A 72,089-nucleotide genomic window follows, 5' to 3' on the forward strand; every position below is an offset into this window, starting at 1 on the left:
CTGGGTGTTTTTACCTAATCTGCATGTGTTTGAACTGTGAAGGAAACCAGAGCACCCAGAGGAAACCCACACAAGCTCCACACAGAAAGACCCCCATGAGCTGTGAGGTTTGAATGTGGAACCTTCTTGCTGCGAGGTGACCGTGCTAACCATTGCACCACCATGTCTGGTTTGCCATTAGCTATGCCCCTAGCTGTAAAGGAGTGTGGGAATGTACGTGTGTGTACACATGGTGCCTTGTAAAGAACATGCCCACCTCACATTCAGGAGCTCAGGAGCCTATCCTGGGAAAAAAAAGAAAGCAGAAAAAAGCACAACTTTATTCATCACACGCTTGTGAAATTTCCTCTCTGCATTTAACCCATCTGAAGCAGGGAACACACACATGCATACACACATGAGTAATGAGCACACACACATACCCAGAGCAGTGGGCAGCCATGCTAACAGCACCCGGGGAGCAGTTGGGAGTTAGGTGCCTCGCTCAAGGGCACCTCAGCCCAAGGCCGTCCCATATTAACCTAACCTGCATGTCTTTGGATTGTGGGGGAAACTGGAGTACCCAGAGGAAACCCATGCAGATACGGGGAGAACACGCAAACTCCACACAGAAAAGCCCTCGCCAGCTGCTGGGTTCGAACCCAGAACCTTCTTGCCGTGAGGCAACCATGCTAACCACTACACCACCGCACTGCCCATTAAACACTGAGCCATCACAACTCACACCCAGGGAACCCTGGGTGTGAGTTGTGATGGCTCAGTGTTTAATGCTTTGGGTTACTGATTGATGGGATGGGGTTCAACTCTCAGTATGACCAAGCTGCACCAAGAGTTTCCATGATGTCTCTAGAATAAACCAGAACGTCTTGTGTAACAGGGTTGGACCCCCCGCCGCCATTTAGCCAGTAATTTACTGTGGTTAGTTACACTAATCAATAGAAAAAGCTCCATCCCTCTGTTGTGTAGCTCAAAGGAAATGTCTCTGCATGGATGACTTCAGAAAGAGGACTGAAAATACGACTGTGAGGTTCTTATTCCCTTATCAATGTCAAGAGGGATGCAGCCATTTCCTTTCCCATCAAGATGACTGCCATCAAGTGCTGTAACATGTCAATAAAGTCATTTTATTCAAAGGCATGCTGATTAACATATCTCTGGTCCCAAAAGGTATAGGGTCTAACACACAAAACACCTTACAGTTTGGCTAGCAAATAGCAAATACAAATCATTTTACTATTTCTTTGCAACTGTTTTAAGAGTGAGCGGCTTATTTTGGAGCCAGTACAGATTTGATTGCTTACCTCTTTAGGAAGTATTAAACCACAAATTTTGGAATGGTAGGAGTTTATTAGGTGCTAAGCTAGCAACACTTATTACCATCTGATTAACGATGGTCTGCTGGCACTGTCATCTTGATGAAAAGAAAATAATCTGATCTCTCCAGTGTTATTGCTAGGTCTGCTGTTTTGCTCTGTCTTGTTATCTCCAGCATGTGCACTGTTCTAATTTCTTATCAACAGACCTGTTCATTTCCTCCCCGTCATGTTTTTCAATATCTGCATGCTGATTTTCTTCAAATGTACTATTTCTCATTTTGATTAAAGTTCAGAGTTAGAAGAGATCGGAGCAGCCGAATTAAAAAAAAAAAAAACACATGACAATGAATGCATACCACATGTTCTCATCTGAGCATCTGAGACTCTGGCACTCAAGGAAAAAGTGCTGTATGGACATCCGGCCTTCTACATTTTGTAGTGTGAGCTGGAGATGAGCTTGTGCAAGCTAGTGCTACAAGCTCATGTTGTTGTGTACACAAGTGGAGTGGAGAGTGAATCCTATGATCAGTAGACATGCAGTTATTTGTAGACATTCTCCGATCTTCTACTGTCTTGGAGATGCGATGCTAAATGTGACACTTCCTGGTCAGCTGGCTCTCTGCTCAGTTTCATCGTTGTTGCTTTCACACTATGCAATTTTTAGTCGTAAATATCAAACGTTTGATATTTACGATTCTAAATAGGGGAGGCTCTGATCCAGTTGGTGAACCCCTGTAAACCATTCACATTACAGAATTATAATTCCCTCCTAATATCAAAGAGGTCATTTTTAAAATATAAAATAATTATTATCCAACAAATGAGTTTTTAAGATTAAAATTTAATGTTGAAGCAAACAATTGTGTATTTTGTGAAAATGACATAGAAAACTTGGAACATTTGTTTTTCTGTTGTAAACCATGGCAGTCCTTTTGGAATGAGTTGTGGAGCTGGCTCCAATCCAAGAGGATTGACACACTCCCTTTAACTTGGAAAGCAATTACATTTGGCTTCTGTGATGGAGGTTTTGACTTTTATTTTAAATATTTTAATTTTATTTGGGAAATTTTTCATTCACAAATGTACATACTTTAAAACTGCTCCGTGTATGGTTCACTGGCTGAAGGAATTTAAGATATTGTACAAAATTGACAATATGTAGAAGATAAGAGAGCCCTTCATTTTTCTTTCTACTGTCTGTTTTTAATTTAATTTGAGCCAAGTCCCTGTCCTGTTTACCCCTTCTTTTTTTCCTTGCTCAACTTTTGTATTTGTGCTTTCTGTGTGAAATAAGTGCCTTGTTTGTTTGCATGTTCTTGGTTTTCAATTTAAAATTATTATTATTATTATTATTATTATTATCACTTATTAAAACAATAGTGTTTTAATAAATATATTTATGAAGTAAATAAATTACTTATATATAAAGTGGTTAACACTGTCGCCTCACAGCAAGAAGGTTCTGGGTTCAAGCCCAGTGGCTGACAAGGGCCTTTCTGTGGCTCTAAATTGACCGTAGGTGTGAATAGTTGTTTGTCTCCATGTGTCAGCCCTGTGATGATTTGGCGACTTGTCCAGGGTGTGCCCCACCTCTTGTCCATAGTCAGCTGGGATAGGCTCCAGCCTGCCCGCGACCCTGCACAGGATAAGTGGCTATGGATGGGGATACATGTGTGAATGTTAATAGAATTAATAGCTCCTTCAGCTACAGGCTCAAAGCTTTAGGGATGAGTGATTGCTGATGTCTCTTAGTTCTGGAAAGTGGTGTTTGGTTACTTTTCCTGTTCCTTAGGCTATGTTTACATTAGACCGTATCTGTCTCGTTTTCTTCGCGGATGCACTGTCCGTTTACATTAAACCGCCTGGAAACGCCGGGAAACGGGAATCCGCCAGGGTCCACGTATTCAATCCAGATCGTGGCTGGTCCGGTGCTGTGTAAACATTCAGAATACGCGGATATGCTCTGCTGAGCTCTAGCTGGCATCTCATTGGACAACGTCACTGTGACATCCACCTTCCTGATTCGCTGGCGTTGGTCATGTGACTCGACTGCTGAAAAACGGCGCGGACTTCCGCCTTGTATCACCTTTCATTAAAGAGTATAAAAGTATGAAAATACTGCAAATACTGATGCAAATACTGCCCATTGTGTAGTTATGATTGTCTTTAGGCTTGCCATCCTTCCACTTGCAAGTAGTAAGTGATATGCGCTGGGATCACACACACACAGCGGCTCAGTCTCGAATCATGGCTTGTGCACTTCACTCGCGCGCTGTGTGAGCTGCGCAGGGCCGGAGTGCGCACCCTCCAGAGGGCACTCGCTGTTCAGGGCGGAGTGATTTGGAGCGCAGGATGCCTGCAGAGCCGAGCGTATCCGTGTATTGGCGTTGCTATGTGCACGCAAATCGTGTATTGGTGTTGCTGTGTGCACACTAATCGTTTTAAAAACGTTAATCTGATGATCTGCTGATACGGTCTAATGTAAACATGGGCTTAGGCTATAGTTGTGTATGGATTCAGATTGTTGAAATAAGTAGTTAAAGTTGTTACTCTCCATCATATGCTTTAGTTTGTTCTTAGTCATAGTGTCTCTTTTTTGGGCCAGTGGTTCCAGGGTGTCCTTTGGAAGTCCAAGGATCCTCAAAGGGTTCCTTGTAACTCCAAAGAGAGATACTCAGGTGAACAATCCCAAATGGGACCTGAATTATTGTTGTTGCAGCAGGTTTGATTTGTAAAGGTTAGTGCTGGTGTCGTCCTTCAGTGTTCAATCTTAATTTGATCTCAAAACAAGAACATATAATGGATTATTTTGTCATTCATTCCCTTTTACTGTTTATTGACATCCACCAGAATTCTCTTAAGATTGTTAATGTCCTTATTGTTATTCATTTGTTGTTTATTGTATATTCTGAAAGGCAAAACCTGCCATTACAATAGAACAAATTTCAATGATCTCAAACACAAGTAATAGCAATGAGGTTTCAGAGTGCACTTTAAAAATGCTTGTTAATTTGTTACTTGGGTGGCACGGTGGTGTAGTGGTTAGCACTGTTGCCTCACAGCAAGAAGGTCCTGGGTCCGAGCCCAGTGGCCAACTGAGGCCTTTCTGTGTGGAGTTTGCATGTTCTCTCTGTGTCTGTGTGGGTTCCCTCCGGGTGCTTTGGTTTCTCCCACAGTCCAAAGACATGCAGGTTAGGCTAATTGGTGGCTCTAAATTGACCGTAGGTGTGAATGTTTGTTTGTCTCTATATGTCAGGCCTGTGATGACTGGTCCATGGTGTACCCTGCCTCTTGCCCATAGTTAGCTGGGATAGGCTCCAGCTTGCTTGCGACCCTGCACAGGATAAGCAGCTACAGATAATGGATGGATGGACTTGTTACTTGTTGTGAAGCTGACTGTAATCACATGGTTCAGGCCCGAGTTTCCGAAAAGCATCAGAGCACAAAGTTAAATGGTAGATCAAGAAGCACAATGAACTCTCTCTCTCCTAGTTAAGACACTCTTAGCTTTGTTCACATTTTTACAGATATTTTTATTGAGTGCAACTTTTTCCTAATTTTTCAGCTCACTATTGCAAACCAGTATGAGCTCTTTTGTTTGTTTTCCCCCTGTGGAATATAGCATCTTTGTCCTTATAAATGATTTCTGTGAGGGGCCTACAAAGACACTTTTATCCAGAGCCCTCACCATAATCATGGTTTCCCAGCATGTCTGTAGGGATTCTGAGATAAAATATGGCTTATTCATTGTTTTCTCAAGAATATAACTTAAATGCAAATCACTTTTTTATAGAAACATTCATTTCAACCATGAAAAATGGAAGTGGAGCGATTATACATAAATGCTGAGAGGTCTATTTCCCCAAAGGTTTCTGATATTAAAAATGCACCAGACAATCAGGGAGAAATATATTCTGTAGATTCCAATTGATTTATAATTTCATTTTGAGCTGTGAAATCAATAATAAAATTTAAAGACAAGCTGAAAGTAAAAATGCTTGGTTGTTTAGAATTAAGGGTGGCACGGTGGTGTAGTGGTTAGCACTGTTGCCTCACAGCAAGAAGGTTCTGGGTTCAAGACAGACAGAAGAGGGGTTAGGCGAATTGGTGGCTCTGAATTGACTATAGGTGTGAATGGTTGTTTGTCTCTATGTGGCAGGCCTGTAATGATTTGGTGACTTGTCCAGGGTGTACCCCGCCTCTCACCCATAGTCCGCTGGGATAGGCTCCAGCTTGTCCTGCACAGGATAAGCAGTTATGGATATTTAGAATTGATCAGTTATGGGCACTGGTCAAAACAATGTTCCTCTGTAAATCTTCCATTAGAATGCAATCGCTTCCATGTGCCTCTAACCCCTTTCTCATGTTTTATGTTCCCATGGGAACATGGGTAGACAATAAAATATAAATAAAATTCAAACCCTAGGCAGATTTCTATGTGTATACAAAACTGTCTGACTATGCACTGCAGGCGACCTCTTCTACTGCATACAGCTTTAACTTTAAGACATGCTAATCGGGGTTAAGCAGTAGGTCAAGACTATAACTCAAAAGATACAATTCCCAGAATTTTGTGTTTCTTGTGTGATTTATTTAGTGACAGTAATATTTCTCTTATACGTCAGTCTTGTCGTAAAGTATATGGGTGAACATTTTGAGCATTCCAGTCTTCCCATAGGTTAATCTTAGGGTCTCTCTCTCTCTCTCTCTCTTATCCCAAATGTAAACACACTGAGCATGAATTATGCAAAGCCTCGTGCAAAAAAAAAATTGTCTGTGTTCAGCTCATCTAGTCCAATTGTAGACACACAGGTCACTAATATGCAGATAAGCATTTAATACACACTGTATGTACGGTAGTTAGGGGTGTCATGATGGTGCAGTGGATTGCACTATAGATGACTTGCAACCACGTGATCAAAATGTGCTATGTCATGAGAGTCCGCCATGATGGTGGATATGCAAAGCAACTAGGATGGCAGCCGCTGAAAGTGTGTCTGTAAACAATGCTGAATTTTCTCAGTATTACAATGATTTGAATGATCGAGCGAAGATTCGATGCAAAGTAAAGATAGATATGTGTGGTTTTGACCCAGATTATGTTAAAAAGTCAGATTTTCTGAGGATAAGACGCTTCTACTCACCACTGAGTACCCAGATATCACATTCTGTCTGGTTTGGCAGACTTCATGGGTCGACAAATCTCAAATGAAGGCTTATAAGTCCATGGAAGCCTATAACTTGTTTGTCTCTGGATGGGTAAATACCTTATTAATTAAACCAGTCAATGATGACAAAGCAGTTGTACTTGCAAGGGTAAGTTAGGGCTTCTTTTGTATTTAGTTTACTTCTATGTGTAAACAACAGACGAAGTGTGAAATTTTGACAAGTCTCTAGCTTTATGGCTCACAAATCACATTTCAATTTATTTCAGTTCAACCACTCTAAAATTATAACAATTTTATAATTATAAAATTATAACAGGCGGCACGGTGGTGTAGTGGTTAGCGCTGTTGCCTCACAGCAAGAAGGTCCGGGTTCGAGCCCCGTGGCCGGCGAGGGCCTTTCTGTGTGGAGTTTGCATGTTCTCCCCGTGTCCGTGTGGGTTTCCTCCGGGTGCTCCGGTTTCCCCCACAGTCCAAAGACATGCAGGTTAGGTTAACTGGTGACTCTAAATTGACCATAGGTGTGAATGGTTGTCTGTGTCTATGTGTCAGCCCTGTGATGACCTGGCGACTTGTCCAGGGTGTACCCCGCCTTTCGCCTGTAGTCAGCTGGGATAGGCTTCAGCTTGCCTGCGACCCTGTAGAACAGGATAAAGTGGCTAGAGATAATGAGATGAATGAGATGAAATTATAACAACAACCAAGTGAACCACGACAAGAGAATGCTCATTTATAGCAAGATTCTAGCAACATGAAATAAAATTCTTCCATGATATTATTGAGAAAGCTTTTGAATCTCAGCTGAGATAAAATGATTACTGCAAACACAAGCTGTTTTGGCTTTAGCCTCGGTTAATCTGCCTTGCCGATTTTGTTCATCCATGCTTGTCTCCTCTCCATACTAAGCATCAGAGTCTTCTCGCCCTCTTTCCAAATCACGGATGGAATTCTAAAAAATTGGAATGTGCCACAGTCACAAGTACTGTTGTGACCTAAGCCATGCACAGCACAAAGATATGGCATAGCTAAAAGAACGCTTCAAGCAGTGGGAAAACAAAGACAGTTGTGCACCCGTGACTATGTTTTGTATGGAATGTTGCTTGACCCCACATTTGTATAACCACCAACATGGCCGACATCTGCGTTTCTGTTTTGCTTTGACGTCACTTGCAAGTCAAGGATTGCTTCACAGCAAGAAGGTTCTATGGTCTAACCTCACGCCTGACTGGGGCCTTTCTGTGTGGAGTTCACGTTTTCCTCGTGTCTGTGTGGGGGTGCTCCGGTTTCCTCCGACAGTCCAAAGACATGCAGTTTAGGTCAACTAGCTCTTCTAAATGGCCCATAGTGTGAATGTGAGTGTGAATAGTTCATCTCTATGTTAGCCCTGAATAGGCTGGCGACCTGTCCAGGGTGTACCCCACCTTTTTCCTGAAAGTCAGCTGGGATTGATTCCAGCTTCCCCTGTGACCTGTGATGATGGATGAGGCTAGTTTTGCAGATAAGTGTGAGCCAAATCATAAAAAGTAAAATTATACATTCTCCATTTTGTGCTTCAGCTACATCAGCTTCATCTTTAACCACAGTCATTGTGCATTTGGCCTGAATACTTGAATCTACACCGAGGACTGATTCTGTACTCCTGCTTTCATAATTATTGTATTATCCCTTTAATCATAGTTAGTTTACTTTTGGTCAACATATGTACAATTCAGTTGAAGCCTTATATAATAACACAGTACTGTGCAAAAGTCTTAGGCACCCTGTTTTTATCATACAAACTTTGTTATAGATTTCTATTTTATGACCTTCTACATTTTCAAGTCAGTACAAAAACATTTTAGAGTGCCAAACATTCATTTCCCAGCACAAAATTAAATGTTACAGAAAAAAAAGTTTGTATCTGAGTAGCATGTTGCATAAGAGAGCACTTTTCAGATTAAAAAAGAAAACATTGAAAGCTACTGGGTTTTGGTGTAAAATTAAGAAGCAAGTGTGACAGTCAAAGTGCCCAGAAGAACTGTGGCTGGTTCTGCAAGATACTCAGTAAAACCTAAAGCTCACTTCCTTATACGGTGTCTTGCAAAAGTATTCATCCCCCTTGGTGTTTATCCTGTTTTGTTTCATTACAAGCTGGAATTAAAATGGATTTTTCAGGGGCTAGTACCATTTGATTTACACAACATGCCTACCACTTTAAAGGTGAAAATTGTTTTTCGTGACAAACAATAATTAAGATGAAAAAACAGAAATCTGGAGTGTGCATAGGCATTCACCCCCCTCCCCCCCAAAAAAAAGTGTCAATACTTTGTAGAACCACCTTTTGCTGCAATTACAGCTGCAAGTATCTTAGGGTATGTCTCATAGCTTAGCACATCTAGCCACTGGGATTTTTGCCCATTCCTCAAGGCAAAACTGCACCAACTCCTTCAAGTTAGATGGATTGTGTTGGTGTACAGCAATATTCAAGTTATGCCACAGATTGGATTGAGGTCTGGGCTTTGATTAGGCCATTCCAAGACATTTAAATGTTTCCCTTTAAACCACTCCAGTGTAGCTTTAGCAGTACGTTTAAGGTCATTGTCCTGCTGGAACATGAACCTTCATCCCAGTCTCAAACTTCTGGCCAACTCAAACAGGTTTTCCTCCAGAATTGTCCTATATTTAGTGCCATCCATCTTTCCTTCCATCCTGACCAGTTTTCCTGTCCCTACAGATGAAAAATATCTCAACAGCATGATGCTGCCACAGCATGAGCTTTTTGATTTAGCTGAACAGCAGCCAACCCATAGTCTGATAATGACATCGACTTGCCTCTTTTTAAAATTTTACTGAACACTGTTGTACATAAAATATCATTGTGGCAGCAGGTGCATGGCCAAGCAGCAGTTTGTTAATGGAGGGCGGGGTCGGGGAAGGTAAGTGGCTAAGTCATTCTACCTGCTGTCAATTAATGTGTGTGTGTGTATACGTGTATTTGTTACAGGGATGGAGCATAAAAGGAGAGAGAGAGAGCAGAGAAAAGGAGCTCTCTGCCCGACCACAATGCATGAGTGAGTGAAAGCAGGAAAGCTGAAAAGCTGAATAAAGTGCTTGGCTTTAAACTTCAACTCTCGCCTGCCGTACTTCTGTGCTCCACCCACATCAGGAAGTGCTACAGTGGTGCCGAAACCCAGGACTCCTGAAGGGAACCACCCCATGGAGTTCCCGCCATTCGAAGAGCTTATCCTTGCCCTCATTACCGCCCAGCAGAACCAGCATCAAGTGCTGATCACCCTCCGAAAGGAACAAGAGCAATGATTCGAAGCCTTGATGCTGGCCCAGCAGGAAGATCGCCAGGCGTTCCGGCACCTGCTTGAGTCAACAGGGGCGTCGACCACTGCTGCCGCCACCCTCACGAAGATGGGACTGCAGGACGATCCAGAAGTGTTCCTCGCTCTCTTTGAGCAAGCAGCCGAGGCATGGGGGTGGCCACTGGAGCAGTGTGTAGTGCGCCTCCTCCCACTCCTGACTGGCGAGGTGCAGCTTGCAGTGCAGCAGCTCCCTGCTGACAGCCAGCTGGTCTATGCTGTCCTAAGGAAAGCCATCCTGCAGCGGCTCGGCTGCTCCCTGGAGCAACATCGCCAGCGCTTCCGGATGCTGGCATTGGAGGAGGTCGGCTGGCCATTTGCCTTCGGCCAGCAACTCCAGGACGCCTGCCGGCGGTGGCTGAGGGTGGAAGACCGCGACGCCGATGAGATCATTGATCTGGTGGCACTGGAGCAGTTTGTCTCTCGACTTCCGGAAGGAACAGCGGAATGGGTCCAGTGTCATCACCCGGCGTCGCTGGAGTGAGCCATCGAGCTGGCAGAGTACCATCTGGAGGCGGCTCCAATGGCAGGCAGATGAGGCATCTCCCCTCACTTTTCTCTTTCTCTTTTCTCCCCCTGTCTCTCGTCCCCCTCTCCACTCCATTCCCCTGCCGCGGAAACAGCAGCTGGCTCCTCCCCAGCCAACCCTGCGCACCCATATCCTCCCCTCTCCCTCTCCTGTGTCTATGTTGTCTCCCCCTCAGGTGAGTGACACCCATAACACCAGTGCAGAGGGAAAGCCTGGGCCAGTGTGCTGGCGTGACAGGGAATCAGAGCATCTCCAGGGTCAGAGCTCCACAAGGGAGGTGGGTGCTGTAATCCGAATCCCCAATGCGCCAGAAACCGCCCCTGATCGGGCCGGAGTGTGTCACATACCGGTGAGTATTCAAGGGGATACATATCACGCTTCAGTGGATTCCGGTTGTAATCAGACCTCAATTCACCAATGCCTGGTGGAAGGTGAGGCATTGGGGAGAGTACAAGCAGTGAAAGTGTTGTGTGTGCACGAGGATGTTCATCATTACTCTCTAGTGTCTGTCCATATTGTATTCCAGGGCCAAAAGCATAGGGTAAAGGCGGCGGTTAATCCTCATCTCACCCACTGATTGATTTTGGGTACTGATTGGCCAGGGTTTAAAAAACTAATGGAATATTTAACACGTAGTGGGTCCTGCACTAGTAAGCCATGGGAAGATCCCGGTGTGGCATTGGCTGGAGAAGCTGTCGCAGAGCCGTCCACGTCAATGCCGCATCAGAGCGGGGAGCAGCCCGTTCCTCCTCCCTCTCTTGGGGATTCCCTTGGGGATTTCTCATTAGAGCAGTCGCAAGACAAGACTCTGTGGCATGCGTTTGACCAAGTGAGAGTAATCGATGGTCAAACTCTTCAGCCAAGCGTGGCACCAACCTTCCTGTATTTTGCTATTATTAAAGATAGATTGTACTGAGTGATGCAGGACAATCAAACTAATGAGCGAGTGACCCAGTTGTTAATCCCAAAGAGCCATAGGGAACTCGTATTCCATGTGGCTCACTTTAAACCCATGGCTGGACACTTGGGGCAAGATAAAACACTAGCCCGAATAATGGCCCGGTTCTATGTCCAGGGATTCACGTGGATGTCTGTCGATGGTGTGCGGCATGCCGCGAATGCCAATTAGTAAATCCCACGGCCACTCCAAAAGCGCCTTTGTGCCCTCTTCCTCTAATCGAGACCCCGTTTGAGCGAATTGGGATGGATCTCATCGGGCCATTAGATCGGTCAGCATGGGGATATTGCTTTATTTTAGTTCTAGTGGACTATGCAACGCGATATCCGGAAGCAGTGCCCCTCCGCAATATCTCAGCATGCAGTATTGCGAAAGTGCTCTTCCGCTTTATTTCCCGGGAAGGGATTCCGAAAAAAAATCCTGACAGACCAAGGCACTATGTTTATGTCACGCACACTGTGCAAGCTGTATGGGTTACTGGGGATTAAGTCTATCCACACCAGTGTCTGTCACCCACAAACGGGTGGCTTGGTAGAGCGATTTAACCAAACACTCAAAAACATAATCTGTAAATTTGTAAGTGAAGATGCGCGTAATTGGGATAAGTGGCTCGAGCCCCTGTTATTTGCAGTACTAGGTCCCACAAGCCTCCACGAAGTTTTCTCCCTTTTAATTATTATATGGGCGTAAGCCGTGTGGCATTCTGGATGTGCTATGGGAAAAATGAGTAAAAATGAAATCCAGTACATTCTTGGCCTGCGTGCAAAACTCCACACCCTCACGCACCTAACCCAGGAGAATTTGCGGCAGGCACAAGAACGTCAAAGCCGGCTGTCTGACGGGGCACACACCATATGGCCCTTTTCCACTACCCTTTTTCAGCTCACTTCAGCTCGCTTCAGCTCACTTCAGCCCAACACGGCTCGCGTTTCGACTACCAAAAACCAGCACGACTCAGCTCGCTTCAGCCCTGCTTAGCCCCTAAAACTCGCACCGTTTTGGAGTGGGGCTGAAGCGAGCCAAACCGTGCCGACTGAGGCTGGGGGCGTGAGCAGACACTCCCCTGCGCACTGATTGGTGAGGAGGCGTGTCCTCACATGCCCACACACGCCCCGCGAGCGCGCTGGGATCTGTAAACACCGCAAACCCGGAAGAAGAATAATTACGAATTACGAGAATTTCTGAAGCCTTATGCGCCTCGCCTCATCTATATGCTCTTGCCAGTATCTGTCCGCGTTGTCGGTGACAACAAGCCACAGCACCAAGACCAGCAACACTAACGACTCCATGTCCTCCATGTTTATTGTTTACTATTCGGGTCTTGAGACTACCGCTGAAAAGATCACTGAATCAGTGACATACAGAGCATCGTGGACGAGTTCGCGGAGCGCAAGGCTCGCCGTATGCCCTTCAAATAATGCGCGCAGTAGGCTATTGATGTTTTATTATGAGCCATGTACAGTATGTCACCTAATGTTTTTTTGTTTCTGAGTTACATGTTCGTTTGAAGGACTTAATGTAAACACAGTGCATTCAGTGAGGTTTGCACCACCCTCCTTTTATTTCTGACTCTTCCTGTCACCGTTGCAACCTCTGAGCGCTCATTCGTATGCCCTTCAAATAATGTGCGCAGTATAGGCTATTGATGTTTTATTATGAGCCATGTACAGTATCCTAATGTTTTTTGTTTCTGAGTTACATGTTCGTTTGAAGGACTTGATGTACTAAATAACATAGTTGCACCCGGTAGTGTTGAAATTGGTAAACACCGCAGTTGCGGACATTTTGTAGCCTAAAATGATGTTATGATAAGCTTTAATAAAGGGCCCGGTCATTTGCCCCGGCCCGGCTCTGACTTGTTCCGCCACTGTCACTGATGTCACTGTTTGCGCTGCTTAACGACATCACATGACGTCCACCCACTTTCGCTAACTCCACCCAATGTGTCCACCCACTTCCAGCCAGCACGGTTCAGCGCGGTTGTAGTCGAAATGCAACTCCAACAGCCCCGCTCAGCTCGACTCAGCTCGACTCGGCACGGCACGACTCAGCCGCGTTTGTAGTGGAAAAGCGGCATTAGAGAGTTCACACCGGGAGACAAAGTGCTTGTATTATTGCCCACGTTGAGTTCTAAATTCGTCGCCAAGTGGCAAGGGCCCTTTGAGGTCACACGGCGAGTCAGGGACGTCGACTATGAGGTGAAGCGAATGGATAGGGGCAGAGCACTGCAAATCTACCACCTCAACCTTTTAAAACGCTGGAATGGGGGTCCCCCGTGGTGTTGGCGTCAGTAGTCCCAGAGAAGGCGTAGCTGGGGCCAGAGGTAAAAAAGATAACATCTCGGACCACTCCGGTCCCTTGTGGAGACCATCTCTCACCAGCCCAACTCACGGAGGTAGCCAAGTTGCAGAAGGAATTTTCCAACGTGTTCTCGCCCCTTCCTGGTTGTACCTACCTCATAGAACACCACATCGAAATGACCCTGGGGGTGGTAGTGCATAGCCACCCTTACCAATTGCCTGAACACAAGAAAAAGGTGGTTTGGGACGAACTCAAGGCCATGCTCGAAATGGGCATAATCAAGGAGTCCCACAATGACAGGAGCAGCCCAGTGGTCCTGGTTCCCAAGACTGACGGGTCGGTCCGGTTCTGTGTGGACTATAGAAAGGTCAATGCAGTGTCTAAATTTGACACGTACCCAATGCCTCACATTGATGAGTTGCTTGATCGGTTAGGCGCTGCTCGCGTTTACCCGACACTGGATCTAACAAAGGGATATTGGCAGATCCCTTTGACTCCTCTATCCCGAGAAAAAACGACCTTTTCCACACTGTTTGGATTACACCAATTTGTCACGCTCTCTTTAGGGTTGTTTGGGGTGCCCACTACGTTCCAGCGGCTTATGGACAGGGTCCTCCACCCTCACGCTGCCTACACGACTGCCTATCTAGACGACATTATAATTTACAGTAATGACTGGCTGCAGCACCTGGAACACCTGCGGGCCATTCCACGGTGGTGTAGTGGCTAGCACGGTCGTCTCACAGCAAGAAGGCTCTGGGTTCAAACCCAGCGGCCGGCAAGGGCCTTTCTGTGTGGAGTTTGCATGTTCTTTCTGTGTCTGTGTGGGTTTCCTCTGGGTGCTCCGGTTTCCCCCTGTAGCAGTTTGTAGGGGTGGAGCACAGAAAAGACGGCAGGCCAGAACTAAGTTCCCCAAGAAAACTATTTTTATTTTGTACTTTTCAGTACAGTCACTCTCTCAGACACACACACACACACACACACGAGTCCTCAGGTCAGGGAGAGAGCCTCCTTCCTCTGCTCTCTCTCTCCTTATATAGGGCGTGGTCACTGGGGAAGACACACAAACAGATTAACCAACATCAGGTGCAGTGATTCTGCCACTTACCTTCCCTGACTCCGCCCTCCGGTCACAGACCGACGCTTGACCACACCCCTGCTGCCATATACCCCCACCGCCCGACTCAGGCCGGGCAGCCATCTGGCCCGCAGCCAACTCCCCTCCCCACTTGACGGGAGAGGAAGTCCGCCATGACCATCTGCGCTCCCGGCCTGTGGACCACCTTGAAATTAAAGGGCTGGAGTGCCAGATACCAATGGGTGATCCGTGCATTGGCATCCTTCATGCGGTGGAGCCACTGGAGGGGCGCATGGTCCGAACAGATGGTGAAAGAGCGCCCCAGGAGGTAGTAGCAGAGGGCGAGGAATGCCCACTTGATCACCAGGCACTCCTTTTCGATGGTGCTGTAGCGCCCCTCACACACTGACAGCTTCCTGCTTATGTACAGGACGGGGCGGTCCTCCCCCTCCACCTCCTGGGACAGAACAGCCCCCAGCCCTCTGTCCGACGCGTCTGTCTGCAACGTAAAGGGGAGAGAAAAATTAGGGGAGTGTAACAGTGTCCCCCCACACAGTGCAGCCTTCACCTCAGAGAAAGCCCGCTGGCACAATCGCTGCCGTCTTGTTAATTTGAGGACGCACCTGCCCGTTGCCCAAATGGAAGCCCACATACCGTACTTCCACCCGCCCAATCACACACTTCTTCGGGTTGGCTGTGAGACCCACCCACCTCAGCGACCTAAGGACGGCCGTCAGGTGTTGTAGGTGCCGCGGCCAGTCATTACTATAAATAATTATGTCGTCGAGGTACGCGGCCGCATAGGTGGAGTGGGGGCGGAGGACCCTATCCATCAGCCGCTGAAACGTAGCGGGCGCCCGAAACAGCCCAAAAGGAAGTTTGACAAACTGGTGTAAGCCGAATGGTGTGGAAAAGGCCGTTTTTTCTCGGGATAATGGAGTCAAGGGGATCTGCCAATAACCCTTTGTCAAATCCAGTGTCAAGTAAAAGCGAGCCGTGCCTAGTCGATCCAGCAACTCATCAATATGAGGCATTGTCTAATTTAGACACCGCGTTGACTTTTCTATAGTCCACTGTTACAGGAATGGACGGTGGTGGAATGAACAGAGAGAGAGATGAAGCTTCTTTCCAAAAATAGCACTCTTTATTTTTCTAATTTTCTAAAAATTTCTCAAAACGATGCAAATATTTACAATATCCAAAATAAAGTCCAAAATACAAAAAAAAATAAAATAAACAAAACAAAAAGGTACAAGGATACAAAATAAAATGGCTTCAAATTTGCCAGGCTAAATCTCACTAGACCCTGAACAAACCTTCTACACAGCCAAAATAACCGTACCTTACACTAAGACGTCTAAACCACAACTGACTCTCTAGAGCATTCGACTGAACTTAAATACTTGCAGCTCCTTCCCACAGATGAGCCCAGTTGCCAAAATAAATCAATTACCTAAATAACAACATTCAAAATAAAAATAACAACTGAAAAAAAACCCCACAAAATACATAAGCACCCCAAATCATTTTAATAAACAAAAACCCATCTATGCATAATAAAATACATTTTTCCCAAAACCAATAAAACACCCCCGCTGAAAATGGTATGTGCTGCACAGAGCGCACGAACCCCCCAATATCTGTACAGTGGAACAGCCCCTTGGTTTCGCCCGAGAAAGAAGGAAACGTTTGGAGTCAACAGTGAATCTACTGAAACATCTATGCTTTTATGAAATCGCTAAAACATTAAACTTCAAAACGGCTATGTGTGTAAGTGTATTTTATTACCAATAAAAATTTTATTTTAACAGATGAACGAATGTTTAGAAATATGGCACATATTAAAATGCGAGTGATGTAACAACCAACAAATGCTACTAAAATACTGGTTGGCCACCCCTGCACCTCAGTAACAAATGCTAATGAAAACTTACGACCAACGAAGAAGTGTAGAATGCTTAAACTAGTTCAACCTAGACAGAAAACTGTAGTGAAAATTACATGTTACTCACTGCAATAGGTCAGCTGATGTTCAAACATGCCGGCAGATAGCTGCCTATACGCCTATGCGCTTGCGTGAGTGACTGAATGTACAAGTGTATGTGTGATTGGGCGTAAGCGTCACGGCTCACTCCGTGACATCCACACAGAACCGGACCGACCCGTCGGTCTTGGGTACCAAGACCACCGGGCTGCTCCAGTCACTGTGGGACTCCTCGACAATGCCCATTTCGAGCATGCTCTCCAGTTCTTCCCGAACCACTTTTTTCTTGTGTTCGGGTAACCTGTAAGGGCGGCTGTGCACTACCACCCCCGGGGGCATCTCAATGTGGTGCTCTATGAGGTCGGTGCGGCCGGACAGGGGCGAGAACACGTCCGAAAACTCGGTCTGCAACTGAGCGACCTCCATGAGTTGGGTCGGGGAGAGGTGGTTTCCCCAGGGGACTGGAGAGGTACGCAATGCCAATGTTCCCTTTTGAACCTCCAGCCCCAGCTCCGCCTTCTCCGGAACCACCGACACCAACGCCACGGGGACCTCCTCGTTCCAGAGTTTGAGCAGATCGAGGTGGTAAATCTGTAGCGCCCCACCCCTGTCCATTTGCCTCACCTCGTAGTCGACGTCCCCGATTCGCCGTGTGACCTCAAAGGGTCCTTGCCACTTGGCGATTCATTTGGAGCTCAATGTGGGCAACAGTATGAGGACTTTATCTCCCGGTGCGAACTCCCTAAGGCGCGTACCCCTGTCGTACAGGCAGGTTTGCCGTTCTTGGGCCTGCCGCAAATTCTCCTGGGTTAGGTGTGTGAGTGTGTGGAGTTTTGCGCGCAGGCCCATAACGTATTGAATTTGATTTTTACTGGGCGAAAGTCCCTCCTCCCAATTTTCTCGCAGCACATCTAGAATGCCGCGCGGCTTACACCCATATAACAATTCAAATGGGGAGAACCCCGTGGAGGCTTGGGGGACCTCTTGCACTGCAAATAACAAGGGTTCGAGCCATTTATCCCGATTTTGTGCGTCCTCACTTCTGAATTTTTTTATTATATATTTGAGGGTGCAATTAAACCGTTCAACTAAACCGCCCATTTGTGGATGATACACGCTGGTGCGGATCGGCTTAATACCTAATAACCCATATAGTTCGTGCAGTGTACGTGACATAAACGAGGTGCCTTGGTCAGTCAGAATCTCTTTCGGGATTCCAACTCGGGAGATGATGCGGAAGAGCGCTTCCGCAATACTGCGTGCTGAGATATTGCGAAGAGGCACTGCTTCCGGGTATCGCGTTGCATAGTCCACCAGAACTAAAATTAAGTGGTACCCTCGTGTTGACCGATCTAATGGCCCGATGAGATCCATCCCAATTCTTTCGAACAGGGTCTCAATTAATGGCAGAGGGCACAAAGGCGCTTTTGGAATGGCTGCTGGATTTACTAACTGGCATTCGCAGCACGCCGTACACCACCTACGGACATCGCCACGAATCCCTGGCCAATAGAACCGGGCCATTAGTCAGGCTAGTGTTTTATCCTGCCCCAAGTGTCCAGCCATGGGATTAAAGTGAGCCGCCTGGAATACCAATTCCTGGCAGCTTTTTGGAATCAAAAGCTGCATGACTTGCTCTTTAGTCTGAGTGTCCTGCGTCACTCGGTATAATCCATCCTTCATAATAGAAAAATAGGGGAAGGACGGGGTGGCATTTGGCTGGAGCGTTTGACCATCGATTATTCTCACTTGGTCAAACGCATGCCGCAGAGACTCATCTTGTGATTGCTTTAACAGGAAATCCCCAAGGGATTCCCCGAGAGAGGGAGAAGGAGCCTGCTGCTCCTCACTCTGAAGCAGAGATGACGTAGATGGCTCTGTGACCAGCTGCTCCTGCCAAAGCAACACCGGGACCTCCCCCTGTTGAATTATGGCAGGACCCACTCTTCAATAGATGGATCATTAATTCCCCGAATCCTGGCCAATCAGTCCCCAAAATTATCGAGTGGGTGAGGCGAGGATTAACCACCGCCTTTACTCTAAATTTTTCCCCTCGAAAAAGAATGTGGACTGACACTAAAGGGTAGCTGTGAACATCCCCATGCACACACAACACCTTCACCCCCTGTGCTCCCCCCAATGCCTCGTCTTGCACCAGGCTTTGGTGAATTGAGGTCTGATTACAGCTAGAGTCCACCAAAGCCTGATGTGTATCCCCTTGGATACTCACCGGTATGCGATACACTCCGGCCCGATCAAGGGCAGCTCCTGGTGCATCGGGGATCCGAACCACTGCGCCCACTTCCATTGCCGAGCACTGCTGTTGGAGGTGGCCCGGCTCCCCGCAGCGCCAGCAAACCGGCCCGGGCTTCCTCTCTGCACTGGTGCTCTGGGGCTCACTCACCTGAGGGGGGGGGAGAGACAGACACAGAAGGGAAAAACGGGAGGGCACCGTGGGTGCGACGGGCTGGCTGGGGTGGGGCCGGCTCCCACCTCTGTGGTGGGGGAATGGGCCGAGGACGAGACACAGGAGGAGAGGGGGAGAGAGAGAGATAGAGAGAAGAGGGAAGAAGAGGATGTCCGCTGTCGGCGGGGAGCTGTAGCACGGCCAGCTGCGCCTCACCCATTAGCAGGGGGAGGAGGCGCGCTGCGCGCTGTTCCACCGGCCAGCCCAAGGCCTCTGCTGCCTGCTCGAAGAGTGTGAGGAAGGCCTCAGGGTCGTCATGTGGGCCCATCTTAGTGAGGGTGAGGGGAAAAGGGCCCGTGGAGGTGGTGGACCCCGCCGACGCGAGGAGGTGCCGGAATGCCTGTCGGTCTTCTTGCTGCGCCAGCACCAGGGCCTCGAACCGGTGCTCCTGCTCCTTTCGGAGGGTGACTAGCACCTGGTGCTGGTTCTGCTGGGCCATGGCGAGGGTGTGGACCAGGTCTGGGAAGGGGGAGGACTCCATGGGGCTGTTCTTTTTCCCGTGCTCGACCCCCGGGTTTTGGCACCACTGTAGCAGTTCGTAGGGTTGGAGGACAGAAAAGACGGCAGGCCAGAACTAAGTTCCCCAAGAAAACTATTTTTATTTTGTACTTTTCAGTACAGTCACTTTCTCAGACACACACACACACACGTGAGTCCTCAGGTCAGGGAGAAAGCCTCCTTCCTCTGCTCTCCCTCTCCTTATATAGGGCATGGTCACTGGGGAAGACACACAAACACAGATTAACCAACATCAGGTGCAGTGATTCTGCCACTTACCTTCCCTGACTCCGCCCTCCGGTCACAGACTGATGCTTGACCACGCCCCCACTGCCACACCCCCACAATCCAAAGACATACAGTTAGGTTGACATGGGGCGGCCTTGGGCTGAGGTGCCCTTGAGCAAGGTACCTGACCCCTGACTGCTCCCCAGGTGCTCTGGTGTGGCTGCCCACTGCTCTGAGTGTGCGTGTGTGTTCACTGCTTCAGATGGGTTAAATGCAGAGGATGAATTTCACTGTGCTTGAAGTGTGCATGTAACAAAGTTTTCTTCTTCAAAAGTCGCTGAGGCGAGCGGGCCTCAAAGTTAACCCAAAAAAGTGTGCGTTTGGGCGGGTGGAAGTATGGTATCTGGGGTTCCACTTGGGCCATGGGCAGGTGTGTCCCCAAATTAACAAGACTGCAGCGATTGCGGCCTGCCCAAAGCCCAAGACCAAAAAGGAGGTGAGACGGTTCTTGGGGCTGGCCGGCTATTATCATAGGTTTATCCCTAATTATTTGGACGTCACCAGCCCGCTAACCGATCTCACTAAAATGGGGCTCCAGATCCAGTCCAGTGGACGGAGCAGTGCTAACAGGCCTTCTCTGAGTTAAAAGCTGCACTGTGTGGGGGGCCACTTTTACACTCCCCTGACCTCTCTCCCCTTTACTTTGCAGACTGATGCATCGGACAGAGGGCTAGGGGCCATTTTGTCCCAGGAGGTGGAGGGCGAGGAGCGCCCTGTGCTGTACATCAGCCAGAAACTCTCAATGCGTGAAAGCAGGTACAGCACAATAGAGAAGGAGTGTCTTGCCATCAAGTGGGCGGTCCTCGCCCTTCGATACTACCTGCTGGGGTGCCCTTTCACACTCTGTTCAGACCACGCGCCCCTCCAGTGGCTCCACCACATGAAGGATGCCAATGCGCGGATCACCCGTTGGTATCTCGCCCTCCAGCCATTTACCGTAAGTTCGAGGTGATCCACAGGCCAGGGGTGCAGATGGTGATGGTGGACTTCCTGTCTCGTAGGGGGGGGAGTCAGCTTCAGGCCGGATGGCTCCCCGGCCTGAGTCGGGCGGTGGGGTTATGTGGCAGCGGGGGCGTGGCCAAGCAGCAGTCTGTGAATGGAGGGCGGGGTCGGTCATTCCATCTGCTGTCAATTAGTGTGTATATGTGTGTGTGTACGTGTGTTTGTTACAGGGATGGAGCATAAAAGGAGAGCGAGAGCAGAGAAAAGGAGCTCTCTCCCTGACCACAATGCATGTGTGAGTGAGTGAGTGTGTGTGATTAAGTAAGTGAAAGCAGGAAAGCTGAAAAGCTGAAAAGCTGAATAAAGTGCTTGGCTTTAAACTTCAACTTTTGCCTGCCGTGCTTCTGTGCTCCACCCACATCTGGAAGTGCTACAATCATATATTAGTATAACTAAGTTAATGATTAATTTAAAAAGATCTGCAGCTCCGTAGTTATTAAACACCTCTGAACATCCTTTCCATTTCTCAGAGACAATAAACAACACTGCTAACAGCAGCCATTTAGAAATGAGTCAGTACTGACTCATTACTCACAGTATAAAACACCAGATCTGTGGATAAGATTGAACACCTCTGATTACAACCTCTTGGAAATCAGTGGAATGATAGGAACTCGGGTCAGGGATTTCGGTGGGGAATTTTAACTAATGGGGTTACTCAAGTAGTGCTATATTAATGCGAGCTCTCTCTAGCTTCAGCTTGAATAACATTAGCTTGCTACTTGTTTTTAAGGACTATATTCAATGTGCTCTTGAAGTAGGTAAAGGCCGTTTATATTGTAGTTACAATAGTAGTTAATTGTTTTTGGATGGCAAGTGTGTGTTTCATGCATGGTGTCACCGGGTAATGCAAACTTCTCACCGAGCATTCTCACCAATCACAGCTAACAAAATTCTTGAGGTAAGTTGTACTTGTTTCTTAATGTATATTTACATGCAAAAATGATATCTTCTGCTGCTGTTATTTTTAATCCTGGTTTAGTTTGGTTTCTTACAGAACTGTTAGACTGTGTATTTTACTCTATATTAACTTTAGACATTTAGGCAAATGCACTAACTAACATCAGATGGCATAGGCAGCTAATTTACATGACGCAAATATGACGGATTTTTTTTTTTAAGTATTGTTGCTCAGCATGCAAGACGGAAACTTCACGAGTAAGATTTCATGTAGTTGTGTGACATGTTCATGAACATTTAGGTTGTTCATAGTATGACAACCCCAATTCGAAAAAAGTTGGGACACTGTGTAAAACATAAATAAAAAAACATAATGCGGTGATTTTCAAAATCATGGAAACCCTATATTTCATTGAAAATAGTACAAAGACAACATATCAAATGTTGAAACTAAGAAATTTTGTTTTGGAAAAATATATGCTCATTTTGAATTTGATGTGAGCAACATGTTTCAGAAATTTGGGATGGGGCAACAAAAGACTCAAAAAATTGTGTAATACTAAAAAGAACTAATTTGGTTAATTGACAACAGGTCAATAACATGATTGGGTATAAAAAAAGAGCATCCCAGAGAGATGAAGTCTCTCAGAAGTAAAGCTGGGGAGGGGTTCACCGCTCTGTGAAAGACTACATGGGCAAACAGATTTAGGAATAACGTTCCTCAATGTAAAACTGCAAATAATTTGGGAATCACATCTATGGTACATAATATCATTTAAAAGGTTCAGAGAATCTGGAGAAATCTCTGTATGCAAGAGACAAAGCTAAAAACTGACATTGGATGCCTGTGATCTTCAGGCCCTCAGGCGACACTGTGTTAAAAGCAGACACGTGAAAATCACTGCATGGGCTCAGGAACACTTCAGAAAACCATTGTCTGTAAAAAGAGTTCATCACTACATCCACAAATGCAAGATAAAACCAGATATAAACAATATCCAGAAACACCGCCACCTTCTCTGGGTTCGAGCTCTTTTATGATGGACTGAGGTGAGACAATGCCAAACCGCTTTCTGCACATATTAAAGCTACATGGTAAAAGAGTCTGAGTGCTTAACTGGCCTGCCTGCAGTCCAGTTCTGTTTCCCATTTAAAACATTTGTTGCATTATAATATGCAAAATACATCAAAGGAGACCCCAAACTGTTGAGCAAATGAAATTGTACATCAGGCGAGAATGGGACAACATTTTTCTTTCAAAACTCCAGCAAGTGGTCTCCTCAGTTCCCAAACGTTTACAGAATGTTGTTAAAAGTAGAGGTGATGCAACACAGTGGTAAACAGCTCCTGTCTCAACTTTATTGAAATGTGTTGCAGTCACCCTCTGCACACCGTCATCAGCAACCAGAGGAGCCTGTTCAGTGACAGACTGCTCCTTCCCAAGTGCAGGACGAACAGACTCAAAAACTCCTTTGTCCCTCATGCCATCAGACTGTACAACTCCTCTCTGGGGGGGAGGAGGGGTAACAGGGGACAGAGGATGGGAAGCAGCAGTAGCCTAGCCTAACAATAAGCAATACTGGACAATGTGCAATATAATGTGCAATATAAAGTGCAATATCTCTCCTGCTGCCCCCTCCCCCTTTTTCCCCTCCTTCCCCCCTCTCTCCCCTTCCTCTCTTCCCCATATCTTATTCTTTTTATATTTGTATATGTAAATACTTAATTTATTTTAATTTATCTAGAAGTTTTCCTCTATTTCTTTTCTCTCTTTATCTGTAATGACGCTGCTAGAATCTTAATTTCCCTGAGGGAACCCTCCCAAAGGGATCAATAAAGTTTTATGTAATCTAATCTAAATTCAAAAAGAGCATGTATTTTTCAAAAAACAATAACATTTCTCAGTTTCAACATTTGATATGTTGTCTTTGTAGAATTTTCAATGAAATATAGGGTTTCCATAATTTGCAAATTATCGCATTCTGTTTTATTTACAGTTTACACAGCATCCCAACTTTTTTGGAATTGGATTTGTATATTAACGTGAGACGTTTAGACAAATTCCAGTGGCGTAGCCAGGATTTTTTACATGGGGTGACCAAAGGGGGGCCAAGGATATACAAGGGGTGGCCATGCTGTGACTAAATAGGGGGTCCTCCCCCGGGAAATTTTGAATTAGCTAGATTTGATTTCCTGTATTAAGCTGTATCTGGTGGTATATCTGGTGGCATATCTGGTGCCTAACTCATGAACAAAACCCATGTGAGCCAAGAGGTCAGAAATTAATGTATTAATTTATTTATGTAACATAAAGCATCTGCAAAACAAAGAAACCATCCAACTTGTTTACTCTAGTTAAGCATTGGGATTTTAACGATCACTACTAAAATGCAAAAGTAAAAACTAAAAGATCACCTGTCCCAAGCACCTGGGAAGTAGTAAGGATATTAGTCAGGCTTGAATAAAGAGTGCTTTGCTCAGGAAAAGGAAAATACTTGTATACTTAACTCATACATACAACATATGTAAACACTTACATGTTGCGATATTGTCCATCGTAAGTACTGTACAAACTAAATGTGTTGAGTTACAAAATGTGTTTGAGTGTATGTGTGAGTGAGTGAGTGAAAGTGTTACACTGATGTAATACATGACATACATGAGGTGTAGTGCATGAGTGGTGTGTGTGTGAGAAAGAGAGGGGGAAAGTATGTGCACTGCATGTAGATATAGATGAGCTGTAGAATACGAATTGTGTGTGTGTGTGTGTGTGTGTGTGTGTGTGTGTGTGTGTGTGTGTGTGTGTGAAGATGTGTTACATGTAAATACAAAAATGAAGTGGATAAGTTGTGTGTGTGAGAGAGAGTGTACGGTATGTTCAGAGTGCATGAGTGTTGTGTGTGTTATATGTGAATATAGAAATGTACGGGAGTGCATGGGTGGTGTGTGGGTGAGTGTGTGTTCAGAGTGCATGAGTGGTGTGTATACCAGTGAGTGTCATCTCACCTCATTATCTCTAGCCGCTTTATCCTGTTCTACAGGGTCGCAGGCAAGCTGGAGCCTATCCCAGCTGACTACGGGCGAAAGGTGGGGTACACCCTGGACAAGTCGCCAGGTCATCACAGGGCTGACACATAGACACAGACAACCATTCACACTCACATTCACACCTACGGTCAATTTAGAATCACCAGTTAACCTAACCTGCATGTCTTTGGACTGTGGGGGAAACCAGAGCACCCAGAGGAAACCCACGCGGACACGGGGAGAACATGCAAACTCCGCACAGAAAGGCCCTCGCCGGCCACGGGGCTCAAACCCCGAACCTTCTTGCTGTGAGGCGACAGCGCTAACCACTACACCACCGTGCCGCCCACCAGTGAGTGTGTTACATGTAAATATAGAAATGTAGTGCATCATGCATGAGTGGTGTGTGTGTAAGAGAGGGTGTGTGTTGAGAGTACATGAGTTGTATATTATAGTGAGTGAGAGAAAGACATAGTGTGTGTTAAGAGAGTGAAGTATGTGTTCATATATGAGTGAGAGAGAGAGAGAATGTCAAGACAGTGCATGAGTGTTACATTTAAATATAAAAATTTAGTGCATGAGTTGTATGTTGGTGTTGAGTGTATGAATGTTACATGTAAATATAGAAATGTAGTGCACAACTTGTGTGCGTGTGTGTGTGAGAGTGAGATAGACAGTGTGTTAAGACAGTGCATAAGTGTTGTGTATGAGTGAGTGTGTTACATGTAAATATAGAAATGTGGTGCATGAGAGGGGTAGGGGGAGAGTGTGTGTTGAGAGAATGCATGAGTGTTGTGTATGTATGAGTGTGACAATTATTCATCACTGTGTACTCCCACCAGTAACACACAACATCTCTATATTTTCATGTAACAGACAAACATTAACTTTAAAAATTGTATTCTGCGGTTAGAGTGAGCAAAGTGATTCACAGACAGCTAACTTGCTGACATAATTTTCTCTTTTGAGTCATACAATCGAAAACCACCGACATTTTGCTTTCTATCTATCTATCTATCTATCTATCTATCTATCTATCTATCTATCTATCTATCTATCTATCTATCTATCTATCTATCTATGTGTGCACACAGCACAAATCCCACTGTAGCCGGATATCTATAAAGACGCATATTTATCTATACGGTTGCATTTACATGTAAACGAAGGTTTCAGTCACTGAAAACGGATACTTTCGAAAACCCCGGGCAAAGTGGAGATTTCTGGAAACTCTGAATTGGCTGAGGACTGAATTGTAACTGTATGTCTACAAAGTGAGAAAACTTGAAGAGAGTATAAGAGATGAATAACTTACATCCCAAATTAATCACACGTTCACGTAGTTCGTAGGTTGTTGTGTTGTTGGACTAGAGCATGACTATCCGATACCACCTGCTGCTTGAACGCACAAAATGTTTATGTGCTACGGTAATATGCATCCCCGCAGAAACCAAATAGGTGGAACAAAAATCCAGCGGGCGGAACTAACATTTCGTGGGACATATCGGTTTTATAAATTTTATTATCTGGCCCTGGGGTGGCCAGGGCGGGGCCAAGGCATGCCCCGGGGTGGCCACGCCCCCCCGCCACCCCTTAGCTCCGCCCCTGACTCGGACTTGAGGTTTAGTGACTCGACCACAACACTGATGTGTAAACATGTAAAATTAAAACATGATGTGCTGTCCTTGGCTGCACACACAGTGTAAAATGCCTAAAACACAACACAAAAATGTTACTTGAACAAAAAAAAAATCATTAATGACAATAAGACTATTTATGGCATCAACACATTTATCATGAAGTATTAACAAGATTCACAGAAATCAAACTGCAGAATAGACTAACACAAATTCACAGAATAGAATTTCATAGAATTTCCACAGTAATAAATGTCCAACATCAGACAAAACAGTTCTTTTTCCAATTTCATTAGGCAACATGACACGTAACCACACCTTCTACAGTACATTTCAAGTATTTCAAAACTTCAGATCTATATCAATCAAAGATATAAATCATCCAAGGACCCAGGAATCATTGGCCAAGGATCACCTTCAGATCTGTCCATTTGCAGGATAATAAATTAATAATGTTAACATTTAGACAGATAATGCAGCAGCCAATTTTTTCCCAATCTTTACACAAAGCATTAGCTGATATCCCAGCCCATTTCTTCCCCTAGCCCTGCAATGACCTGGTGACTTGTCCAGGGTGTACCCCACCTCTCGCCCATAGTCAGCTGGGATAGGCTCCAGCTTGCCTGCGACCCTGTACAGGATAAGCAGCTACAGATGATGGATGGACGGATTTCTTCCCCTGACACAAACTCCATACACTTAATCTTACGTAACATGAGGCTACAGCTACATTCATACACCAACATTCTTACAGATCTGAACTATATTTTCTTAAATGTATTTGTTTTAAGAGGATTGCTGTCATGAAAAATTAGTAGAACTTATAGCCAGGTTCTTTAATAATATCAAATACAAACAGATGCTAATAAAAACAGCACACAACTACATAAAATATCTCCCCAATTAAATTTCCATCTTGTATGCAGAGCAACAATACTTTATTTAAAAAAAAAAACTGCCTGTCATATTTGCACCATGTAAATTAGCTGCCTGTGCCATTTTGATGATAGTTAGTGAATTTGTCAAGGGCGGAGCTAAGGGGTGGCCGGGGGGTGGCCACCCCAGGGGCATGCCTTGGCCCCGCCCTGGCCACCCCAGGGCCAGACAATAACATTTATAAAACCGATATGTCCCACGAAATGTTAGTTCCGCCCGCTGGATTTTTGTTCCGCCTATTTGGTTTCTGCGGGGATGCATATTACCGTAGCGCATAAACATTTCGAGCATTCAAGCATCAGGTGGTATCAGATAGTCATGCTCTAGTCCGACAACACAACAACCTACGAACTACGTGAACGTGCGATTAATTTGGGATGTAAGTTATTCATCTCTTATACTCTCTTCAAGTTTTCTCACTTTGTAGACACACAGTTACAGTTCTGTCCTCAGACAATTCAGAGTTTCCAGAAATCTCCCGAGTTTCCAGAAATCTCCACTTTGCCCGGAGTTTTCGAAAGTATCCGTTTTCAGTGACTGAAACCTTCGTTTACATGTAAATGCAACCGTATAGATAAATATATGTCTTTATAGATATCCGGCTACAGTGGGATTTGTGCTGTGTGCACACATAGATAGATACTAGATAGATAGAAAGCAAAATGTCGGTGGTTTTCGATTGTACGACTCAAAAGAGAAAATTATGTCGGCAAGTTAGCTGTCTGTGAATCACTTTGCTCACTCTAACTGCAGAATATAACTTTTAAAGTTAATGTTTGTCTGTCACATGAAAATATAGAGATGTTGTGTGTTACTGGTGGGAGTACACAGTGATGAATAATTGTCACACTCATACATACACAACACTCATGCATTCTCTCAACACACACTCTCCCCCTACCCCTCTCATGCACCACATTTCTATATTTACATGTAACACACTCACTCATACACGACACTTATGCACTCTCTTAACCCACTGTCTATCTCACACACACACACACACACACACACACACACACACACACACACACACACACACACACACACACACACACACAATTTGTGCACTACATTTCTATATTTACATGTAACATTCATACACTCTCAACACAGACACACAACTCATGCACTAAATTTTTATATTTAAATGTAACACTCATGCACTGTCTTAACACCATCTCTCTCACTCACTCACTCACTCACTCACTCACTCACTCACTCACTCACTCACTCATATATGAACACATACTTCACTCTCTTAACACACACTATGTCTTTCTCTCACTCACTATAAGATACAACTCATGTACTCTCAACACACACCCTCTCTTACACACACACCACTCATGCATGATGCACTACATTTCTATATTTACATGTAACACACTCACATACAGGGCAATCCTGGAAGAAAACCTGTTGGAGGCTGCAAAAGACTTGAGACTGGGAAGGAGATTCACCTTCCAGCAAGACAATGACCCTAAATATACAGCCAGAGCTACAATGGAATGGTTTAGATCAAAGAATATTCATGTGTTAGAATGGCCCAGTCAAAGTCCAGACCTAAATCCCATTGAGCATCTGTGGCAAGACTTGAAAATTGCTGTTCACAGACGCTCTCCATCCAATCTGGCTGAGCTTGAGCTATTTTGCAAAGAAGAATGGGCAAAAATTTCAGTGTCTAGATGTGCAAAGCTGGTAGAGATATACCACAAAAGACTTGCAGCTGTAATTGCAGCAAAAGGTGGCTCTCCAAAGTATTGACGCAGGGGGGCTGAATACTAATGCACATCACATTTTTCAGATATTTATTTGTTTAAAATTTTGAAGACTATTTATCATTTTCGTTTCACTTCACAATTATGTGCTACTCTGTGTTGGTCTATCACATAAAATCTCAATAAAAAACTTTTAAGTTCGTGGTTGTAGGGTGGAAAAATGTGAAAACGTTCAAGGGGTATGAATACTTTTGCAAGGCACTGTATATAAGGGCGGCACGGTGGTGTAGTGGTTAGCGCTGTCGCCTCACAGCAAGAAGGTCCGGGTTCGAGCCCCGTGGCCGGCGAGGGCCTTTCTGTGCAGAGTTTGCATGTTCTCCCCGTGTCCGCGTGGGTTTCCTCTGGGTGCTCTGGTTTCCCCCACAGTCCAAAGACATGCAGGTTAGGTTAACTGGTGACTCTAAATTGACCGTGAGTGTGAATGGTTGTCTGTGTCTATGTGTCAGCCCTGTGATGACCTGGCGACTTGTCCAGGGTGTACCCCGCCTTTCGCCCGTAGTCAGCTGGGATAGGCTCCAGCTTGCCTGCGACCCTGTAGAACAGGATAAAGCGGCTAGAGATAATGAGATATGAGATGAGATGAGACACACCGCCTCGTGGCCAGTGTTAGTAATTACCAGTCATACACACCGCCTCGTGGCCAGTGTTAGTAATTACCAGTCATACACACCGCCTAGTGGTCAGTGTGAGTAATTACCAGTCATACACGCTGTCTTGGGCAGCAGTGTGAGTAATTACCAGTCATACACGCCGTCTAGGTGGTGTAGTGGTTAGCGCTGTCGCATCACAGTAAGAAGGTCCTGGGTTCAAGCCCCGGGGCCGGCGAGGGCCTTTCTGTGTGGAGTTTGCATGTTCTCCCCGTGTCCGCGTGGGTTTCCTCCAGGTGCTCCGATTTCCCCCACAGTCCAAAGACATGCAGGTTAGGTTAATTGGTGACTCTAAATTGACCGTAGGTGTGAGTGTGAATGGTTGTCTGTGTCTATGTGTCAGCCCTGTGATGACCAGGCAACTTGTCCAGGGTGTACCCCGCCTTTCGCCCGTAGTCAGCTGGGATAGGCTCCAGCTTGCCTGCGACCCTGTAGAACAGGATAAAGCGGCTACAGATAATGAGGTGAGATGAGACACGCCGCCTAGTGGCCAGTGTTAGTAATTACCAGTCATACACACCGCCTAGTGGCCAGTGTTAGTAATTACCAGTCATACACACTACCTCGTGGCTAGTGTTAGTAATTACCAGTCATACACACCGCCTTGGCGGCACGGTGGTGTAGTGGTTAGCGCTGTCGCCTCACAGCAAGAAGGTCCAGGTTCGAGCCCCGTGGCCAGCGAGGGCCTTTCTATGCGGAGTTTGCATGTTCTCCCCGGGTCCACGTGGGTTTCCTCCGGGTGCTCCGGTTTCCCCCACAGTCCAAAGACATGCAGGTTAGGTTAACTGGTGACTCTAAATTGACCGTAGGTGTGAGTGTGAATGGTTGTCTGTGTCTATGTGTCAGCCCTGTGATGACCTGGCGACTTGTCCAGGGTGTACCCCACCTCTCGCCAGTAGTTAGCTGGGATAGGCTCCAGCTTGCCTGCAACCCTGTAGAACAGGATAAAGCGGCTAGAGATAATGAGATGAGATGAGACACACCGCCTTGTGGCCAGTGCTAGCCAGTAAAGAAATAAAACAAAAGAGACTGGCTATGATATAAGAAAATTCTACAACCCAGAAACAGATGGGAGCTCCGCTTTTACGCAGTGCCTAAATCTATATATTATATTTCTGTAAAGTTGCTTTGTAACAATGTTCAGTGTTAAGAGCTGTACGAAATAGAATTGAATTGGATGGGATTAGATTTATGTGTGGAGGTGACAAAGTAATTCCATCATTTGCAGGTGCGACTCTGATTTAATTTGTGATTTCATTCTCTCTTTTCCCCTGAACCAATAAATACAACAAAATGAAAAGTAATCAAAATAAAGATGCATATATGTCTGTGGTAGCTGGGTGTGGTCGAGCATCAGAACGGCAAGGAGGCAGGTTGAACCAGCAGGTAACATGTGTTGAGGTGCACCCGTGTCAAATTACTGGCTGCCTATTAACCTGTGTGTCTTTCAGACAGTCAGGAACAAGAGAGAGAGCGGTGATACCCCAGTCGTGCGTGTGTTTGCATGGTGAAAGAGTCACTGAAAAGTGTGTACTTAAATAAAATAACTTCCTTGTTCTGACGCCTGCTTCCCATTCCTCTGCTTGGGCTTCGAGCAGAACCTGGAAGTGCCAGCCCTGATTTACTGTGTGCTGCTGGCGCTGGAGGTCTTTGACTGGTTCAGATCCCATGGCAGCGTACGCACCTTAGTCCTGGGTTTTGGCACCAGTGTAACAACTTTCTAACTTTGGGAAACGGAGGAATGGGAAGCATACGTCAGAAGAAGGGAGTTCTTTTATTTAAGTACACACTCTTTCACCACACAAACACACAACTGGGGTATCACTGCTCTCGCTCTCTCTCTCTCTCTCTCTCTCTCTCATTCCTGACTGTCTGAAAGACACACAGGTTAATAGACAGCCAGTAATTTGACACAGGTGTACCTCATCACATGTTACCTGCTGGTTCAACCTGCCTCCTCGCCGTTCACAGCTGATGCTCGACCATGCCCCTGCTGCCACAATGTCATTAGTATAAATACGCAGGTGATTATAGGAAATCATACACACCGATTGGTTGAGAAATTTGGACTATTTCTAAATAAACCACCTTGAGCAACTTGGCAAAATTGTGGCCAATCGCTTCGTCACTGTAGGTGAGCAATAATTACAAATTATGAAAGAAAATGCTGTTCCTAAAAGCACTACAGATGCTACAAAGTTTGGTCTAAAACTATTCAAAGGTAAGATGGAAGTGTGATTTATTTTATCTCTTTGAAAAAAAAAAATTATGCGAGTTGGCATAGATCATTTATTACATTTGCATGCTGCTTTTGAAGTTTAAAATAAAATTTTTAATTAGAATTTTTATTAAATAAATCACCTGTGCATTTATACTAAAACAATTATCAGCCTCAGGCTCCATGAATAAGAACCTCGAATTTGTCTCTGTTATCATTCACCAATACTCACTTCACCTTCGGTGAATAACAATTACTCCACAAAATCGAGTTGTACATGAGCTGATAGCCGACAAAGCACGTAACACTGAGTTGGCTATAAACCATATACGATGAGATTGAGTGGAATAACTGTTTTATTCTATCCACAATTACTGGATTTTGAGAAACAGAGCATTTTAATTTTTTGCAATTCGATAAATAAAAACTATACAAAACACCTGACAAAATCATTCCAACTTAGAATGTGGACAAACTGGCGAAATGACAGTAGCAATTTGTGAAAAATGCTATAATAATAATTCTTGACAAATAAATAAAGTTTTTTACCATCAAATACTTTTATTCTATATTTTGTTGCTTTTGTTGTATTCTTGTTTTCAAGTAGAGTCTTTATTTCATCCTCAATTGGTTCAGCAACACGCTCCATCATTTTGTTTCTCTCTACTCACGGTGTATGAGCTGATAGCCTAGTAGTAGAGTAGTCAATCAGAGCACGCGATTGCTCATATCCAGTGAATGTTGATAGAATTATTGTTAATTATCAAGCCTCACTTAATATTCATATACTGCATGTCTATGACACAATATCCTAATTGTAGTGTCTTATAAATAAATTCAAAATCCTCTAATGTGAACATATCACCATGTGTTGCACAAACATCCAGGTTCATAGGTGTGAGAAAATTCTCATTGTGTTCATTTATAGCCTTCTGGATGTAAGCAATTTGTTACAAAGGAGATGTGCAGTAGACCTAAGACCTCAGTATCTTAACCTTCCTTTTTTTAATAACAGTGCAAAGATATAGCAGTAAAATCCCTGTGCTGAATTACTTTCCATTTTTCACTTTGTGACACAGACTAAAAATAGATCACAGCTTCCATAACGCATTGCTCATACGATATCAGGCGTGGGCTGTTTTCCCAGAGGGATTTCTCATGTGGAATTCCAATGCATAATAGTACAGGAAGTTTAAAAAAAAAAAAACATGGTGAATACACAAATTCTTCAGAGGTTAAAAATACTTCTGAGATGAAGAACGAAAAACAGGGATCAGTTGTATAAAATCGCTGGTAGGTCACACCTTCAAAACAGCTCCAGCTCTCAGCAGAGAAGAACAGATACACGATGTGAATATAACGGGCCAAAAACTAAATCCCCGACAGTGCACAGCAGTCTGAGGCTTTGCTATGCTTCACTAGGAGTGTGTTTGTTCATGGCCTCATTGGCACCCACGCTAGCTTCATGACACTTATGCATAACGCATCCCACGTCCTGAGGATGCCACACAAAAGGAGCTGTCAATTAAAATCGTTGGTTGATGCACCTTCCTCCATACATCTGCTTGAAGAAGGGGAGGAGTACAGATGAGTCGAAAGAAAAAGAATAAGAGGAGGAGGAAAGCAGAGGAGGGAATGGGGGAACGGTATACAGAAAATAAAAGTAGACAACATGGACTCTCAAGCAGAATATAAACAGCAATGCAGTAGCAAATGAGAAATCAACAAAACTTTATAGACGACATTTTAAGTCATATAGGGGAGAGTCTACATTACTGGACCATGACCAAATTGTAATAGTGCATCACATCTCTGTAGTGGTTTAAAAATGTCCATGATTCATCCACTCTTGCTTGAGATATTTGTCAAAAACCCATGTGCGTCAGCTAAGCTACATCAACAACAAAATTGTTTTTTGCTAATATATTTTTTCCCCGGGCGGCACGGTGGTGTAGTGGTTAGCGCTGTCGCCTCACAGCAAGAAGGTCCTGGGTTCGAGCCCCAGGGCCGGCGAGGGCCTTTCTGTGCGGAGTTTGCATGTTCTCCCCGTGTCCGTGTGGGTTTCCTCCGGGTGCTCCGGTTTCCCCCACAGTCCAAAGACATGCAGGTTAGGTTAACTGGTGACTCTAAATTGAGCGTAGGTGTGAATGTGAGTGTGAATGGTTGTCTGTGTCTATGTGTCAGCCCTGTGATGACCTGGCGACTTGTCCAGGGTGTACCCTGCCTTTCGCCCGTAGTCAGCTGGGATAGGCTCTAGCTTGCCTGCGACCCTGTAGAAGGATAAAGCGGCTAGAGATAATGAGATGAGATGAGATATTTTTTCCCTAAGTTTTAAAAAATTGACATCTGTGCAGTTGTGGACACTGTTTTGTTTGTGTTGTGAGTTCTTGAATAAATCCACCTGGATACTTGAAGAGAATGTTTTGGTTTTTTTAATCTATGAATTGTACTTACATTACACATACATGAGGACTGTGCATTTTTCACTGAACTCGCCATCTTTTTTAGTCTGTCTGCGCATGCACCATATCTAACCCATAGAGAAGTAGCTTAACTGAGAATATCCAATCACATTGTTCATATCATTACATCTCCCTTTTCATTATGTAAAAGTGTTATACTTTTATGAAGACAGCTCATGCACATTTAAACCTTGTAACCCTACAGTAACCTTACAGTTACTCTAATCTAAATCCATTAAACTTCAATGTTTAACTATACTTCAGAAAGATCACCAGCTCCTGACTACAGCTTATGCAGCTATTATTTTAAATATGTTCAATCAGTCTTTCTGGTGGTTTCACATTCCTTGAGGATCTCTTGAGGGGTTGTTCTTGCACAGGAACTGATGCCTCAGATGATGGATTCTCTGGGTATTGAGGTTGCTCAGCAGCTTCATCAGTCCTCTGATCTGCTTAGCTGGTCCCAAGATGTCATGGCGATTCCTTCTCAGCACAGCACCATCTTCAGTCTGAATGTTGTATGACCTTGGTTGAACTTCATTCAGGACGGTTGCTTTTTGTGCCCATGTGTTGGTTTTGTTTTTAAGTCTCACCTGGTCACCAGTATGCAGTTCAGGTAGGTTCTGTGTTCCTCTATTGTTGTAGAACTTCTGCTTTGTTTTTTGCTGTTCCTTGTACCTCTTTACCTTCTCCCCCTCCTTTGTTTTCAGCAGCTTTTCCTGAATGGGCAGGTTTGATCTCAATCGACGTCCCATGAGGAGTCTTGCAGGTGACATACCACACTCCAGTGGTGTTGTGCGGTACACAAGCAGGCTTTGGTAGTAGTCAGCTCTACTGTCTTTTGCTTTGTACAGCAGCCTCTTCACAGTCTGAACTGATTTTTCCACTAGCCCATTCGACTGTGGGTAATGAGGACTTGATGTTGTGTGCACAAAGTTCCATTCCTCAGCAAATGCCGCTTTTCCACTACAAACGCAGCTGAGCCGTGCCGTGCTGAGTCGAGCTGAGTCGGGCTGAGCGGGGCTGTTGGAGTTGCATTTCGACTACAACCGCGCTGAACCGTGCTGGCTGGAAGTGGGTGGACACATTGGGTGGAGTTAGCGAAAGTGGGTGGACGTCATGTGATGTCGTTAAGCAGCGCAAACAGTGACATCAGTGACAGTGGCGGAACAAGTCAGAGCCGGGCCGGGGGCGGGGCAAATGACCGGGCCCTTTATTAAAGCTTATCATAACATCATTTTAGGCTACAAAATGTCTGCAACTGCGGTGTTTACCAATTTCAACACTACCGGGTGCAACTATGTTATTTAGTACATCAAGTCCTTCAAATGAACATGTAACTCAGAAACAAAAAAACATTAGGATACTGTACATGGCTCATAATAAAACATCAATAGCCTATACTGCGCAGATTATTTGAAGGGCATACGAATGAGCGCTCAGAGGTTGCAACGGTGACAGGAAGAGTCAGAAATAAAAGGAGGGCGGTGCAAACCTCATTGAATGCACTGTGTTTACCAATTTCAACACTCCGGGGTGCAACTGTTATTTTGTACATTAAGTCCTTCAAACGAACATGTAACTCAGAAACAAAAAAACATTAGGCGACATACTGTACATGGCTCATAATAAAACATCAACAGCCTACTGCGCGCATTATTTGAAGGGCATACGACGAGCCTTGCGCTCCGCGAACTCGTGCACGATGCTCTGTATGTCACTGATTCAGTGAGCTTTTAAGCGGTAGTCTCACGACCCGAATAGTAAACAATAAACATGGAGGACATGGAGTCGTTAGTGTTGCTGGTCTTGGTGCTGTGGCTTGTTGTCACCGACAACGCGGACAGATACTGGCAAGAGCGTATAGATGAGGCGAGGCGCATAAGGCTTCAGAAATTCTCGTAATTCGTAATTATTCTTCTTCCGGGTTTGCGGTGTTTACAGATCCCAGCGCGCTCGCGGGGCGTGTGTGGGCATGTGAGGACACTCCTCCTCACCAATCAGTGCACAGGGGAGTGTCTGCTCACGCCCCCAACCTCAGTCAGCACGGTTTGGCTCGCTTCAGCCCCACTCCAAAACGGTGCGAGTTTTAGGGGCTAAGCAGGGCTGAAGCGAGCTGAGTCGTGCTGGTTTTTGGTAGTCGAAACGCGAGCCGTGTCGGGCTGAAGCGAGCTGAAGTGAGCTGAAAAAGGGTAGTGGAAATGGGCCAAAAGTGTCTAAAGCTCTCATTGGAGAATTGCAGTCCATTATCTGTGAAGACCTCACTTGGCACTCCATGTCTTGCAAAAGTGGTTTTCATGGATGTTATTACAGCCTGTACTGTTGTAGTGTGCAGTCTACTAACCTCTGGATAAAGTGAGTAGTAATCCTTCACCACAATGTAGTCATTTCCAGCATGTAAAAACAGGTCAGCGCCCACTTTCTGATATGGTCTGTCGGGCACTGAGTGCAGCTTAAGTGGTTCAGCAGGATTGCTTGATTGATATCTCAGGCATGTTGAGCAATCAGACACCTCATTTGCTATGTCCTGATTGATCCACGGCCAATACATCACCTCACGTGCTCTTTTCCTACATTTTTCAATTCCAAGATGCCCTGCATGTATCTTCTTGAGCATTTCTTTTTGTAGGCTCTTTGGGATGACTATCTTGCTGCCTTTGTAGACAGATGCGCAGCTTGTGAACAGGCAAGGCAGGCAACTGCTTGGGACCCAGGGACCCCCTGAGAGTCAGGGCCCGAGGGCTTATTTATTTTGTTTTTTATTGTTTTTATTGTTCTTTACCACTGTATTTTCACATTTGGAATTTAAAAAAAACCTTTGGTTTCATACATTTTTTCGTTGGTGTCAGATTATTTATAACATATTGGTGATGAACACTGGTCAGAAGGGCCCCCTGGAAATTTTTGCTTGGGGCCACAACAGACTCTAGAATTGCCTCTGTTTGTAGATGATGTCGCCTACTACAGAAAGTTCTGCCCTGCAGTTCCAGTATTCTGTGATATCAGGTGAACAACCTTGCTTTGTGTTGAGCCATCCATCTATGAGGATTTGATGCAGCCTTTTCAAAGTTTTATCTTTGTTTGTCTCTGTCTTTATCAGCTCCGTCTTTACATCAGCAACAGGCAATGCACTTGTGATTATGTCCACATAGACATTCACATCATTTATTTTACTGCTCACTGGCTCCTTTGGGTCAACTGCTCTTGACAATGTGTCTGCTATGAACATCAGTTTCCCTGGTGTATACATCACGGTCAAGGAGTATCGTTGCAGCCAAATCATCATCCTTTGACTTCTCAGTGGACAGTCATTGAGTGGCTTTCCAAACAATGCAATCAACGATTTATGATCAGTCTCAACACTAATTTCCTGTCCTGACACAAACTGGTGAAATCTCTCATAGGCATATGTTATGCTTAAAAGTTCTTTTTCAATTTGTGCATAACGTGTCTCCGCATCTGTCATTGAGCGTGATGCATATGCAGTTGGTTGCCAGTCATCATACAGCTGTAGAAGGACAGCTCCAAGTCCACTCTGTGATGCATCAGATGAAATCTTGATGGGCTTTGCTGGGTCATAAAATCTTAGTACAGCTTCTAATTTAAGCTGTGTCTTCAGGTCTTTCCAAGCCTTCTCATGTTCATGACTCCATTCCCATTCTGTCTTCTTTTCTGTTAGTTGTCTCAGCAGTGCCATATGTTCAGAGAGATTAGGTATGAACTTTCCCCTGTAGTTTATCATTCCATTAAATCTCTGTACGTCTTTCTTACACTGCGGCCTCGTCATGTTTTCAATTGCTGATACTTTTCTGGGATCAGGCCTAATACAGTCACTGCTCAAAATGTCTTCAACAAATGTCAGTTCCTTCACACCCAGCTAGCATTTCTCTTTGTTCAGCTTTAAGTTTGCTTTTCTTGTCACCTCTAAAACACTTTTCAGTCTCTTGTCATGTTCAGATTTCGTGCTTCCCCATACAGTGATGTCATCCATAGACGTGTCCACTCCTTCCAGATGCTCATAAATCATGTGACTCATCTTGTGATACACTTCAGGTGCTGAGGCTATACCAAATGGTAACCTCAAAAATCGGTATCTGCCAAATGGACTGTTAAATGTGCACAGTTTCAAACTTGCATTGTCCAGCTTCAGCTGCCAAAATCCAGATGATGCATCTAGCTTGCTGAAGTACTTTGCATTAGCAAACTGTGATGATATCTCTTCTCTAGTGAGACGTTTGAAATGTTCTCGCTTTATGGCTCTGTTCAAATTTCTTGGATCCATACAGACTCTAGGCTTGCCATTTTTTTTATTCACTATGACTAGCGAACTCACCCAGCCGGTTGGCTCGTTGATTCGCTCAATCACCTTCAGTTATTCCATCCTGTCTAATTCTTCTTTCATGGGCTTTTGAAGAGCAAATGGCACTTTTCGACATGGACTGATGACTGGGTGCACATTCTTGTCCACTCTGATTGCATGCTCTCCAGGAAGACAGCCTAGACCAGGGGTGTCCAAACTGATCCATAAATGAGCCAAGTCAGGTGTGCTGCTGCATGGCTGGAATGAAAACCTGCAGCCACACGGCCCTTTATGGATCAGTTTGGACACCCCTGGCCTAGACCCTGAAACAGGTCACTGTACTCTTTCATCAGTTCGTCATAATCTGTATCTTCATTTTCCACTATTAGCACTCTCTTTACTAGGTTCAGTCTCTCACAAGCAGATAAGCCTAATATGGTTTGCACATTTCCAGGCACCACTGTGAATGCAATTGTATGCTCTCTTTCTTTGTGCATCACCTTGACCATGCATTTTCCTTTAACAGGTATTGCTGCTCCTGAAAAACCACTTACTTTCACTTTTGTTGCATGCAATTTAGATCTGGGTCTAATTTTGTTAAACACAGTCTCTGAAGTCACATTTGCCTGAGCTCCAGTGTCCAATTTCATTACAATGTCTTTGTCATTCACTTTCAATTGCAATATCCTGTCTTTTTTATCTATATTTTGATCTGCTACTACATCCACATAAAATTCCTCAGATTCACTGTCATACAATGTATGCATTTTGCTCAGTTGTGCTTGACTCTTGCACTGTCGTGCATAATGGTTCTTTTTGTTGCAATTATAACACACTTTACCATGCGCGGGACATTTTCTGGGAGGATGCTGCATGCCACATTGACCACATGTCATTCCCTGCACGTCTCTCTGCGCTGGTTTCATTTCCTTCTTGATGTCGGCACTCTTCTTCCTAACTGCTCCTCGTTCATCTCTTCTCACTGCATCAATGTTGCAGCTCTCACTGACTAGCTCTTTTGTTTGCATTCTCACCATTTCCACTGCTCTGCACATGTTAATTGCTTTTTCTAGATCCAAATCTTGTTCTCTCAGTAGCCTTTCACGTAGACGATTATCTGGAATTCCGCACACAAGTCTGTCCTTTATCAACGAGTCAGTCAGTCCTCCAAATTCGCATGTCTTGCTTCTGTTCCTCAGCTCAGTCACGTACTGATCAACTGTCTCTCCCGATTTCTGAACACACGTAAAGAATTTGTGTCTCTCAAACGTCACATTTCTTTTCAGAATACAGTATGCCTCAAACTTCTCAAGTATTTTATCCAACTTCATTTTGTCGTCTTGTGCTTGAAACTGAAAATTGTTGTAAACCTATAGCGCATAATCACCCACTACATGCAAGAACATTTGATGTTTTTGCACTCTCGTTGTCAGCACCAATAGCTGATAAGTACAACTGGAAGCGGTGCTTAAATTTTCTCCAATTCTCAGCCACATTACCTGTCAGCTGTAGAATAGGTGGTGGTTGTAGCGCTTGCATCTTCGTGTTATTTTTGTTATGCTCTTTTTCTCCCTCGGAAAACAGGCTAACAGATCTTGACGGTAACTTGCTAGGTTTCTCACTGTGCCAGCATCCGAAGTTTCGGCTAGTCCTTTCTCCTTCACTTTTAAGGTCGTGCTTTCTCTTCAAGTCCATCTTCTGACAGCATGTTTTGTTTGTGTTGTGAGTTCTTGAATAAATACACCTTGATACTTGAAGAAAATGGTCTTTATCTATGAATTGCACTTACATTACACGCACATGAGGACTGCATTTTTCACTGAACTCGCCATCTTTTTTAGTCTGTCTGCGCATGCACCATATCTAACCCATAGAGAAGTAGCTTAACTGAGAATATCCAATTACATTGTTCATATCATTACAGACACTTTACACAGTTGTGTAAAGTTAGCAAATTTTCACAGCTCATGCATGCTAATTCTGTTTGCAAGATTGTGAGAAAGCATGGGCATGCCCTGCAGGCTTGTGGTACTCGAGTCCAACTTGTGCCCTAATTTTAAGGACTCGTGATTTGACTCAGACTTGAGCACTGATGACTCGGACATTAACTGCATTCGGACTCGTAAATTGGAGACGAGGACTCTGATATTTTCTTTATTTTTTTGTAACATGCCATAATAATTTGGCATAAGATATTATATCTACATTAATTTTTATACAAACTTTGTTCAAGAGAATGCACATTCACCTGCTCATATGTCATGTTCAGGAACAAACTAATGTTAATGGTGCTAAGATGCCTGGAGAGAACGCCCTTAGGATTGTCTGCTTTGCTTATACAGACTTCTCATGCAGTGGGGGGGGGGAATGCACTCCTGTGTGTTCCATATGTAGGAGAACTATCGAGGAGACAACGGGGACAACCTCGAACTTCAATCATCATTTGGCAAGACTCCACCCAGAGAAGTAAGTGGCGCGTTATGTTCATTGCTCTGTTAATAGCAGTGCTTGGTGACCAATGAACTAGCTAGTGTTAACCCTTGCTTATGTTATTTGCCCTGTTGATAGTGGGCAGGGCTTGCTGAGTGATGAACAAGCCTTTTATCTGTAGCCGATTAACTAAAAAGGGGCAGTTGAGCAGTAACGTTAGTCCAACACAGTAGCAGAGACGCTTTCACATAAAGGCAGCAACAGCCACCGTCAAATGGTGCAGTTGGAGTCTTGTTCTCATACTCAACTCAAAATTTTCTTTAATGACTTGGACTTGAACACTGGGGACTTGAGACTGGACTCAGACGTGAGGTTTAGGCCAAGTTTACATTAGACCGTATCTGTCTCGTTTTCTTCGCGGATGCACTGTCCGTTTACATTAAAACGCCGGGAAACGGGAATCCGCCAGGGTCCACGTATTCAATCCAAATCGTGTCTGGTCCGGTGCTGTGTAAACATTGAGAATACGCGGATACGCTGTGCTGAGCTCTAGCTGGCGTCGTCATTAGACAACGTCACTGTGACATCCACCTTCCTGATTCGCTGGCGTTGGTCATGTGACGCGACTGCTGAAAAATGGCGCGGACTTCCGCCTTGTATCACCTTTTATTAAAGAGTATAAAAGTATGAAAATACTGCAAATACTGATGCAAATACTGCCCATTGTGTAGTTATGATTGTCTTTAGGCTTGCCATCCTTCCACTTGCAAGTGGTAAGTGACGCGCATGCCCGACATGCACTGAGATCACACACACAGCGGCTCAGTCCCAAATCACTACTCGTGCGCTATACTCGCGCGCTCTGTGAGCTGCGCAGGGCCGGAGTGCGCACCCTCCAGAGGGCACTCGCTGTTCAGTGCGGAGTGATTTGGAGCGCAGGGTGCCTGCGGAGCCGAGCGTATCCGTGTATTGGCGTTGCTATGTGCACGCGAATCGTGTATTGGTGTTGCTGTGTGCACACTAATCGTTTTAAAAACGTTAATCTGATGATCCGTTGATACGGTCTAATGTAAACCCCACCTTAGTGACTCCACTACAACACCGGTGCCCTGCAATCCAATATCTACAGACTGTTAAAAAGACATACCCCCTAATTTCTCCACTCATAAGAAGCAACTGAAATTGATGCAGAGTGAATAAAGATCTTATCCCTTTTTTTTTAAATCATAGATATGGGTAAGTTATGCAAAACATAGTAAAACCTTTGGGACTTAAAGCTGAATCAAGCTGGATATGAACGGATTTATTTGTAAAATCACTTGTATGAGTGTTTAGACCAGATATTCATGAAGATCCCATAAAAACGGCCCTTCTCATGCTCCTGAGGGTGTGAAAACTTATGCAGATAAGACTCATTAATTCTAATGTCAACTTCAGATCATATAATTCACAAAGGAATTTCTGCATTTTAATATATGGATTAAGCTGTCAACTTTAAAGGACATTTCTTCTTCATCAAAGGACTAGAATTATTTGTCTTAAAATGGATTTGGGATGTCTTGCTGTCTTCATTTTTTTATATCCATCCATTCATTATCTATACCGCTTATCCATCAGGGTCATAGGGAAGCTGGAGCCAATGGCATTATTATTTCAAATACATTCGAATTTAATCTGTCCTTTCATATTAATGATGTACTGTATTAAATATAAAAAAAATGGTGGCATGTTGGTGCAGTGGTTAGCACTGTCACCTCACTGCAAGAAGGTTCTGGGTTCAAGCCCAGTGGCCTTTCTGTGTGGAGTTTGTGTGTTCTCCCCATGTTTGCATGGGTTTCCTCTGGTTTCCTCCCATGGGCCAAAGACATGTGGTTAGGTTAACATGAGGCAGCCATGGCCTGAGGTTGGGGTGAAGTGTCCTTGAGCAAGGCACCTAACCTCCAACTTCTCCCCAGGTGCTGTAGCATAGCTGCCCACTGCTCTGGGTATGTGTGTGTGCGCTCATTGCCTACTTGTGTGTACATGTTCACTGCTTCAGATGGGTTGAATGCAGAGGAGGAATTTCACTGTAATTAAGTTTGTGTTTGAGTGTACATGTGATAAATAAAGGCTGCTTGTTTTTGGTTTCCTCTTATAGCTGAATACTCTAAATCGTCCATCCATGCAAATGGTTGTTTATCTCTGTGTTAGCCCTGTGATAGACTGGTGAACCCTGCCTCTTGCCCAATATCAGCTGGGACTGGCTCCAGCTTCTGTGTGACCCTGATGGATAAGTGACATACATAAATAAATAATAGATAGATATAAAAAAAAATGAAGACAGCAAGCCATCCAAAATCCATTTTAAGACAAATAATTCTAGTCATTCAATTAAGAAGAAATGCTGCCATATAAATGGAGGATGTGCTGGTCTGTGCAGATGGTAGCCGTAAGCTGAGGAAGTGCAAATGGCAGAACTGATATTACTGGAAGAGTTAGCACATGCTGCATACAGGAATGAACAGATATTTAAAAGACCAGTAATTTTTTTTTTTTTTTTTTTGGGGGGGGGGGGTAAAAAGCTGGTGTATAAAGATGTTTGCCACAGCATCTTCTTTTAATGCTGGGAAATACTTTAGAGTTAGTGCTAATTCAGCACACAAACTTATCCTTGCCTTTCCTGTGCATGTCCAACTTTTGTCGGCACATAGATTTTTTGCTCCTGGCACCTTTCAAAGAGAGATAAGTGACCAATCTTGTATGTCTCACTGCAATGTGTTGTATACTCCCTAGTGTGCTGCAGACCATTCACTTCCTGAGGACACATCATTTTTCTGCTTTTCTAACATGGCACTAGATAGGGTCTGGGGAGAGGGGGATAGATAGATAGATAGATAGATAGATAGATAGATAGATAGATAGATAGATAGATAGATAGATAGATAGATAGATAGATAGAATACAGTGGTGCTTGAAAGTTTGTGAACCCTTTAGAATTTTCTATATTTCTACATAAATGAGACCTAAAACAACATCAGATTTTCACACAAGTCCTAAAAGTAGATAAAAAGAACCCAGTTAAATCAATGAGACAAAATATTATACTTGGTCATTTATTTATTGAGGAAAATGATCCAATATTACATATCTGTGAGTGGCAAAGTATGTGAACATCTACGATTAGCAGTTAATTTGAAGGTGAAATTAGAGACAGGGGTTTTCAATAAATGGGATGACAATCAGGTGTGAGTGGGCACCCTGTTTTATTTAAAGAACAGGGATCTATCAAAGTCTGATCTTCACAACACATTTGTGGAAGTGTATCATGGCACGAACAAAGGAGATTTCTGAGGACCTCAGAAAAAGCATTGTTGATGCTCATCAGGCTGGAAAAAGTTGTAAAACCATCTCTAAAGAGTTTGGACTCCACCAATCCACAGTCAGACAGATTGTGTACAAATGGAGGAAATTCAAGACCATTGTTACCCTCCCCAGGAGTGGTCAACCAACAAAGATCACTGCAACTAAGCTCAGCTCAGTGAGGCCTCTCTCACATTGGCTAATGTTCATGAGTCCACCATCAGGAGAACACTGAACAATGGTGTGCATGGCAGAGTTGCAAGGAGAAAGCTACTGCTCTCCAAAAAGAACATTGCTGCTCATCTGCAGTTTGCTAAAGATCACATGGACAAGCCAGAAGGTTACTGGAAAAATGTTTTGTGGATGCATGAGACCAAAATATAACTTTTTGGTTTAAATGAGAGGCGTTATGTTTGTAGAAAGGAAAACACTGCATTCCAGCATAAGAACCTTATCCCATCTGTGAAACATGGTGGTGGTGGTGGTGGTAGTATCATGGTTTGGGCCTGTTTTGCTGCATCTTGGCCAGGACGGCTTGCCGTCATTGATGGAACAATGAATTCTGAATTATACCAGTGAATTCTAAAGGAAAATATCAGGACATCTATCCATGAACTGAATCTCAAGAGAAGGTGGGTCGTGCGGCAAGACAACGACCCTAAACACACAAGTCGTTCTACCAAAGAATGGTTAAAGAAGAATAAAGTTAATGTTTTGGAATGGCCAAGTCAAAGTCCTGACCTTAATCCAATCGAAATGTCATGGAAGGACCTGAAGTGAGCAGTTCATGTGAGGAAACCCACCAACATCCCAGAGCTAAAGTTGTTCTGTATGGAGAAATGGGCTAAAATTCCTCCAAGCTGGTGTGCAGGACTGATCAACAGTTACTGGAAATGTTTAATTGCAGTTATTGCTGCACAAGGGGGTCACACCAGATACTGAAAGCAAAGGTTCATATACTTTTGCCACTCACAGATGTGTAATATTATTATTACTTTTGCCACTCACAGATGTGTAATATCATTTTCTTCAATACATAAATGACTGAGTATAATATTTTTGTCTCACTTGTGTGAAAATCTGATGTTTTAGGTCATATTTAATAAATTTCTATCTAATCTAATATATGCAGAAATATAGAAAATTCTAAAGGGTTCACAAACTTTCAAGCACCACTCTAGAAAAGGTTTTCTGTGTGATGTGCTTGGTGTCCATGATCACCTAGGTACAGTAGATATACAACCCCAAATCAGAAAAAGTTGCGATGTGATTTGAAACAAGTGATTTCAACAGGAGATTGTAATCATGATTTGGTACAAAACCAGTATCCAGGAAAAAGCCTATTCTTTGAGAAACAAAGGTGGGCCAAGGACTTTCAGTTTGTTACATAATATAATTAAACAGTTTTGATGCGTAAAGGGCAAGGGTGCAAGCCTAAGCTGAACACTGGTGATCACCAACTCCTCAGATGACACTGTATCAAGCACCATCATTCATCTGTAGCTGATATGACCACATGGACTTGGGATTACTTTGGCAAGACTTTGTCAAGCACTATAATACAGAGTTACATTCACAAATGCCAATTAAAACTTTACTCTACAAAAAGGGAGCCTTTTGTTTACTGTGTCCAGAAGCACTATTGACTTACCTGGGATCAGAGGCGTCGGACATGGACCATCACACAGTGGAAATGTGTATTGTGGTCAGACAAATCAGTATTTCAGGTCTGTTTTGGAAGAAATGGATGTCATGTGTTCCCAACCAAATATGAAAAGGACCATCCAGACTGTTCCAAGTCCAAAAGCCAGGGTCTGTCATGGTATGGGGTTGTGTCAGTGCCATTGGCAAAGGTAGATGACACTTCTGTGATAGCAGTATTAATGCATAAAAGTTATGGCTTTTGGAAAGAAACTGTTTTTGAATTGGTTTGTCTTTGTCCTGATGCACCTGTAGCACCTCCCTGAGGGCAACAGGTTGAACAGATCAAAGCCAGGGTGGGAGCTGTCCTTGATAATGTTTTTAGCTCTGCTAAGGCAGCGGGAGGTGTAAATGTCCATCAGGGAGGGGAGAGGGCAGCCAATGATCTTCTGTGCTGCCTTAACTACCCTCTGGAGCCTCTCCCTGTCTACAGCAGTGCAGCTGCCATACCATACTGTAATACAGTACGTCAGCAGGCTCTCGATGGATGAGCAGTAGAAGGTCAGCAGCAGGTTGGAGTTTAAGTTGTACTTCCTGAGGACTCTCAGGAAGTGTAGCCGCTGCTGAGCCTTCTTAATGACTGCTGTGATGTTTACTGACCAGGAAATGTCGGCGGAGATGAGGATGCTGAGAAACCGGAAGGTGTGGACCCTCTCCACATACACGCTGTTGATGTAGAGGGGGGCTAGGTCAGTGCTGTGCTTCCTGAAGTCAACAATGAGCTCTTTGGTTTTCTTGGTGTTCAGAGCGAGGTTATTTTCTGAACACCAGGCTGCCACTCAAGTTTCCATCAATGAAGAGTTATATATATATAACTATTTCTTTCAAAGTTATCCTTGGTCTCATGGCTGTTTCTTGAACTAATGACACCTTTACCCTGTCACTGACTTTTGATTAACAGTTAAGGCTGTGACAGTGTTCTGCCAGATGTATAAAATTTGGGATATGTTTTCAAACAAAACCCTGACTAATACTTTCCCAGAACTTTCATCAGAACTGACATCTCCTTTGTCTTCATGATGCTATTTGTTGAGGGATGCATTATTTACATTTCAGTCATGAGACACTTTTGACACATTAATGTGACCTCTACTGGCAACTGGTTGCACCAGAACAAATTCCGGGGCTTCACAGAAAGAGGGGGTGAATACTTATGCAATCATATTTTATGGTTCCCTTCCCTTCAATATTCTTGGCTGTTTGTGGTAGATTATCCCTATATCAGTTCCAGTTATGTAAAGCATTGTACACCTAATTAGGGCCCAAGCATCGTAGGTGTAAGGACCCTGTTGGATCCATAAGAAACCTTTTTTTTTTTTCTTCTTTTCTTTCAAGACGTGACCATTTTTAAGTGGTTCCCACTGGCAAAAACTCATGAAATTTGGCACACACACATCAGTACTTGTGACAGTTACTTAGCGACAGAACTTTGGCCCTGAGTGTGGCCCAGTGACTCTATAGTGCCACCATTTTAAATTGAGTCGTGTGCCCAGTGTATAGTTACACATACACACACTAAATTTGGTACACATGTGGGTCATTCTAAGACAAACACATTTGTATCAAGTCAAGTCAACTTTATTGTCAAATATGCTATACATGCTCGACATACAGCACAGATGAAATATCAGTCCTCTCTGACCCACGGTGCAAACAGGCAATTCAATAAATAAAAATAGAATAATTGAAAAAAACAAACAAACAAACAACAAAATAAACAGTATAAACACTCTAGATAGGAACTAGACATAGACTAAACACTCAAACAATATAAACAGTATAAACACTAGATAAGAACAAGACATAGACTAAACACTCAGACAGTATAAACACTCTAGATATGAACTAGACGTAGACTAAACACTCATACATACACACACATATATAAATTGGTTCAAATCGCCAAACAGTCAAGGGCACTTGAGGTACAGCAGGTAAACATGAAACATGAAATAAGCAGTATAAACAAACTAGCAGCTGTTAAGGTGAGGTAGTGCGGAATAGTGCAAATGAGCGAGGTAAAGTGAGATGTGCGGTCCCTGAGTTCAGTGTGTTAATGAACGATGAGGTGTGTGTGTGTGTGTGTGTGTGTGTGTGTGTGTGTGTGTGTGTGTGTGTGTGTGTGTGTGTGTGTGTGTGTTGGGGGGGGGAACTGTGAGGGTGACATGTCAGATGCTGAAGGGGGGGCAGGGGTGTGTGCAAGCAGAATCTGTGGCAGGGGGCAGAGGGGGGGAGGAGGGGAAGAGGGGGGGAGGAGGGGGAGAACAGGGAGGGAGTTGAGCCTCCTGACTGCCTGGTGAAAGAAACTTCTTGAAACTGTTCTTGTATGATATGTTGCATTAACCACATCCAACAGGAAGTGAGTTATTTTGTGCATTTTGACAAGTTACATTTTGAAATACGGCTCTTCAGTGGTCCGTTGGCTTCATGTCAGACTTGGTGTACATGAAGTCGTGGGTCTCTTGATTTTATATTGGGAAGGGATTTCTATCATGTCCAAAGATGCACACGAATGTGTATTTAACAGTAATATTTGTGTTTGCTTGCCAATACCTCAGCAAATGATTTGGACATTTTGTGTGGTGTAGCTGGGAAATGTTAGGAAATTATACATAATAACTTAGCCACTTTTATAAGCAAGGACACAGCAGGGAGTTGAACCCTCTTCCAGGCAAGGGTCACCATCTTGGCGTATGTGGTTAGAACACATTAGCAGTGTTGTTCATTCACTGAGGTTAGGAAGCATTTTGCATGCTTCTGAAAAAAACAAAACACAAAAAAACTCATTAAATTGTCATGTTGTGTTAATCTAGAGATGTGAGGGCCCTTCATCACCGCTTGTGGCTATATTTTATCATTAGATCCCAACCTTAACTCTGATTAATCTGATGACAGCTGTATAAGCAAAGCAAAGGACTTTCTCAAAGACATGAAGTCAACAGACTGCTGATTATTTATCCTCATATAATATTTACAAAGAAATTAAGATGATCTATTAATGAAACCAGAAATTAAAATTCTGCAGGAAATAATTAAAACCACCTAACATTTGTCTATTTGTTTAAATTGCAATGACATTGAGTATAGACCCTTTTCACGTGACGTCACGACAAACGCGGCCGCCATTTTGGACATGTACTACCAGTAGTTTACCACAGCCAGCACTGAGGAACGGCAGCAAAGAAAGTGTTTATTTTCAGCAAGACTTCCATCATGCCACTATATTGTTGTGCACCTGGATGTAGTAACCATCAACAAACAAGGCAAGGGTTATCATTTTATCGGATCCCGGTAGATGCTGACCGACGGAGAAGATGGATAGCAGCCATAAACAGGAAAGATTGGCAGCCCTCGGCATACCAGCGCTTGTGCAATGACCACTTTGTTGGAGGTAAGACGAATAAAATTAGTCAGAAAAGGCATTACATTGCTGTTAACATTCTGTGGCGGCGAGTGTGTAACCAAATAGGCTAAAATAACCCATTGTAACCTCTTTGTTCTTCTGTAGTAGCTATTAGCTAACGACATTAGCTAGCATTGTGTTCCTTTGCTGTTGGTAGACTGTAGGACAGATCAGAGGCAGTGTCCTACAAACAGCGCTTAATTTGAGGGGGAGCAAGCCGGAGCGCGCTCCGGAACCTCGGGCGTTGGCTCCGGCAGCTATTTACACTGGATCCGGTGATCCGACACCTCTTTTGACTTTGTAACCAAAACAAAACCAAATAATTAAATAAAAAAAATGCAAGTTTATTTAGTGTTAATGTCTGATTTTGATATCTGTCTTGTTGGTGATTTCTCTCATGAAACGACATCCACAAAATATCTGCAGATGAACTTAATTTGCAGTGTTATTACAAAACATGCCCAGAAGCACAGCGCCGTGCCCCCCTCCCCCCCTCTTTTTTTCCGCACCGGAGCCGCTCATCCTCTGCGCTCCGGGACCTCCCACTTTACAAATTAAGCACTGCCTACGAATAAGTGTTCAAAACAAGAGGAACATGTATTTGTCTCTTAAATCCAGGCCGTTCCCTGTAATCTGTAACAACGGTTGGAGAAAGTAATGGCAAATAGTGAGTGCACAAACCATAGAAGGTAAACTGTACACAGCGCCAGGGCAGTGTGATGGTATGTCTACTTTTAGATTGTGTTAGCTTATCAATGAACACACTCGTCACTCGACGAGTTTCACGTCTTTACGACGGATACTTAAATGTGTTAGGTATTATTGTTGCAGTCTAAGCAGTCATTGTAGCAGCTAGATGAGCGAGAACCGAAAGGGTCTGTGCCATAAACTGTTATTTCTGTACGGCGTTGCTAATGTGTCGTTACTGTTGTTATTTCTCCCTCTGCTTGCCCTGTAAATGCCCTACGTCGCTGGATAGCGAAGGTGTTTTCTGCATCTCGCTCCTTTTTCTTGTATGTTCTCCGTTTGTCGCCTTCCTCGCATTCAAACCAATTCGAGCCGAAGTCCGCTACATGTCCAAAATGGTGGTCACGTTTACGAAGGTCACGTAACTGAAAAGGGTCTATATCCAAAACACAGTCACGTGCATTTTTTTTTTCAAAACTCCTGCTAAAGGCATAACATTTTCTATGCCTTTACAGCCATTGTACACTCAGTTTATTCAGATGTTTCGTCCAAAACAACCCAGAGGTTTGTGGACCTAGTCATGCGCCTTTAATTAAATATGGATTAGCGTGACACCTAAACAATTATGGGCAGCTATGAGACCATGTATGGAGAATAGAGCAATTAGTTCTCTTCACCAAGCATGTTCAGCCACTCTGAGATGTTGCATGAGATGCAGCTTGAGAAGATGTGTTTCTTGGAGAAAGCACCTGATAGTGTTGACCATGTAAGATTGGTACCAGTTGTGCAATATGAAAGTCTCAGGCTCAATTTGCGAGAAAAACTCAAATTGTACACACACTGCTGTACTTTTGATAGAGCTTTTTTATTTTCTCATTTTACTGAATCATATTCTCCACCACTGTTTACATATATTGTTACTATGAAAATTAGCTGAGGTTAATTTTATACATGTACAGTACTGTGCAAAAAGTCTTGGGCATCCTTTTTTCATACAAACTTTGCTATAGATTTCTATTTTATGACTTCTACATTATCGAGTCAGTACAAAAACATTTTGGAGTCCAAACGTTCGTTTTCCAGCACAAAATTAAATGTTACAGAAAAAAAAAGTTTGTATCTGAGCAGCATGTTACATAAGAGAGCACTTTTCAGATTAAAAAAGGAAACATAATGAAGGCTACTGGGTTTTGGTGCAAAATTAAGAAGCAAGTGTGACAGTCAGTGTCCAGAAGAACTGTGGCTGGTTCTGCAAGATGCTCAGTAAAACCTACAGCTCATTTCCGCATAAAACTGCACTCATTGTACCTGAGAGTACTTTTTTTTTTAAAGCAAAGGGTCGTCTCACACCAAATATTGACTTTGTTTCATTTATTATGGCTTACTGATGCTTGGAGTATCTTTTTATTTTTTTATGTTGAAACATTTAATTTCATTATTTTTTAAGCCATTTTTGGTCTACAGCATTTCTTTACATGTGTCTAGGACTTTTGCACAGGACTGTATGTCCATCCATCCATCCATTATCTGTAGCTGCTTATCCTGTGCAGGGTCGCAGGCAAGCTGGAGCCTATCCCAGCTGACTATGGGCGAGAGGCGGGGTACTCCTTGGATAAGTCACCAGATCATCGCAGGGCTGACACATAAAGAAAAACAACCATTCATATTCACACCTACAGTCAAATTAGAGCCTCCAATTAGCCTAACCTGCATGTCTTTGGGCTGTGGGGGAAACTGGACCACCCGGAGGAAACCCAGGACTGTATGTCTTTTTTTTTTTTTTTTAAATACAGTTTATTTAATTCAATTCAAGTGAGTTTTATGCTAATTAATATTGCTGTTTCACAAAACAATGATCAGAGATAATTGCAGCTCAGCAGCACTCCTGTTCTTCCTTTTTAATAGACAAATCTGAATAGCTTTCATATTTCCTTTCTACAGTAATGGGGTGAATCCTCGGGTAGATGTAACTATTATGTAATATTTATTTCTTGAATGATCTTCAGTAGTATTATCAAAGGAAAGCAGAGATCAAACACAATAAACCAGGGCTGTCTTCTGACCCAGACAGGTAAAGAGCACTTGGGTGTGATTTTCTCCCCGCCCCCGGACAGTGCCATGCATCATGGTATGATTACTAATTCAAATCCAGAAGTATCCAAACCCTAGTCCAGTACCTGACTCTGATAAACTTCGACTTGAAATTCTAAAATTTATTCTTGGACATGAATTAAAAACAGGCGTATTACCTATTTTGTTGTACAATATGCATGGTAGTGTCACTTATTTAGCTTGAGTGTGATAGACATCATTACTTGTGGCAAGCAGCCCAAATGTAAGCAAATGTGCCAAATAATTTAATCTCAGTGAAAATATAAAGAGGGTTGAATACAAAATTTGTCAGATGACATTAAAATTGAGCAAAAGCATAAGTGGATGAATTTTGAATGCTGCACATTTCAGTTTCCCATCACTTTCCTACAGATAAGGATATAAAGGGACATGGATTTTAAAAAATAAAAATAACATTTCTCATGCGCATGAGAAAATACCTGAGAGAAGCATAAACTCCATAAATATGATGAAGCCTTTCTGAGAGGAGAATGGTTGTACAGAAGATGTGAAAAGTTTGGTTCCAAAATGTGATAAAGCCACTGTGATAAACTTCTCATCTCATTATCTCTAGCCGCTTTTTCCTGTTCTACAGGGTCGCAGGCAAGCTGGAGCCTATCCCAGCTGACTACAGGCAAAAGGCGAGGTACACCCTGGACAAGTCGCCAGGTCATCACAGGGCTGACACATAGACACAGACAACCATTCACACTCACACCTTCAGTCAATTTAGAGTCACCAGTTAACCTAACCTGCATGTCTTTGGACTGTGGGGGAAACCGGAGCACCCGGAGGAAGCCTACACGGACATGGGGAGAACATGCAAACTCCACACAGAAAGGCCCTCGCCGGCCACGGGGCTCGAACCCAGACCTTCTTGCTGTGAGGCGACAGCGCTAAGCACTACACCACCGTGCTGCCCTGTGATAAACTTGAGAAGAAAAAAACAAAGTATTTTCTTTACTAAAAACTTGGGAGCATGAAAATCACTATTTTCTGTTTGAAACTTTAATATTGCACTATGAGTTTGTAATAACATTAAAATGAAAATCTAGATTTTGCTTTTTTTTTAAAAGATTTTTTTGGGCTTTTTTTTACCTTTATTGGATAGGACAGTGTAGAGACAGGAAATGAGTGGGAGAGAGAGACGGGAAGAGATCGGGAAACGACCTCGGGTCAGAATCGAACCCGGGTCCCCAGATTTATGGTATGGTGCCTTATCCAACTGGAGCCATTTATTGATATGCGAAGCGGGTTGGGAGCATCCTGGGCCATGACCTCTGTTTTCTTTATGCTAATGGTGAGGGCAAACTCTTTGCATGCATTGGAGAATTGGTCCATGAGGCGCTGGAGGCCATAAGGTGAATGGCTTGCAAGAGCTGCATCGTCGGCAAATAGCAGTTCCCTGAGGAGGACACGGCTTATCTTATGGCCCTTTTCCACTACCCTTTTTCAGCTCACTTCAGCTCGCTTCAGCTCACTTCAGCCCGACACGGCTCGCGTTTTGACTACCAAAAAACAGCACGACTCAGCTCGCTTCAGCCCTGCTTAGCCCCCAAAACTCGCACGGTTTTGGAGTGGGGCTGAAGCGAGCCAAACCGTGCTGAGTGAGGCTGGGGGCGTGAGCAGACACTCCCCTGTGCACTGATTGGTGAGGAGGAGTGTCCTCACATGCCCACACACGCCCCGCGAGCACGCTGGGATCTGTAAACACCATAAACCCGGAAGAAGGAGAATTACGAATTACGAGAATTTATGAAGCCTTATGCGCCTCGCCTCATCTATACGCCAGTATTTGTTGGCGTTGTCGGTGACAACAAGCCACAGCACCAAGACCAGCAACACTAACGACTCCATGTCCTCCATGTTTATTGTTTACTATTCGGGTCGTGAGACTACCGCTTAAAAGCTCACTGATGTCACTGTTTGCGCTGCTTAACGACATCACGTGACGTCCACCCACTTTCGCTAACTCCACCCAATGTGTCCACCCACTTCTAGCCAGCACGGTTCAGCGCGGTTGTAGTCGAAATGCAACTTCAATAGCCCCGCTCAGCTCGACTCAGCCCAACTCAGCACGGCACGGCTCAGCCCGACTCAGCCGCGTTTGTAGTGGAAAAGCGGCATTAGTTTTGGCATGTACAGTAAGCGAGCCAAGTTGTATAGTTTGCTATCGTGTCGAGTGTGGATGTAGATGCCGTCAAAGGAAGACTTAAAGGCGTAGGTCAGAAGCAGTGAGAATATTCCAAAGAGGGTAGGGGCAAGCACATTCTCGGTATTCCCCCGGAAGAGTTGGTGGAGGTAGCCGGGGAGAGGGAAGTCTGGGCTGCTCTGCTTAGGCTGCTACCCCCACGACCCGGATTCAGATAAGCGGTAGAAGATGGATGGATGGATGGATGGATGGATGGATGGACAGACCATGGGAATCAAGCAAGGACAGAATAAAACACTTTTTTTCCAGTGTGATTGGATTGTCAGAAGAAATTTCACTACTTGACCTGAATTTTCATAAAATGTATGCATTTTGTGGTAATCCACCTCAGAATGTTTAAAACCCCCTGTTCCACTAAAACTAATGCCTATGTCAATGTAAACGCATTTCCTAAACTGTGATTTTGTGGCATCATAAGTGAAAGAGACTGTATAAATGCAGATTTTATGGCACACTTTTTATTTTCACACATTCAAACACATCAACTCTTAAACTGAATACAAAAATGTAAATTGTATTAATAGTAATATTATATGTAACCTGTTTTATTTCCAGCCCTGCAATGATCTGGCGACTTGTCCAGGGTGTACCCCGCCTCTCGCCCATAGTCAGTTGGGATAAGTTCCAGTTTGCCCGCAACCCTGCACAGGCTAAGCAGCTACAAATAATGGATGGATGGATGGATGGATGGATGGATGGATATTCATTTCCATAAGTTCATTTGGTGCAATAGTGTACATGCTTCTGAAAACCTGAGACACTGCCTTCATGTCAAAAGACAAGATACAACTTCACACAAAGGATCCATGGATACTTTGCAAAAACTAAGGAAACACCAGGGCAGTGGAAGCTCAGTGTTTAAGACATTGGACTATTGATTGGAGTTTAAATCCCAGCACCACCAAGCTGTAAATGCTGTGCCCTTCTGCAAGGACCTTAACCCTCAACTGCTCAATTGTGCAGCTATAAGTGAGATAAATGTAAGTAAGTTTGGCATCTGACAAATGCTGTAAATGCAAATGAAACACAGCCTAGGTGGGATGACATTCAGGCTATTACTGACTCATCTCATCTCATTATCTCTAGCCGCTTTATCCTTCTACAGGGTCGCAGGCAAGCTGGAGCCTATCCCAGCTGACTACGGGCGAAAGGCGGGGTACACCCTGGACAAGTCGCCAGGTCATCACAGGGCTGACACATAGACACAGACAACCATTCACACTCACATTCACACCTACGGTCAATTTAGAGTCACCAGTTAACCTAACCTGCATGTCTTTGGACTGTGGGGGAAACCGGAGCACCCGGAGGAAACCCACGCGGACACGGGGAGAACATGCAAACTCCACACAGAAAGGCCCTCGCCGGCCCCGGGGCTCGAACCCAGGACCTTCTTGCTGTGAGGCGACAGCGCTAACCACTACACCACCGTGCCGCCGCTATTACTGACTATAACACATATTCATGATGAGGATGTGCTGAATGATGTACTGTATGGCTTGATACAAACCACATCAGGAAAAGCTGAGATATTTGATACAAGACTTCAGCTGCTCAACAGCACGTGGTCGCTGTTGTCTGATTCTCCTCTTCATGATGCACCATACATTCTCAATAGGAGACCGATCTGGACTACTGGCAGGCCAGTCAAGTACATGCACTCTGTTTCTATGAAGCCATGCTGTTGTAGCACGTATAGAATGAGGCCTGGCATTGTCCTGCTGAAATAACCATGGACTTCCCGGGAAAAGATGTCACCTGATGGCAGCATATGTGTCTCTAAAATCTGTGCCAATGTTCTCTTAATACATGCCATGCATATCATGACCAATGTTGGCTTTTACACTTTTCACTGATTACAGTCTGAATGGCTCATTTTGTCTTTGGCATGAAGAATGCGACATCTGTTTTTTTTTTTCTCAAAAACAAGTTGAAACATGGACTTATCTGACCACAGTCCACGTTTCTACTGTCTTTCGGTCCATCTGAGATGAGCTCAGGCCCAGAGAACTCGATGGCATTTCTGTACAAAATTGATGTATGGCTTTCTCCTTGCATAACAGAATTTCCTGTTGCATTTCTTGATAAAGCAACAGACTGAGTTTAATGACAGCCAAGTACTCCCAAGCCCATGTGGCTAAATTTATTACAGAAGATTGATGGGTTCTCATGCAGTGCCATCTGAGGGCTTGAAGGTCACAAAGATTCAGCAGAGGTTTCTAGCCTTGCCCAACATGGTCTAAGATTTCTCCAGCTTCCCTGAATCACTTCACAATATTATGTACTGTAGATGGTGAAAGATCTAAATTATTTGCAATCTTGTGTTGAGAAAGGTTATTTTTGATTGATAATTCTCCCTCGAAATTTGGACAAAACGGTGAACCAATCTTTGCTTGCAAAGACTAAGCTTTCAGTGGATGCTCCATTTACAGTATACCCAATCACGATACCCTCACCTGTTACTAATTCACTTATTTGCTTATTGTGGAATCTTGCAAAGTGAATGTGTCAGTCCTGCGCACTGTGGCATGTGCACCTGAAGGCGCGCCTCAAGCTGCGTGCATGTTGAGCAGAATCCAGCATGCGCGCTGGTAACGATGCGCATGTGAACTTCATTAAGTAACTTTGTACACCTATTTAAGGACTGTGCTGATGCACAGTCGGTGCAAAGCAGTGCCGGCTCTAGGTCTTTGGCTGCCCTAGGCGAGATTGAGTTTTGGCGCCTCCCCCCCCCCCCCAAGAAAAAACCCCTCTAATAACATCTAAATAACACTTTAATCTAATCACTCTATTCTATTACTATTAAACAATGTATGGTGCATGGACAATAAACAAGAAGTCATTTTTATCTTTTTCATTATTGTTATTATTGTTATCATTATTAACATAAAGTGTCACAAAGTAAAATGACCACACAAATTCAATACATATCTCCATATAATGGGCAAAAACTCTTCTGCACCCTGTTCAAAGTGTAGTGCATGGACAATAAACAAGAAATTATTTTTAGTTTCTTTTTTGCTATTAAAAGTTAAGTCATCTCTGAAGAATTAACAAATTAAATGAATAAAAAATTCTACAATTCTAAATTGTGCAAACTTAAGCACCCTGTTAGGACATCAATGGGCTGTATTTTCAAACAAAAGTGCTATTATGGGTACTTTGTTATTGAAGTCTATTGCTGTTTGCATCTAGTTAGCTAGGCAGACATTAATTCAGGCATCTAAAATATTAATTTGCCACTATAATGGTTGATATGAGAGATTAGATCAGACTTACCTCTATACTTGGCTCTATTTGTTTCTTCCTGTAGCCTTCGTTTGCGCCCTTGCGCACCCGAGAGTTTGGATTTCTTCATTTAAGCACTTGTAGTCTGGGCTACTTTTTGCAGTGGATAGCCATCCTCATTCCCCAATGAACACCACTCCCCCCGCCCCCCTTATAACCTATCATTGTGCATTTTTAGTAGGCATAAGGAAATCACCGACCACTACTGCGTAGGTTACACTTGTTTTTCAACCTTTTTGAGCCAGGGCGCACTTTTTTCAATGAAAAAATCTCAAGGCACATCACCAATAGAAAATGTTGACTGAAACTAAAACGCTGTTGCCAATATTTACAATATACAGTCATTCTATAATTTTCCATGGTACACTTGGTGATCTCTCAAGGCACACTAGTGTTCCGCGGTACTGGAGTTCGGCAGCACAGTGGTTGAAAACACTGTACACCACTGATGCACTTGGTAACATCTCCATTCAATAACTCCATCCCTCCTTTTTGGTGGGGTTTTGGTCGCCCTTGGCGCCCCTGGGCACACTTTGCGCTCTAGGCAATTGCCTAGGTCGCCTATAGCAATCGCCGGCTATGGTGCAAAGTGTTACGATACGCCAGTATGCATTACCGAACCTTTCTACCCACATTCTTGATTTCCTGGTTTCTTGATTCCTGTGCCTGTTTCTCATTCCCATTCTCGCTTTGCCTCTGATATCCTGTTTGCGCCTCACCCAACCCTTTTGCCGGTCATCAAATTTTTGATCTAGCCAGCCGTTTTGGATTGTTTGCCTGTGTGCGCGTGCATATGCCTTGCAAAAGTATTCATACCCCTTGAACTTTTTCACATTTTTCCACCTTACAACCACGAACTTAAAAGTTTTTTATTGAGATTTTATGTGATAGACCAACACAGAGTAGCACATCATTGTGAAGTGAAACGAAAATTATAAATGGTCTTCAAAATTTTAAACAAATAAAAATCTGAAAAATGTGATGTGCATTAGTATTCAGCCCCCCTGCGTCAATACTTTGGAGAGCCACCTTTTGCTGCAATTACAGCTGCAAGTCTTTTGTGGTATGTCTCTACCAGCTTTGCACATCTAGACACTGAAATTTTTGCCCATTCTTCTTTGCAAAATAGCTCAAGCTCAGCCAGATTGGATGGAGAGCGTCTGTGAACAGCAATTTTCAAGTCTTGCCACAGATGCTCAATGGGATTTAGGTCTGGACTTTGACTGGGCCATTCTAACACATGAATATTCTTTGATCTAAACCATTCCATTGTAGCTCTGGCTGTATGTTTAGGGTCATTGTCTTGCTGGAAGGTGAATGTCCTTCCCAGTCTCAAGTCTTTTGCAGCCTCCAACAGGTTTTCTTCCAGGATTGCCCTGTATTTAGCTCCATCTATCTTCCCATCAACTCTGACCAGCTTCCCTGTCCCTGCTGAAGAAAAGCATCCCCATAGCATGATGCTGCCACCACCATGTTTCACAGTGGCGATGGTGTGTGCAGGGTGATGAGTAGTGTTAGTTTTCCGCCACACATAGCGCTTTGCATTTAGGCCAAAAAGTTCAACTTTGGTCTCATCTGACCAAAGCACCTTCTTCCACATGTTTGCTGTGTCCCCTACATGGCTTCTTATGCCTGTCTTTCAACAATGGCTTTCTTCTTGCCACTCTTCCAAAAAGGCCAGATTTGTGGAGTGTACGATTTGTAGTTGTCCTGTGCACAGATTCTCCCACCTGAGCTGTGGATTTCTGCAGCTCCTCCAGAGTGATCATGGGCCTCTTGGCTGCTTCTCTGACCAGTGCTCTCCTTGCTCGCTCTGTCAGTTTAGGTGGACGGCCATGTCTTGGTACCGTAGGTCTGCAGTTGTGCCATACTTTTTTGAATGATGGATTGAACAGTGCTTCTTGAGATGTTTAGAGCTTGGGATTTTTTTTATAACCTAACCCTGCTTTAAACTTCTCCAGAACTTTATCCCTGACCTGTCTGGTGAGTTCTTTGGTCTTCATGATGCTGTTTGTTCTTCAGTGTTCTCTAACAAACCACTGAGGCCTTCACAGAACAAGTGTATTTATGCTGAGAGTAAATTACACACAGTAGGACTCTATTAACTAATTAGATGACTTCTGAAGGGAATTGATTGCACTGGATTGTATTTAGAGGTATCAGAGTACAGGGGGCTGAATATTAATGCACACCATATTTTTCAGATTTTTATTTGTTTAAAATTTTGAAGACCATTTATCATTTTCGTTTCACTTCACAATGTGCTACTCTGTTTGGTCTATCACATAAAATCTCAATAAAAAACTTTTAAGTTTGTGATTGTAAGGTGGAAAAATGTGAAAAAGTTCAAGGGGTATGAATACTTTTGCAAGTCACTATTTGTAGCCGCTTATCCTGTCCTACAGGGTCGCAGGCAAGCTGGAGCCTATCGCAGCTGACTGGGCGAGAGGCGGGGTACACCCTGGACAAGTCACCAGGTCATCACAGGGCCGACACATAGACACAAAAAACCATTCACATTCACACCTACGGTCAATTTAGAGCCACCAATTAGCCTAACCTGCATGTCTTTGGGGGAAACCGGAGCACCCAGAGGAAACCCATGCAGACATGGGGAGAGCATGCAAACAACTCCATGCAGAAAGGCCCCATTGGCCAATGGGCTCGAACCCAGGACCTTCTTGCAGTGAGGCGACAGTACTAACCACTACACCACCATGCCGCCCCTTATATATATATATATATATATATATATATATATATATATATATTTATTTAAAAAATGAGATTCCACACCGCTTCTGGGTTTTTCTGTCTCAGCCCCTCGCCTCATATTTCCACCTGAAGTCTGACTGGAGTCCCATGGCATTCTACTATGGAATATATTACTCTATGGGATTCATCATGCAGTGTGACTTTTTCTATGAGACCCTCCAAGAGCCCAAGCCACCAGAACCCATCTGGGTAAGCTTCATCCTAATGTTTATTTCTGGACGAGCAAGCCAGTGGGTGGATTACTTGATCCAAGTTGAGCACCCATGCCTTCAAAGCTCACAGACTTTCTTTGCCATGCTCAAGTTCATTTTTGAATCTTTGGAAAAGGAGGAATCCCATGAAAAGTTTTGGGGAGGGGCAATCATTCCGATGGCCAACTCAGCAGAGGAGGCCATCACTCCAGAGCTCCCTCCAGTGGCTGACTCAGCAGAGGAGGCCATCGCTCCAGAGCTCCCCCCAGTGGCTGATGTAGAGACAGCAGAGGAGGCTGTTGTACCTGAGCCCCTCTTAGAGGCTGTCTCTCCTGAGCTGGAATCTCAGCCAGAACCAGCACCTGAATTAATGCCTGAACCCTGAGCCAGCGCCAGCATCTGTTCCAGTGCCAGCGTCTGCACCACAACCAGTGCCAGAGTCAGTGCCAGTATCTGCTTCAGTGCCAGAGTCAGCACCAGTGTCTGCTCTAGAGCCAGTGCCAGAGTCAGTGCCAGTGTCTACTCCAGAACCTATGCTAGTGCCAGTATCAGTCAGCTCCCGTGCCAGTGTCAGAGCCTCTGCCAGTGTCTACTCCAGAGCCTATGCCAGCACCAGTGCCACAGTCAGCTCCAGTGCCAAGGCCAACATCAGATCCTGCATCAGTGCTTACTCAAGAGCCAGTGCTCGGGTCAGCCAGAGCATCAGAGCCTACGCCAGAGTCAGCACCTGCACCAGCTTCAGTGATGATGCCAGAGTTAAGGCCAGTGCCAGAACCTGAGCCTGTTCCAGAACCTGTGTTAGAGGATAACGGAGTGACCACTGCCTCAGCCAGCTATGAAGACGTTGTCCTGCTGCTGCCCGGCTATGAAGACGTCGTCATCGTCCTGCCACCAGGTCCTAACCAGGACCGAAGCAACATGCTGACATAGTTTGAGCCCATGCCTGAGTCCAGTTCCGAGTCCAAGCCAAGTCTGGAGTTCGAACTACAGCGAAGTCCAGAGACTGAGCCACGTCCAGAGTGTGAACTAGAGCCAAGTCCTGAGTCCAAGTCAAGTCCACAGTCCAAGTCAAGGCCAGAGCTCAAGTCCTCTACTGAGCTGGAATACAGCCTGGAGCCTGAGTCGAAGCTTATTTCCTGCCCTGAGCCCAAACCAGTTCTAGAACTCCAGCTTGAGTCATCTCCTGAGCTCAATCCCAGCCCTGTGTCCAAGCCAGTTCCAGAACTCCAGCCTGAGTCATCTCATGAGCTGGAGCCAGAGTCCAGCCCAAAGCTCAATTCATCTCCAGAGCTTGAATTCAGCCCGGAGCTTGAGTCCACCAATAATTTTTTTTCTTTTCTTTTTTTTATTTAAATGTGCACAGCAATCTCTGTGACTTGGTTCTGGATCCAAGTCAAGTCCAAGACCCAAGTCAAGTCTGGAGTCTTAGCATTATTCCGACCCAGAGCCCAAGTCAAGTCCCGAGCTCAAGACCACTCCCAGTCAAGAATCCAAGTCTTGTCCTGAGCCAGAGCCCAAACCCCCACCAGAACCAAGTATGATGGATTTTCGCTCCCTGTGGGAGCTCTTTGGGAGGGGGTTCTGTCAGTCCTGTGTGCTGTGGCACGTGCACCTGAAGACATGCCTCAGGCTGCGTGCACATCACGCACTGTGGTGTGTGCACCTGAAGGCGCGCCTCGAGCTGCGTGCATGTCGAGCGGAATCCAGCACGCATGCTGGTAACGATGCGCACATGAACTTCATTAAGTAACTGTGTGCACCTATTTAAGGACTGTGCTGATGAACAATCGGTGCAAAGTATTACGATATGCCAGTACGCATTACCGAGCCTTTCTACCCGTGTTCTTGATTTCCTGGTTTCTTGATTCCTGTGCCTGTTTCTCATTCCCATTCTTGCTTTGCCTCTGATATCCTGTTTGTGCCTCGCCTGACCCTTTTGCCTGTTATCATGTTGTGGCAGTGGGGGCGTGGTCAAGCGGCGGTCTGTGAACGGAGGGCAGAGTCAGGGAAGGTAAGTGGTAGAATCACTGCACCTGATGTCAGTTAACCTGTGTTTGTGTGTCTTCCCCAGTGACCATGCCCTATAAAAGGAGAGAGAGAGCAGAGGAAGGGAGCTGTCTCCCCAACCAGATGACTTATGTGTGTGTGCATGTATGTGTGGCTGGGAGATTGTGAAATCACTGAAAAGTGCAAAAATAAAGAGTTTTGTGAAACTCAGTTCTGCCTGGTGTACTTCTGTGCTCCACCCACTCACTCGAAGATTTACAGTGATGCTGAAACCCGGGATCGGAGCACAGAAGAGAACAGCCCCATGGAGTCCTCCCCCCTCACGGACCTGATCCACGCCCTTGCCACGGCCCAACAGAGCCAGCACCAGGCGCTGGTCGCGCTCCGAAAGGAGCAAGAGCAAAGGTTCGAGGCCCTGGTGCTGGCGCAACAGGAAGATCATCAGGTGTTCCTCGCATTGGCGGGATCCACCACCTACACCGCCGTGGGCCCTCCCCACCTCACCCTAATGAAGATGGGCCCGCACGATAACCCTGAGCCCTTCCTTGCACTCTTCGAGCAAGCAGCAGAGGCCTGGGTCTGGCCGGTGGAACAACGTGTGGCGTGCCTCCTCCCCCTGCTAACGGGCAAGGCGCAGCTGGCCACGCTACAGCTCCCTGCCAACAGCCAGCTGGTCTATGCAGACCTGCACCGGGCCGTCCTCCAGCATGTGGGGCGCACTCCAGAACAACAACACCAGCGCTTCCGCGCTCTGCACCTAGAGGAGGTTGGCCAGCCATTCGCGTCTGGCCAGCAACTCCGGGACGCCTGCCGGCGGTGGCTGAGGGCTGACAACTGCGATGCCGAGGGAATTGTCAATCTGGTCCAGTGGATGGAGCAATGCCAGCAGGCTTTCTCTGAGGTGAAGGCTGCATTGTGTGGGGAGCCACTGTTACACTACCCTGACTTTTTTCTCCCCTTTATGTTGCAGACGGACGCGTCAGACAGAGGGCTGGGGGCTCTTCTGTCCCAGGAGGTGGAGGGGAGGATCGCCCAGTGCTGTATATCAGCAGAAAGCTGTTGGTGCTTGAGAAACGCTACAGCACGATAGAGAAGGAGTGCCTAGCCATCAAGTGGGTGGTCCTTACCCTCCGCTACTACCTGCTGGGACACCCTTTCACCCTCTGTTCGGACCACGTGCCCCTCCAGTGGCTCCACCGCATGAAGGATGCCAATGCGTGGATCACCCATTGGTATCTGGCACTCCAGCCCTTTAACTTCAAGGTGGTCCACAGGCTGGGGGCGCAGATGGTCATGGCGGACTTCCTCTCCCGTCAAGGGGGGGGGGGAGTTGGCTGCAGGCCGGACGGCTGCCCGGCCTGAGTCGGGCGGTGGGGGTATGTGGCAGCGGGGGCATGGTCAAGCGTCAGTCTGTGAACGGAGGGCAGAGTCAGGGAAGGTAAGTGGCAGAATCACTGCACCTGATGTCAGTTAACCTGTGTTTGTGTGTCTTCCCCAGTGACTGCGCCCTATAAAAGGAGAGAGAGAGCAGAGGAAGGGAGCTCTCTCCCCAACCAGATGACTTATGTGTGTGTGCGTGTATGTGTGGCTGGGAGATTGTGAAATCACTGAAAAGTGCAAAAATAAAGAGTTTTGGGAAACTCAGTTCTGCCTGCTGTATTTCTGTCCTCCAGCCACTCGCTCGAAGATTTACACGTTTTTGAGCTAACCAGCTGTTTTGGATTATTTGCCTGTGTGCATATTGTTTGTGTGTGTGTAATATCTCATCTCATCTCATTATCTCTAGCTGCTTTATCCTGTTCTACAGGGTCGCAGGCAAGCTGGAGCCTATCCCAGCTGACTACGGGCGAAAGGCAGGGTACACCCTGGATAAGTCACCAGGTCATCACAGGGCTGACACATAGGCACAGACAACCATTCACACTCACATTCACACCTACAGTCAATTTAGAGTCACCAGTTAACCTAACCTGCATGCCTTTGGACTGTGGGGGAAACCGGAGCACCCGGAGGAAACCCACACGGACAACATGCAAGCTCCACACAGAAAAGCCCTCGCTGGCCACGGGGCTTGAACCCGGACCTTCTTGCTGTGAGGTAACAGCACTAACCACTACACCACTGTGCTGCCCTTGTGTATATATATATATATACACATATACACACACAAGGGCGGCTGGTGCATAAGGGCGATTGGGCGACGCACTGCCAAAACGAAAAAAAAAAGTTTTTTTTTTTTTAAAACAAACTTTCACCAGTGCTGCTCGAGGCTGTTTTAATCTGTCTCTGGGTATCATTGTCCAATCAGGGTGGTCTTGCTTCTAGAGTACCGCCCCTTTTGGGGCGATTTCAGTCACATTGAAAATTGCCCAAGAGTTCACTGATAGAGTCCCATGTTAATATATTTTTTTTCTCCTGACTGACACTTCAGTGCAATCTCTATGGGTTCTGGGGAGGCTTGCCCTAACGTGCTTACGTCACTGCGAAGCACGACAAAATTGCATTCGATCCGCTCAGTTTCTGAGGTGAGATGGATGCGGAAAGCAATTCAGTGCGGTCCTTAAAAGAAGTTCCATTTAGTCAGCGATCAAATCGAGCTAAATTGGCAACAAAACAAGCTGGACCCCCTCGACCAAATCTAAACGTAAATCAAATTTCGACAAGGGGGGGAAATCATATACTCAAGGTTTTTCTTCAACATGGTACTAGCGCAAATCCTGGCGAGCTGGCTGTGAGGACGCCTCAGCAGTTTTCTGCTCCCCCTGCTTACTTTTCCACCCTGGAGGTGGCTCCACAGACAACACTGCTTGGACGGTCACTGGAGTTTCGGACATGCATCATTTGTCGGAGAAAATAAAAAAACATGAGTCATCAAAGATTCACATGGGCAGCTGCCTGAAATTTTCGGCTTTTGGGAGAGTGAACATCACTATACAACTGGATGAGGGCTACAGGCTAGCAGTTCGCCGCCACAACGATGAGGTGAGCAACAACAGGCACATATTAAACCCATAGACATACAGTTGTGCTCATAAGTTTACATACCCTGACAGAATTTTTGCTTTCTTGGCCTTTTTTCAGAGAATATGAATGATGACACAAAAACTTTTTTCCCCACTCATGGTTAGTGGTTAGGTAAAGCCATTTATTGATAAACAACTGTGTTTTCTATTTTTAAATCATAATGACAACAAAAAACATCCAAATGACCCTGATCAAAAGTTTACATACCCCAGTTCTTAATACCGTGTATTGCCCCCTCTAACATCAATAACAGCCTGAAGTCTTTTGTGGTAGTTGTGGATGAGGCTCTTTATTTTCTCAGATGGTAAAGCTGCCCATTCTTCTTGGCAAAAAGCCTCCAGTTCCTCTAAATTCCTGGGCTGTCTTGCATGAACTGCGCGCTTGAGATCTCCCCAGAGTGGCTCAATGATATTGTGGTCAGGAGACTGAAATGGCCACTCCAGAACCTTCACTTTGTTCTGCTGTAGCCAATGACAGGTTGACTTGGCCTTGTTTTTTGGATCATTGTCATGTTGGAATGTCAAGTACGTCCCATGCACAGCTTCCGGGCTGATGAGTGCAAATTTGCCTCGAGTATTTGTTGATAGCGTGCTGCATTCATCTTTCCTTCAACTTTGACCAAGTTTCCTGTGCCTTTGGAGCTCAAACATCCCCAATACATCAGCGATCCACCTCCATGCTTTACAGTAGGAATGGTGTTCCTTTCATCATAGGCCTTGTTGACACCTCTCCAAATGTAACGTTTATGGTTGTGGCCAAAAAGTTCAATTTTGGTCTCATCACTCCAAATTACCTTTTTCCAGAAGTTTTGAGACTTGTCTCTGTGCTGTTTGGCGTAAATTTTTGTTGGTCTACTTGACCGTGGCTTGGTTTTAACAGAACCCCTGATTTTCCATTTGTTAATCACAGTTTGAACACTGCTGACTGGCATCATCAATTCCGTGGATATCTTTTTGTATCCCTTTCCTGTTTTATACAGTTCAACTACCTTTTCCTGTAGATCTGTTGACAATTCTTTTGCTTTCCCCATGACTCAGAATCCAGAACCATCAGTGGCTGGATGAAAGATGCAAGAGTCTGTCTGGATCCCAGAAACTCACTCAGCTTTTATGCACACACACTGATTACAAGCAAACAGATCACAGGTGAGGATGTTACCTTTAGTAGCCATTCAAACCCATTTGTGTCAACTTCTGTGCATGTTATCAGGCCAAAATCACCAGGGTATGTGAACTTTTGATCAGGGTCATTTGGGTAGTTTCTGTTGTCATTATGATTTAAAAAGAGAAAACACAGTCGTTTGACAATAAATGGTTTCACCCAACCACTAAGCATGAGTGGAAAAGATGTTTTTGTGTTATCATTCATATTCTCTGAAAAATGGTCAAAGGATCATAGATTCTGCCAGGGTATGTAAACTTATGAGCACAACTGTATAAACATAGACACCGCATTCTACGTAGAATCATACGTCATCCTCGCCGCCATATTGGATGTGGCAAAGTGGAGATTCTTCAACCATCTCTGGTATAGCGTCTACAAAGTAGCCGAGAATAAAGATGCCTCATTCATGTGCTGCGTTTAACTGTACCAACAGGTTTACCATCCAAACGAGATCACATGGGATTACCTTTCACAGGTGAGACTGGAAAAATACTTTTCATTGTATTTGGTCATTATAACGTAATTTTACGAACAGATTTTTCTGACTTTGTGGCTAATATGAAGGATTTTGACAGAACAGGTCAGACAGTCAGGATCAGAGAGGGAGCTGTTCCTTCAGTCTTCAGTTTCCCAGCTCATCTCCACCAGGTAAGTGTATAGTTATAAGCAGTGAGAATTAGATAATACAGTGCCACACTATGATGAACGTTTTTGAACGTATGATGAATGTTTTTAACCTTTCTGAATGTGAAGGAATCAGTGATGTATTTTGTTTTGGTATGACGTTAGAACCTGGCTGAACTCAGTTTGGCGGTCATTCAGCTCACTTTCTTCAACGAGAGTAGGTCTGTGTGGTGACTCAATAAATAAAAAACAGTACATTTTTATTTTCATTCACTATTTCCAGTTTTTCCACTATATCCATCATTTATCATATTCAGTCTTGTAGGTTGGTTATTGTGGCCTCAGGTTTTGGTAGCTTGCTACGGTATGCTGACACTATTTATAACCATCACATTAAAAGTTATGTGTTGTTTTGATGCCTGTTTGTTTCCCAAATATATACTGGTACGTGTGTGTCTTAATGGGTGAATAAAAGGCATCGAGTTAAATATTATTGTAGAAAGGGGCTTTATGAAGTTCAGTCCATTTACTTGCATTGGTTTACGGGGAAGATTTGCCACATCAAATATGGCGGGGACACTGACGTATCCCAGCAACGGGGCCACCAGCTCAATGCGGCGTCTATGTTTATATGTCTATGATTAAACCGGCTCACCCAATGCGTGAAATTTTGTGGAGTGTTCGAGTTAGCTCTACGAGGCAAAGATGAAACTGAGGGCTCCAGTCACCGTGGTGTTTTTCTGGGTTTGGTTGACTATTGACTTGCTACCTAGGTCAATTTACTTCAGTCCTGTGGACATTTATGGTCCGTGTAGACATAACGGGGGAAAATTGCCCCCTAGGGCAAAAAAGATGGGGAAAAACATTGTCTAATCTGAGCAGGTGTACAATTGTTACTAATAAAATAGCCAATGAGTGTCATCATTAAGCTTATATATATATATATATATATATATATATATATATATATATATATATATATATATATAATTTTTAAAAAATAATTATTGTTACATTTTTCACAAATTGCTAGTCATTTCGCCAGTTTGTTTACATTCTAAGCAGAAATGATTTTGTTGAATGTTTTGTATAAAGTTTTTCTTTATCGAATTTGCTAAAAATAAAAATGATCTGTTTCTCAAAATCCAGTGAATGTGGATAGAATTAAACAATTGTTCTACTCAATCTCGTCGTACATAGTTTATAGCCAACTCGGTGCTATGTGCCTCATCGGCTATCAGCTCAAATACAATTCTATTTCATGAAATAACTGTTAAATATCTCATCAGTGCTTACTCATAAGAATGACAATTCCTTAACAACTAAAAGAAACACTGTATATTTCATATCCATTTGATGTACATTTTGAAACCAATGCCTGAAACTATTAACCCACATGAATCAGATTCAGAGAATTCAAATAAAAAATGCAGCAGGGAGCATTAAAACGTAGTCCTGCCCTGCTGTCATTGTATGTGGCTTTATGAGTAATGAGATTCTCCAAACAAGGGAAACACTTGCAGGCGGGCAGTGAGTCTGGGAGGAATAATAACCATGCCAAAATTCCCAGAGTACAAGTTCTTCTGCAGAGCCAGGCACAAAAAAAAAAAAAAGTTTTGCTGAACATTTCTTCAGGCTCTGACATCTTATGAAAATAAAAACTCAAGAAAGACAACATCTTCCTGAATAGACTTTATCTACCAGTCATACTGTTGTCTTTCAGCATAGTGAAGGGATGGTAACTTTGTTAGCTAACTGTCTACCCGCAACACCTATCGAGTGTGCCTAAAAACTGAAATAAAGAAGTGGAATATCTATCATGCGGGTATGCCTGAGGGGTGTGAGTGTGTTTATCAAGAAGCAGAGTAGATACTGTACAGTAGATGTCTCAACTAAAAACCCAAGACAAAAAAAAAAAGTTAACATCTTAGCTGCTATTTAGCATGATATGCCAGACATTACTAATTTTATTCACCTGGTTTTGATGCTCTTACTAATGACGAGCTTTCAAATTAAGCAGGCCAGACCAAGAGAATAAACAAATAAAACAGAGCAAACAGTGATAAGTCAGGGATAATGTACAGCAAGCCAGTCTTCATCATGAAATAAACCCTGACAGGGTGATTCAGGATTTTGACATGACACTTATTACATGGCTACTTAATAAAGAAAGCAATAATTTGACACAAAATATTGATTTAAAAATTATTTTATTGCTTTCAATAAAAACAAATGTAATCCATAGCAACAGTCATAGAGTTTATACAGAAATAACAAACTGTAGAATGCTGTGATTGACCAATCAGACTCGAGTATTCAATATAATAAATAGATATACTGTATAGCTCAATAACAGAAACCTGTGCTTCCACTATTTAAAAAAAAAAAAAAAACACCAGCCAGCCAGGTCAAGAGCAAGGTCATATTTGCATGGCTAGTCTTTGAATATGATGAATACAGTATTAAGAAATTATACATGGAATTATTTCTGTGTAATTAGCAATGAGAAACAACATACAAGATAAGTCAACATCTTGTTTATCTTTACTCAAAAAAGATCAGTGAGTGATGGTTCTGCAGATGGAAATGCCTCGCTGATGAGAAAGGTCAGAGGTGTGTATTGACAGGAAGGCTACAGTGACATAAACCTGATGTATCTGAGGCTACAGTAGGCATAGGCTCACTGAAACTGAACAAGATGGGGAAAAACATTGTCTAATCTGAGCAGTTGTACAATTGTTACTAATAAAATAGCCAATGAGTGTCATCATTAAGCTTTTGATAGATATTTAACAGTTATTCCATGAAATTGAGTCGTACATGAGCTCGGCTATAAGACACATACGATGAGATTGAGTGGAATAACTGTTTTATTCTATCCACATTCACTGGATTTTGATAAACAGACCATTTTTATTTTTTACAAATTTGATAAATAAAAATATTATACAAAACGTGTGACAATCATTTCTGCTTAGAAGGTAAACAAACTGGTGAAATGACAGTAGCAATTTGGGAAAAATGCAATAATAATAATTCTTCAAGTTCAAGTCAACTTTATTGTCAATAATGACATATGTGCAGGACATACAGAGAATTGAAATTGCGTTTCCCTCTTATCCGCGGTGCAAACAGTAATAAACATCTCATCTCATTATCTCTAGCCGCTTTATCCTGTTCTACAGGGTCGCAGGCAAGCTGGAGCCTATCCCAGCTGACTACGGGCAAAAGGCGGGGTACACCCTGGACAAGTCGCCAGGTCATCACAGAATTATCAGTATAAATAAATAAATAAATAAATAAATATGGCAGTATGAGCAGAATTTTCAGTGTAAGTATAAATATGGCAGATATGACAGTATAAACAGTGTAGCAGTGAAGTCTATCAAAGATAAAAGATGTATAAAGTTTAAACAGTGTTGTAAACAGTGTTGTAAACAGTTTTTATATAGTGCAATTAACTAAAAAAATGGCATCATGAGCAGAATTCAGTGCAAGTATAAATATGGCAGATATTTCTTGAAAAGTAAAAAAAAAAAGATATGATCTTGCCATCAAATACTTTTATTCCATGTTTTGTTGCCTGTTTTTTTTTTTGTTTTTTTTTTTGTAGTATTGCTGGGTTTGTCATGCAACTTTTCTTAGCAGTTTTACCAGAAGTGAAATATCTGGTGGTCTAAATGGCTGCCATAGTACAAACAACTAGCAATAACTTATCAGAGTATGCTTGTGATCTAGAAGCCACTGCTCGCTTTAGATCTATTCAGAAGATTATGTGCAGTGGAATCAACCCCTACAGTCTGGGAAAGAAGGATTTGTCATACGATCTCAAAAACTACTCTTCAGTTGAGTTCCCTGACATCTCAAACTATCTGGTGTTGCAGACACCCTTCGACACTGCAAAACAGATGAAAGCGTGGAAGAGTATGGAGGCTTATAACTTTTTTGTATGTGGCTGGGTAAAGGACCTCGCTATCAAGTCGCTGCCGAATGAATCCTGTATTGTTTTTGCCTGTGTAAGTAGGGTTTTTTTTAAGCTTTTCGTTTGCATCTTTACAACGAAGCACAGCAAGTAGAAGTGTAAACAAACGACAGTTGGCTTGATTCTTACTTGTGTTGGCTCTTATCTCTCAGGTAAATCATTCACAAAGATAATCAGAAACCCCTTTAAAGACTTGGATCTTAGTTAAACAAGATGGAGAAGTGATCATGGCGCATTGTAACTGTATGGCTGGGTAAGAATTTTGTCGTGACCTTCATGCATATGGACTTTATGAGGAGTAAACAAAGA

Source organism: Neoarius graeffei, chromosome 2 (assembly GCF_027579695.1).
Source record: "Neoarius graeffei isolate fNeoGra1 chromosome 2, fNeoGra1.pri, whole genome shotgun sequence".
NCBI lineage: Eukaryota > Metazoa > Chordata > Actinopteri > Siluriformes > Ariidae > Neoarius > Neoarius graeffei.